This window comes from Malus domestica, chromosome 15 (assembly GCF_042453785.1).
Source record: "Malus domestica chromosome 15, GDT2T_hap1".
NCBI lineage: Eukaryota > Viridiplantae > Streptophyta > Magnoliopsida > Rosales > Rosaceae > Malus > Malus domestica.
Window position 1 is genome coordinate 39,241,199 of NC_091675.1, and position 72,089 is coordinate 39,313,287.

Genomic DNA, 72,089 nt, shown 5'->3' on the forward strand with positions numbered 1-72,089 from the left:
TCTTCTTCTACAAAACATGAATCATGATGATGTTTCAAACATCATCATGACTTGTTATTATTATTATATATATATATTTTTTTAATTTTATTTAAAAGCTGATCTACAAAGACAGTTTTGACGAATTTATTACATAAAATTTCACTTGTTCTATTTTTATTTTCTTTGCATAACAAATCCTATAAACACAAAAATAACGTAAATAGCTCAAAAATATAAGGAACTAACTAAGAAAAGACGAGTGAATTCGAAGTAAAAATATATATAAATATCATCCGATCAAATACCCCCACACTTAACTTTTGCTAGTCCTCGAGCAAAACAAAGAAAACTAGAACAAGAAGTAACAAGAAAAACATTAGCTTCCCCCTATGTGACCCTCATAGAATTTCATTCGAGAAAACAAATCATCAAGAACCATAGCTAGCATCAAGGAAATAATCCAAGTTCATCTTCCTTATTCAAATATTAGCAGTAATCTTTAAATCATCCTTGAAGTGTAGTGTGTGAGATAGCCATGCTAATGCAATTTCAAGTTTTTATTTTTAAAATCATCATATGCAAACTAGCGACCTTCTCACGGGATATGCACTCAATCACACATGTGTTTAGTTTTAATGTGTTTCGCTCAAAGAATCAAATGTGAAATTTCTACCATAAGCTTGCATAAAGATCACTTCTCCACAGTCATAATTGCAAAACTTAAATCAAGAGGACTTTTATTGGATGTAATGAGGCTTAGGGATAGGGTTATTGAAATGAAAGAATAGGAAAACACAAGTTCCAAGCTATATTGCAAGCAATTCTTTTGTTTAGATTTATAAGAACTCAATTTTTTCAGCGATTCTTCTAGCACCTCCAACCATACCCTTAAACTGAAACTTTAAAAACTTTTTATTTTCTTTGTATACAATCTTTCTTTTTCTTTTCTTTTTTTCTTCTTTTTTTTTTTTTTTTTATTTTTTTTTTTTATACAAACATGAAATACCCCCACCCACACTTATTCTTTTGCCAAACACCTTCAAAGTACTTCACAAACGTTTCTCATAAGACAATCTCGCATTGCTCGCTTGGAAAGGGTAATGAAAAATGTTTCAGGTATAAGGGTAGACATATCTGGTGATAAGAAATAAAAGGTTCAACATACACGGCTCAAATTGGCAAACTAATGATATCATTTTTCTTTGGGAAACATGGTTATTTGGGCCATAGTGGTAAACCTAATGCCTCTATCATTTCCAAGTTCATGCAATCAATGACAAACAATTCGAAAGATCGTTACGCAAGTTCTAGAGATGTATCTCACATAAGTTCATCACACATAAAAAAAAATAGGAGTGTATGAAAAATGCACACACTTTCAATAGGCTCAAAAACTCACATAGGATGTATATGGTCACTAAATTCACATATGAAGCTTTAAGTCATACTTTAGTTTCACATTAACAAGGCTATGTGCATTTGGTTTTTCAAAGATGGTCAAACATGTACAAAACTAACAAGAGAATTAGGAATTTCACCAAACACATGTTAACTAAGTTCTTGATGATCATGGTTCAAATTTTTGATCCAATTATATCATTGGGTCGGGAAACTAACAAAAATCTGATTCAGAACAATAAGGGAAACAAGACAATATTTTTGGATTTTTAAATTTTCCGATTTTATTATTTTTTTATTTTTTTATTTTTTTATTTTTTTTATTTTTATTTTTATTTTTTTTATTTTTTTATTTTTTAAGAAAACAAAAACTAACAACACAGAAACAAATGAAATTCTAGAGATTTCTACCCCCACACTTAAACTTGACATTGTCCCCAATGTCAGAAAACACTATAATGCAAATAAAAAAATAAAATAAAATAAATAAATAATAAGAAACAAAATAACGCAATTGGACTGAAAACTTCCCTAATTTGCAGTAAAATCAAGCGATGACCCCCAAGCTAAAATTCTGCAATCAACTTCAAGGGTGGAAATAACCAAAAGTTCCTGCAAAGAAAAGAAATAATTCAGTTAAGTACGCAAGAAAATTAATTAAAAAAAAAAATTGCAAACGAAAAATTGAAAATTACGATAAAAGATAATGAATAAAACTAATAAGTAATCATTGGTCGTGCTTGTTGACTTTCCACAGCTTTCCTCTTGAACAGGGTGACACTTAGCTTTTTACTATTTGATGATATTGTACGGCGGAGCTTTGCTCTTTGGGAATGTTGCAGTTCCTTATTTGTTCTCCAAGCAGATGTGGCAGCTTCTCTAGTTCCTCAGTTCGGACTCCTTCCGCTGGGATGATTGTGCAAGCTGCATTCTTCTCTGCTTGTTTCTTCTGCACAACGGGCAGGCACGAGGGAAAGGTGTTGGTCCTTATTTCTTTCTTCAATCTTTCAAAGTGCCCACCTCTTGCTTTCTTTCTCCTTGTCCCTAGCTGAATTGTCTCCACATGCTTCGAGGTATCATTTTCACTTCCCTTACTGTCCCCCAGGCAGATGTGGTAGACGAAGAGAAAGCATAAAATGATGAAGATGAGTACTCGAAAGCAAGGCTAGGTAAGCAATCAGGAAAGGGTTCCAGGCAGTTGGCTCCAGATTGGAAGATTGATACCAAATGCTGGCTGATTGCTCTCTTTCTCCTTGTCGGAAAACAAAGACAAGGAGAAGGACATGGAGAAAGCATGATATGAGATACTCTTGCTTTCAACCTTTATGATATGAAATACTTTTGCTTTGAATGGGTTGTTCGCAGGAGTATCCCAAGGAATGAGGAACACAGAGTGACTCGAGAGGATTCTTTGGGAATGCATTTTCGGAGATGAAGAGGTGTTGAGAGGGTGTGCTGAGAGAGTGTGCTTTTGCTGTGGAAGGCGAAGGTAGAAACTTATAGGACTTGTCTTCACAACCGGAACTGTTCTCTCACTTAGTGTCGGCAGCCGGTGGATGGGTGAAGAATACAAATTACGCGCTTTCTGACAAAGCTGCCCGTAATTTCCGCAAAGCTGCCAGTTGCATGTGACAAGTGCTGACTAGGCTGAGAGAGACAGATGGTTGGAATCGGCACTTCGACAGACTGCCCGTGATTTTCGCAGAGCTGAGTTTGCGTGTGACGGGTGACAACACGTCTGGACGAATTGATCTTGCGAAATCCGGGGTTCGGCTCGTGGTTTCTGAGCAAGCCCAACTTTTAAGAAATGAACGCCTCTTTTGAGAAAAGAATCCGGCTTTTGAGAACGGAAACTCCTCTTTTGAGAAAAGAATCCGGCTTTTGAGAAAGGAGCCCCGACTCTTCGATTTGCGAGAGGACGCTTCTCTGAGGAGCGCCTCTTTGATTTCTTCTTTTTATAGAGGCGTTAATTTTGTTCCACAACACACTTGAGTACCCTCCTGTAAACACTCCCATCTTGCACTTGTTTAATCTTGATCAGTCCAACTCTCTTCTTTCTTTACCACCTCTGAAAAATGTCTGGCCCTTCTGATCGTCGTTTTGACTTGAACATTGGTGAAGAGGCAGCTCCGCCTTCACCAGACAACATATGGCGGCCATCCTTCATATCCCCTACCGGTCCCCTTACCGTGGGGGATTCGATGATGAAAAATGACATGACCGCTGCGGTGGTGGCCCGAAACCTTGTCACTCCCAGAGATAACAGACTGCTCGCAAGGCGGTCTGATGAATTGGCGGTCAAGGAGTCTCTGGCTCTCAGTGTGCAGTGTGCGGGTTCCGTATCCAACATGGCCCAACGCCTATATGCCCGAACCCGTCACGTTGAATCCTTGGTGGCTGAAATACAGAGTCTCAAGCAAGAGATTAAAGGGCTCAAGCATGAGAATAAGGAATTGCACAAGCTCGCACACAGCTATGCCACCAGCATGAAGAGGAAGATTGACCAGATGCAGGACACCGATGGTCAAATTTTACTTGATCATCGGAGGTTTGTGGGTTTGTTCCAACAACATCTGCCTTCGTCTTCTGGAGCGGCACCGCGTAGTGAAGCTCCAACTGATCAACCTCTGCCGCCTCCTCCTTCTGTGGCCCCGCCGACTGCTGAAGCCCCGCCTACTACTGAAGCACCACCCGACCAATGAATACTATTAGTTTACATCATTGTAAAATATTTGTACTTTCTTTTTTTTTTTTTTTTTTTTTTTTTTTTTATGTAAATTTTTTTTTTTTTTATCATTAATTTTAAATTTTATCTTTTTTTTTTTTTTTTTTTTTTTTTTTTATAAATGTAAATTAATGTAAAGAGACTTTGGTTAACCTTCCCCCACACTTAAACTAAATAACACAAACTCACAGAAATCAAACAAATAACACAACTAACTAAACAAGACAAAATGAAAGCATTAAAGATAAGGGTGTAAAAATGCAAATCTGATTGGGTTAGCGATTCCAAAGTCTCCCTTCGTTGAATGCTTGGGTTGCCTCCCAAGAAGCGCTTGATTTAACGTCTTTAGCCGGACGCATCTTTCCTTTAAATTTCCCTCGGCTCCATTTGAACCTAAAATCAAAGAAAGAAAAATAAATCAAATATCAAAAGTAAAATACACAAACACCAATATAAACATAAACAAAAACAAAAATAAAAGGATTAGCAAAGTTGCTAATCCCCGGCAACGGCGCCAAAATTTGATGCGAATAATATAAGCACACAAATTAAACCCTCTTTTTGACAATTGTAGTATGGATGTAAGTAGGGTATCGTTCTAGGCCGGGGATTAGGAGGGATTGCTAATCTATTCTAAATTAATTTAAAAATATTAAATAAGACTCAAGGACACAAAATTAGGCTAAAAACTCTAATAACTCGAAACACACTTAAAATGACTCAAAATAATGAAAACAATTAAATTAAACACTAGGAACTGAAATGGACGGAAATTAAATTAAAAGACTAACAATAAAGAAAACTAACTAAATAATATAATTTAATAATGGATGGGTGTTTGGTTTTGATGAAAAGTAAATTAAACTTAATTAAATTACAGAATTGATAAAAACATAAAATTAAGGTAAAATGATACATGACGGACTAGCTAGAGGGTTCTTCTCCACACATGACACAAATGCAACCTAAATTGATTTTTCAGTTGTTCTTTCAATAAATTGTAAATCTCAACGCCCCAAATTAACCGTGAACAGCACTTTTTTAATCTTCTAGTTTTCCTTAAGTTATTGAATTGGACGGAAAAACGCATACAACAATTCAAAACATTCTTCAAAAGTCCCCTACGTGAAAAGCACAATAGAGATACAATCAAAGATCATTAAACTTTGTGAAAACTATAAGCATTGACGAGGCATTCGTAACTATGAAAAGCATGAAACTTATGCCAAGAATTTACTTAACGTGATTGTGACTAGCAACCTTTACTACTTGTGAAAATAAGTTCATAACGATTAGGTGAAATTCACTTATATTCTAGCATCAAATTCATGCATGTAAATTAAGCGTGCACTCTCAACCAACATACACAAATCAGTTTTTATACGAACGGATAAGTAAATTGAATTCACAACTTATGAATCACAACTGGATGTAATCAATTCATATTACAAAAATAATCATGGCTTTGAATTAACCTCTAGCCAAAATAAATTTAGTTACACATTATTATCAAATTAAACCAAAAGTAAAACATAGGTTTGAGAAGATAAAACCAAGAAAAATGGAGTGAAACTTTGCTCTGTGTTGCTGCTGATCTCCCTTCGTCTGACTCTTTCCAGCTTCTTTCCCCGCAGCTTCTTTTCCCCACGTCCTCTCTCCCTATTATTTTTTTCCGTTTTCCTTTTGGCAGCCTCTTGCCTTCCACTTCTCCCCCTACCCGTGTCAGTCCTCCTCCCGCGTCAGTCACCACTCCTTTTTGACTTGCGCGCCTTCCTCCTGCTGCCCAAAGGCAACTCCTATTCTTTCCTTCTGTGGACTGTCAGTCTCGCTGCCAAAGGCAGCTCTCTGCCTTCCACCAATCCCCCCCCTTCTGAAGTCTGCTCTATCCTTTTTTTCCAGTTTCCGCAAGGCAGCTCCCTCCTTATTCTTTCCACGCCCTGACCTCCTGTCAGCGCCCCCTCTCCCTCCTTTCCAGCTCCAAGACCACCCACTGTCTAACTCCTTTCTTTTATTCTATTATTTTCCCTTCTTTTCCTTTTCCTTTCTTTTTCTTTTCTTTCTTTTTCTTTTCTTCTTTGCCGTTCCTTTCTTCTTCTACAAAACATGAATCATGATGATGTTTCAAACATCATCATGACTTGTTATTATTATTATATATATTTTTTTTTTTTAATTTTATTTAAAAGCTGATCTACAAAGACAGTTTTGACGAATTTATTACATAAAATTTCACTTGTTCTATTTTTATTTTCTTTGCATAACAAATCCTATAAACACAAAAATAACGTAAATAGCTCAAAAATATAAGGAACTAACTAAGAAAAGACGAGTGAATTCGAAGTAAAAATATATATAAATATCATCCGATCACGTCGCCGCAACAGTAGGAAGCCCAAAAGCAACGTAGAAGTTGATAAGCCAATGTATGCTGGGGAACCTACGGAGCAAAAGCCACGCATTCCTATCTTATTGCACGAGTACTTCCCGAACGACTTCTTCCAACAGGGCATTATCGCTGCATGCCACATGGTCGAAGTAGAAATAGAAGAACCTTCAAAAGGCAAAGATATCACCACTGAGGGAGAAAAAGTTCTCACCCTCGAAGAAGGTCTGCCAACACACTTTAGCATTGAGGAAGCGCTGCGATTACCAAAGAAGATGCGAATAGCATTAGCAGCGATCTTGGAAAGTCCCAATGACCACGAAGTGCAAGAAAGCAAGAACGAAGGCTTCAAACTTCGGTCACATGAATATGACACATGCTGTGCCATCGAAGACACAATCCATTTCACCGATGAAGACTTGCTGCTAGGATCCAAGCCTCACAACCGTCCTCTCTTCGTCTCTGGGTACGTAAGGGAGCACAAAGTCAACCGCATGCTTGTGGATGGTGGATCAGCCATAAACATCATGCCAAAGTCAACAATGACTACAATCGGCATCAAGGCGGATGAACTGTCCTTAAGTCGTCTACTAATTCAAGGTTTTAATCAAGGAGGACAAAAAGCAATGGGCATGATCCGAGTAGAGATGACTATTGGTGAACTCAAGTCAAGCACGATATTCCACGTGATTGATGCAAGAACTTCCTACGGCTTGCTCTTAGGAAGGCCTTGGATCCATGCAAATGGAGTAGTACCGTCCACCCTTCACCAATGCTTGAAATTCTACCGAGAAGGAGTGAAGGTGATCTATGGCGACACCAAACCATTCACCGAAGCCGAATCACATTTCGCAGACGCCAAGTTCTACATGGATGAAGACATGGTGCTCGAAGCTCTTCCAAAAGAGATCAAATCCACGGGTAAAGCAACACCTAAAAAGCAGGAGTGGCAAGCCATGCCCAAGAAGCAAGAAGAAGAAGCCATGTCATCTTTAAGCAAGAATGATGATGAGCTTGCTAAACCTGCAACAACCAAAGGGAGTAAGACGCCCTCAAATGTACTAAACACACCCGTTTTCCGATACATCCCGATGTCAAGAAGAAAGAATGGTCAATCCCCATTCGAAACCGAAGCAAGCAAAGCTGATGCACAACGGTACATGGATAATGTAAAGTTGCTCAAGACGAATGCAGTTCTACCTCTGACACAACTAAGCAACGCTAAGGTTGCAAGATTACCACAAGGCTTCGTAAAAGCTCTACCAAAGAGAGCGGAACCAAGTTTTCTCCCAACCAAGAGGACTGAAGAAGGTTTTGATCCGAACGCCTACAAACTCATGTCAAAAGCTGGGTACGACTTCACTTCTTCTTCGAATCCTGGAAAAAAGGTTTCAAACACCGTCAACAATAAAGAACGTGACCTCACCGAGACTCAAAAGAAGTTGAAGAAGCATGGTTACGGAGTTAACAACAACAAAGCTGGACTTGGCTTCACACCAAATGCACCCGTGAAGATTTCAAGACAAGCGAAAAATGCTAGCACTCAACATATCAGTGTGAGCATTGAACAAGATCAAGAGGAGCCTAAATCCACCCCTCGAACGCCAGTCTTCGATAGGATGAATCGTTCAAGACCCAGAACGTCAGCCCTTGATCACATTGGTGGTCAAAACCGAACCTCCGTCTTCAAGAGGCTTAACAGGCCAACCTCCCGAAGCTCTATTTTTGAAAGGTTGTCAAAACCTAATAAGCAAAGCAACACAGCTAGCTCTCCTCCTCGTCAGTCAGCTTTGGAAAGACTTGAAGACAACATGAAGTTTTCTGGAAATAGGGAAACAAGGTCAAAGGAAGAAAAGCTCGACAGGCTAGCAGGAAAAGGTGATATTCGAAGCTCGATTCCTTCAAGGATGAAGCGTCAAGCAATCTTGGAGGTTGACGCAAATGGACCACTGATAGTAAGAAGGCGCACCATCATCCATACTGGACAATCTGCATACCAACAAACCCAAGAGGACGACATTAAAGAGGAAGTCCAAGATGTCTTCCACATCACGATCCAAAAAGGCAAAGAAGACGAGACCCTTGAAGAAGATGTCACTGCTGCACCACCACAACTTGAGGATGGGGGGCAAGCCACGGTTGACGATCTCAAGGAGCTCAACTTGGGCACAGAAGAGGAGCAAAAACCTATCTTTGTAAGTGCACTGCTAAGAGCAGATGAGATAGAGGAGTACTACCAACTGCTATCAGAGTACAAAAATGTCTTCGCCTGGACTTACAAAGAAATGCCCGGCCTTGACCCTGTCATCGCTGTGCATCATCTTGCAGTCAAGCCTGGAACACGACCAATAAAGCAAACTCAAAGGCGATATCGATCCGAGCTCATTCCACAAATCGAGGCAGAGATTGACAAGCTAATTGAAGCAGGATTCATTCGAGAGGTGCAATACCCCAAGTGGATCTCCAACATTGTCATCGTCCTTAAGAAATCTGGACAAATACGTGTTTGCGTAGACTTTCGGGACCTCAACGACGCTTGTCCGAAGGACGACTTCCCCTTACCAATCATTGAAATCATGGTGGACGCAACCACTGGCCACGAGGCACTGTCATTCATGGACGGCTCTTCTGGATATAATCAAATTCGTATGGCTCTCGAAGACGAGGAACTAACGGCATTCCGCACTCCAAAAGGTATCTACTGTTACAAGGTGATGCCCTTTGGTCTAAAGAACGCTGGAGCTACATATCAACGAGCAATGCAGAAAATCTTCAATGACATGCTACACAAGAACGTAGAATGTTATGTGGACGATGTGGTGGTCAAAACAAAGAAAAGATCAGATCACTTGAAGGATTTGTGAGTAGTGTTCGAAAGGCTGCGAAAATACAACCTCAAGATGAGCCCATTAAAATGTGCGTTTGGCGTCACCTCCGGAAAGTTCCTTGGCTTCATTGTCAAACACCGTGGTATTGAAGTGGACCAATCAAAAATCAAGGCCATTCAAAGCATGCCTGAGCCAAGAAACCTGCACGAGTTGAAAAGTCTACAAGGACGGCTAGCCTTCATCAGACGCTTCATCTCCAACCTTGCAGGGCGTTGTCAACCGTTCAGCCGACTCATGAAGAAGGATGTTCCGTTTGTATGGGACGAAGCATGCCACAATGCTTTTGAAAGCATAAAAAAGTATTTGTCAAGTCCGCCTGTCTTGGGGGCGCCTGTACCCAGGAAACCACTCATATTGTACATCGCCGCTCAAGAAAGTTCAGTTGGAGCACTCTTGGCGCAAGAGAATGAATCCCAGAAAGAAAGAGCGCTTTACTACCTCAGCCGAACCCTCACCGGTGCCGAGTTAAACTACTCCCCAATAGAAAGGATGTGCCTTGCCTTGGTGTTCGCCATCCAGAAACTCAGGCATTACATGCATGCGTACACCATCCACTTGGTTGCAAAAGCTGACCCGGTCAAATACGTCATGTCCAAACCCGTCTTGACAGGGCGACTCGCTAAATGGGCGCTACTTCTTAACCAATATGAGATCATCTACGTCCCAGCTAAAGCCGTAAAGGGACAAGCGCTAGCAGACTTTCTTGCGGATCACCCAATCCCAGCTGATTGGAAAATCTCAGACGACTTGCCTGACGAGGAAGTGTTCTACATCGACATCTTCCCGACATGGACGATGTTCTTCGACGGATCTGCACGAGCAGACGGAGCGGGGGCAGGAGTAGTATTCATGTCGCCACAAAGGCATATATTACCTTATTCCTTTCAACTAAGCGAATTATGCTCCAACAATGTCGCTGAGTACCAAGCACTGATCATCGGACTCCAAATGGCGATCAATATGGGAATCACAGCCCTTGAGATATTTGGCGACTCCAAGCTCATAATCAATCAACTCTTAACTGAATATGAGGTGAAGAAAGATGATCTCATCCCATACTTTCGGCTGGCAACTCAACTGCTACAAGAGTTTGAGACTGTGACACTAGAGCATGTGCCAAGAAAAGAAAATCAAATGGCAGACGCTCTTGCCAACCTAGCCTTAAGCATGACATTAGGAGAAGATGAAGCTGCAGATGTGCCAGTCTGCCAAAGATGGGTGATCCCCCTCGTCACTGAAATACTACTAGATGATACAAATGTCATCTCAGTACTTCCAGTCGATGTTGAAGAGTGGAGACAACTGCTGATCGATTACTTAGAACATGGAAAACTTCCAGATGATCCTAGACACCGCTCCGAAATACGTCGACGAGCACCTCGCTTCCTCTATTACAAAGAAACACACTACCGACGCTCTTTCGAAGGAGTACTTCTGAGATGCCTAGGTGAGGAAGAAGTTAATCAAGCCATGGAAGAAGCACACTCAGGTGTATGCGGGGCGCATCAATCTGGACCAAAGTTACATTTCCAGCTCAAAAGAATGGGCTACTACTGGCCAAGCATGGTGAAAGACTGCCTGGAATATGCCAAAAGGTGCCAAGCCTGCCAATTCCATGCAAACTTCATACACCAACCACCTGAGCCATTACACCCTACAGTTGCTTCATGGCCATTCGATGCATGGGGATTGGACGTCGTAGGACCGATTACTCCGAAATCATCTATAGGAGAAGCTTACATCCTAGCTGCAACAGATTACTTCTCCAAGTGGGCTGAAGCCATACCCCTAAGGGAAGTAAAGAAGGAAACTGTCGTCCGTTTCATCAAGGAGCACATCATCCACCGATATGGAGTGCCTCGCTACATCATCACTGACAACGGAAAGCAATTCTCCAACCGACTCGTGGATGAGCTATGTGAGAAATACAAGTTCAAGCAGCATAAGTCTTCCATGTATCATGCCCCGGCCAACGGTCTTGCAGAAGCATTCAACAAAACATTGTGCAATCTCTTAAAGAAAGTGATCGGCCGAACAAAAAGAGACTGGCACGAAAGAATAAGCGAAGCACTTTGGGCATATCGGACAACACATAGGACTCCTACCCAAGCTACGCCTTATTCTCTTGTATATGGCGTGGAAGCTGTTCTACCGCTCGAAAGTCAAATCCCCTCACTGAGAATGGCTATACAAGAAGGCTTGACTGAGAAGGAGAATGCAAAGTTGCGCCTTCAAGAGTTGGAAGCACTCGACGAAAGAAGGCTCGAAGCTCAACAACACTTGGAATGCTACCAAGCACGGCTATCCAAGGCATTCAACAAGAAGGTCCGCCCAAGGTCTTTCCAAACTGGAGATCTCGTCCTCGCATTGCGTAGGCCTATCATCACAACTCACAAAACAAAAAGCAAGTTCACATCAAAGTGGGACGGACCATACGTAATACAAGAGGTTTACACCAACGGCGCCTACTTAATCATGGCAGAAGACGGCTTGAAGATTGGCCCTATCAATGGAAAATTCTTGAAGCGCTACTACCCCTAAAAGGCGACAACCAAATGCTCCTCGCCTACATGAGCCCAAAACTGCATGGCACAACGCTCCTGGTCTGCACGAGCATAAAAGGCAACACCAACCGCTCCTGGTCTGCACGAGCATAAAAGGCAACACCAACGCTCCTGGCCCGCAAGAGCATAAACTGTGTACGGCAAAATCATCATCAAAATCATGATCAAAATCATCAAAAAAAATGCATTTGAACTACGTTACGACTTGATCTCTTCTTTGGAGGGGTACGTAGGCAGCTCGAATGTTCAATTTTTCGAGTTCAGTCACATCAAAATAAAAAAATAAATGTTTTATTAAAGAAAGTCAATTTTGTACCAAAAAAACAAAAAAAACAAAAACAAAAACAAAAACAAAAAAAAAAAAAAAACAAAAAAAAAAAAAAACAAAAAAAACAAAAAAAAACAAAAAAAAAACAAAAGAAAAAGAAATAATATATGTATGAGTGTTTCAGGCCCAAGTGGCAGCCTCCAAGCCCAATCCGCGATCAAGTACAATGCCTGCTCAGACTTCAGTTATAAATCAAGGCCCATCTCCCATTTCTTGCAGCATGGAAGAAGCACCATCCACCTCCAATGTGCCTGGTAGTCACGGCCCTGCTCCAAGCAGGAATAGCAGCTTCAAAAGCTTTATGGAAACCGCAACCACCACCTCTCTATGTACCACCTCCTTTTCCACCCATCCCAGCCATAGCTGGTCCGGCAATCTCCTTGCCGCTCAGTTCGCCTGGAACCACCTTCCCTTAGTTCAAGACCATTCTCGACCCACCGCCCTCAGAATCGCCGTCTTCTCGAGAAAATGGCCTATTGGCACCGTCCCGGCGGGCATGATACAGCCACCGAACTCTACCTCTCCCGGAACTTTCTCTCCGGCCCGATCCCACCAAATCTCTGCGACGGCAACAAGCTCCAAAAGCTCATACTTTTCTCTAACCGGTTCACCAACCCGCCCCCTCTCACCTCTCCCTCTCTCTGATTCTCTCTCTGATCAGAACTGAACTGAGAAGATGAGGTCTCAGATTTGCAGATCCGCTTCCAGAGCTACGAGGTCCGTCCTCTCTGCTCCCAAGGCCTCCTCCCGCTCCTACTTTTCGGAAATCCACTGAGTCATCCGAGTCGCCCGGGTCCGCTTTTGCAACGCGGAATCGTCCCCGACCGAGTGCTCGTGGAAGCCACCCCCGAAACCAACCAAAAAGACGCCGACCCGGCCGGCCAGTCCAACAACTATGCCGAGTTCAACATATCCAAAATCCTCAAAGACGAACCGACAACTTCATCCCCTTCGTCTCTGCCGCTGAGGTGGAACGGTTTTACTTGACTACGGGAAATCCGCATCTACCCACTTCAAAAGGTGTTGCAATCGTGAAGGATAAACAGTTAACTGCTTCTAAGAAGCAGCAGCAAGATGCATCACGTAGGGAAGCCGCTGCTACAAAGAGAATGCAAGAGCTTATGCGCCAATTTTCTGTAATGTTCTGTCAGATCACTAAGCATGACTGGGCGTGGCCCTTTATGGTTCCTGTAGATGTTGAAGGTCTGGGATTGCATGATTATTATCAAGTCATTGAGAAGCCCATGGACCTTGGTACCATAAAAAAAAAAAAAAATAGAATGGAAGCCAAGGATGGTAGTGAGTATAAGAATGTCGGAGAGATATATGCTGATGTGAGGCTGGTTTTCAAGAATGCAATGAAATATAATGATGAAGGTGAGGATGTCTATGTGATGGCCCAATCGTTGTTGCAAAATTTCGAAGAAAAAAAAAATGGCTAAAGCTTCTGCCTAAAGTTGTTGAAGAGGAAACAAGACGAGCAGACGAGGAAGCAGAGGCACGGCGAAACATGCAACTATCTCAGGATGCTGCATTTGCCAACACGGCTAATGGTCTAAGCAGTGAGCTTTTTGAAATTGATGTGTATTTGAGGAACCTCAGACAAACAGTGGTTCAGAAGTGCAGGAAAATGTCTTCGGATGATAAAAGAAAACTCGGGACCGCACTCTCGCAGTTATCTGCCGAAGATCTCAGCAAGGCTCTAGAAATTGATGCACAGAGTAACCCCAACTTCCAAGCAACTGCGCAAGAAGTGGATCTTGACATTGATGCTCAGTACTTGGCGGCGAAAAGGAGGGCAGGTGCACATAATGTGTTCAATGGAAGAGCTGATGCCGTCAATTGGCACATCTGTCCCATCTCCTTTGGGGCTTGCTCTCGTAATCTCCCAATCAGATTCGACCCTCTAGAAGCATTGTCTCTTCCAACTAGCAATTCGACAAAAGAATTGGCTGGCGATTGCCTTCTCTTATTCCTCCAGCATGCCTTCAAAGGGTTGAGCTGCAACACATCTGCCGTCATCAACAATTCGCACCACCTGCAGCTCTTCTCCGCCATGGCTGCTGCTTTTGAATGAGATTGACAAAACCAAAGTTTGTCAACTCACACCCAAAGGCCTTCTCTCCGTCCGTGACAAACAACAACGAAGAACTTCAATAAACCGCCGTCAAACGACTAGCCGGTCATGAAGCCTCGACTGCAGCTCATCGTCCGTCGAGTTCCATCCCTACAAAGCACCATATATAAAGAGAAAAAAAAAAAAAAAAAAAAAAAAAAAAAAAAAAAAGGTTTTCAAATGGTGACCAGCCACCGAAAGCAAAGAAAGAAAGTGATTGACAGATTGACAGGCACCATCCAAAGGAAAAGATAAAAAGCAAGAAAAGACAGGTCATGGTGTATGCTACTATTAGCAAGTATGAAAAAAAAAAAAAAAAAAAAAAAAAAAAAAAACGAAATAGGTGGTGGAGATAGAATAATTGAAAGGAAGAAAGCGGAGGGAAGACGACAAATTTCCGTCTAAAAAAATAGGGAGTAAAAGAATAGTGCGCATTAGTCAGATCTATGTTTTAGCACAACATACTGAATAAAGTAAAGCATGTTCATTGATATCTCTAAAAAAAAAAAAAAAAAAAAAAAAAACCTTCACGAATGTCACTCATGAGAAGCCTCAATACTTGAAGCCTTAGTACTCGGCGACTTATGTGAAGCCTCAGTACTTGAAACCTTGGTACTCGGCGACTTATGTGAAGCCTCGGTACTTGAAGCCTTAATACTCGGCGGAACTCTAGAAGAGGGAAGCGTTGGGGATGGATTATTCGGAACCTCAATACTTGGTCGAACTTCAGATGACGAAGGCAAAAGGTCCCTCTGGAATACATCCACAAATCTCCGATTGTCACTTTGAATCCGACCTCCGGAGTCTAGCAACTGATCAAACTTCCTCTTCATGCTCGTCGAATAATTATTTGCAAGCACCTGCAATTCTTTATTCTCATACTTCAGCTGTCTGATCACTTGATTAAGGACTACCACCTCGGCTGTCAATGATTCAACCTGGCGAGTTCGAACAAGTAAGAGTTGGCCCAGGTTGGAAACAGAGTTCGCACACTGAACACTGAGAGCATGGGACTCTCGAACAGCTAATTCATCGGACCGTCGTGAAAGCATCCTATTATCTTCAGGAGTGATAAGGTTTCTAGCTACAACCGTAGCTGTTGCTGCGTCCCTCATTATGGAGTCGTCAACTGTAAGGGGGTCATTAGAAGATGAGAAGGACGGGCGCCATATATTACCCTGACTCGGTGCACCTGCGCCACTGCTAAGACTCAAATCTAAACAAATGTTAGATGAGTTAGCCATTTCCAAAAAGATGTTAAAAGAAAAGGGTTGGAGTGGATAAAAAAAAAAATCTCAGAAATACAGCAAGAACGATTTTCAGAGGCAAGCAATCTTCAAAGCGTGCAGGTTGAAAATGATTGACACCTCTTTAAAAAGAAGAGGCAACACAACCACTTGTTCAAAAAAAAAAAAAAAAAAAAAAAAAAATTAAAGAAACGCCACTCTTCGAATTTCAAAACCCGGATTTTCCTGCGTAAAATCCGTCAACACTTTTCAGACGCAGTTTCAGCTTTCGGCTATCACGTGCAACTTTGCCAGAGATCACTGACAAGGTTGAAAACGTGTGGAGTCCATCATACTCACCTACCCGACTGTTGGCCGACAAAGCATGGGAGACAAGGCACATCCACCCTGCCACTTGCTGTTGGGAGCTCACCATATAATTCGAGTTTCATCCTCTAGCAAGACACACATCCACCCTGACTCTTCTTCCTTGCCGAAGGCATCTGCAACCAAAACTCAATTTTTTCTGCCTCCCTGGAAACGCTTCCTCAGCCAAATCACATCAAAGCAAAGGTATCTCATATCACTGGGGTTGAAAGCAAGAGTATCTCATAGCATGCTTTCACCCTATCCTTTTCTTTGTCCTCCCTCTTCACTACTATGACAAGGATAAAGAAAGCAATATGTCGGAACCTCCACTCAAGCTCCTGGTAAGGAACCGACTGCTTGGAATCTTTCCTGATTGCTCACCTAACACTGCTCTCGAAGTACCCATTATCTCAACATCTTATGCTTCTAGAGAAAATACCACATCGGCCAGGAGAACAGAAGAGGCGAATGAAAATGATGCATCGAAGCATGTGGAGACAAGCTCAACAAACACATGTGTTGATCATCCACTACTTCTTCAAAAGCAAAAGTATCTCATATCATCGGGGTTGAAAGCAAAGGTATCTCATATCATGCTTTTTCCCTATCATTTCCTTTGCCCTTGTTCTTGCTTGCAGAACAAGGAGAAAGGAAGCAATCAGTCGGAACCTGAAATTAAACGTCCGATCAGGAACTGATTGCCAGGAACCTTTGCCTGGTTGCTCACCTAGCGTTGCTCCCGGGTACTCATCTTCAACTGTTGACGGATCTCGAGTTTCCTCCGCAAATATTTCAAAACAGTTGATATGGTGTTGGCTCTTTACACTGAAGCTGCCAACCACGAATGAGTGGCTGAAAAGTGATGCTCTGAATGACCATTTAAAGGCAAAAGGTTGCCGCCACTGCTGCCAGGTATTAAAGAACTTCCTACAGGTAATTTAAGAACTAATGGCCTGTGGAAAGTCAACAATTGGAGGAAACAAAAGAAAAGTCCTCCGAACCAGTTCAAGATCGAAGCTGTGGAAAGTCAACAATTGGAGGAAACCAGAAAATCCTCCGAACCAGTTCAAGATCAATGCTGTGGAAAGTCAATAAGCGCAACAAAATACGTGCCGATTCACCCACTACCAAACCAAAAGATCATCTACCACATGAAGCTCCTGGTGGTCCAATTTCAACCTTCAAGATCAAGCCTCAACGGCCCTTGAAGAAATTTCAAATGAAAGTTCAAGAACAAGCCTCAACGGCCCTTGAAGAAATCTCCAGCCCAATTCAAGATCAAGCCTCGAATGGCCCTTGGATCAACATCTACAACAAGGGACTTCAAAACGCATCTTCTACACGTGACAAGCACATGTATACGACGCGCCTTGAAGTGGGGGCATTTGTAGACATCGAAATTTCGGTAAAATAAATGTTGATCAAAAATTAAAATTTCAATGTTTATGTGTCACATAAATTTTACACATAGCATGTGACTAAACGAAAAATCAAAATAAATTGGAAAAGTCATCAAACAGGACACGTGTCAACAACTGGCAGAGATGATTTATTCCATCTAATTATTTAAATCCAAAAAATCAAGTTTTGGAATTCTATAAATAGAAGGCCAAGGCATTCATTTTAGGAGACCAATTCATAACCAATTCACTTCATATCAAAATCTTGAAGCTTTGAAACTCAAAAGCTCCCAAGCAAATCCCGAAGGATCAAGAGAGCTCTCTTCGTTCTTCGTCAAATCCTCATTCAAGATCAAGCCCCAACGGCCCTTGAAGAACTTCCACTGATTCAAGATCAAGCCCGACGGCCCTTGAAGAAAGTGTTCATCGTTCATCATTCGTTCATCCCTAGATCAAGCCCCGACGGCCCTTTGGATCCACGACGTCAACAAATCTGCACAACTGTTTATCCCAAGATCAAGCCCCGACGGCCCTTTGGATCAACAACATCAAATCTACCCATTGCAAAGATAGAATCAGAGGCTAAATTTGTAGAAGAGATTGTAACCCCTAAATCATCAATATAAATATTATTTTGTACACGTGTTTCTTGTCTCGTTCATCGCAGGAAATTTCCGTGTTCACAATCTCCTTACTTGGTAGAACTTGACTTCCACTTCCCACTTGTTAATAAGGGTTAACCATATGGGGGCTCCCTTGGTATGTTCTTGCTTCGGCGGAGGCGTGGTTGTAAGTCTGTGCAATCACCTCAGAGTAAGTCTTCCAAGTGTTGGCATTGATCATGTACTTGAAGAAACAATCACGTAAGCCTGCCATGAAGGCCTTGAGGGCGGTCTTGTCATCTGCCTCAGCACAGCAAGAATACTCCTAGCTGAAGCGATCGGCATACTCTCATAGTGACTCGTCCGGCTTCTGGCGAATAATGTACAAGTCATCTGCAGAATGCAAGTGATCGATCTAGAAGATGTATTGAAAGATAAACAGTTTCCTTAGTTCCTCAAATGAGTTTACTGTCTCAGGTGAAAGACGGCAATACCAGTTTAGAGTTCCGCCAGAGAGGGTGGAGGGGAAGAGAAGACATCGCTCTTCGTCGATGCATCCGATATGCCATGGTGGACTCAAAGAGGTTAAGGTGTTCAATTGGGTCTTCCCTTCCAATATAGAGTTGTAAACCAAGCTTTCGTTTTGTCTTCGCTTCAAGGGGGTGTCAAGGATCCTCCTTGTGAGAGGGCTAGGCCTGGGTTGGTTCCAGTTAGGTATCTCGGCCTGACGTTTGGCCTTCAACTTGTTTACTTCCTTAAGGAGCTGTAGGACAAGGGAGTCCTGAGTGGAGTCATGTACCACTGGAATTTTCTTTTGTAAGTCTCCATCGCCTCTTGGAAGTAGGAAAGTTTGAGGAAGAGCGTGTGGTTTTTCCTTGGACTCGCCGTACCGACTTCTAGGGCGAGTTTGTCGGAATACCTCATAGTCCCATGTACCTTCATGTTCCTCTAGGACCTGTCGTTCCTTCTCTAGATTGGCAGCTGGCCTGGGTTGTAGGATGAGACTAAGTCTTTCAGAAACCTTTGGGTCATTGATCTTTGAGCATATATGGAGGGGTTTATCTCGAAATTGCTTTAGAAAGCCTCGGCAGTCGCGATAAACGGCTTTCGATCCTTCCAACCCTTCTGCAAGGAGGTGTCTTCCTCCATTTCTCCTGCTTCGGGTCGAAGCATTTGGGTTGACAGAAGTTTCATGTTGATCAATGTTTTGATGATTAGCTCGCTCCTCATCAGGGATACCCATGTCGAAGGGAGGTAACCCTTCGTGTTGGGGGGCACCCAAATGATGGTTGATGTCCATAAGGGCAACGAGCTCACGTGTTTGAGTACACCTAGTTTCGTGGAGCGTCTCAAAGAGCTTCTCATACTGCTCCTGGAGTACCTTATTCTTCATTGCTATCTTGTTGTTCTGAGCTTCTAGCTTATCGACTTTAGCTTGAAGAGCAACATTCTTTCCTTCTTTCTTTCCTTGCTTCGCACTAGGTGCAAGAGGGGTGTCATTCTGTGTGCTGTGGTTTCCTTAGCTCCCCATGTTAGAGAGGGATGCCTGGTCAAAAGAGAGTGTACAAATGGTGGAAACCACATTGACAAAGTTGAAGAGAGTGGGAATAAGTGTCGTTTCCCACAGACAGCGCCAAATGTTGATGCACAAAATCAGTGAGGACTTTGGTACAACAGAAAATGTTAAGTTTGTGACTTTCACTAGATTGCTCTGGTGACTAGTGTGAATAAGTATGTAAATGCATAGGGACAGGGAAGCAAACACAAGATGTACGTGGTTCACCCAGATTGGCTACGTCCACGGAGTAGAGGAGTTCTCATTAATTGTGAAAGGTTTACACAAGTACATAGGTTCAAGCTCTCCTTTAGTGAGTACTAGTGAATGATTTAGTACAAATGACATTAGGAAATATTGTGAGAGAATGATCTCTATTTATAGAAGAAAGTTTCTAGTTTCATTCTGACATTGACACGTGTCGTGTTGTGATTGGCTTCTGATGTTGACACGTGTCGCGCTATGATTGGCTTCTGATGTCGACACATGTCGCACTGTGATTGGCCTCCTGGTTGGAGGGAAACTCTTCTGGGTCTTTAACGGTATAACGTTGACCGGTGCTCAGTAGTTTCGAAATTTGGTCAAGTATGGTACAAACACACACTATATGCTCAACGGATACACATGTCATGCACACTGTATACTCTATACATGCACATGATATGCACAGTGCATACTAACAACATGCACATGGTTTGTGGATCTTGTAGTTGTTCTATTCCCCATATTAATGTCACAAACTTGTTGCTCAAACATCTTGTTGATGCACAAAACCGGAGGTCTTGGAACAACGTAAATCCGACCGTGAATCTGCAAGAAAGTAAATAACACAAGATGTATCGTGGTTCACCCCAAGGTTTGGGCTACGTCCACACTGATATTGTATTCTGATAGGGTTGTGAGGGAGAGAGTGTGAGAGCCTCTGTAATGAGAGTGAGGTTCTGAGAGGGGGTGAGAGGGCCTAGGAATTTGCCTCTCCTAATTGTGAGGGTGATGAGTCCTTTTATAGAATAAGGACTCCTCACTTATTACATATTTACCCCTTCATTTATTACATAATTACATTTAAGTCCCCCGAATATTTGTACGAGATCTAAATACGGAGGCCCTAAATATGATATAAACACATCTACATAGTGGATTCTGTTGCAACTAGACTTGTAATTCCACTTTGCAATATTATAAATATAAAAATAACATCTCAATTTCAAATCTCTAAGAATGCAGCATATCTATCAGATGTGAATGGGTTCCACGTTGCCTCAAATTACAACAACAATGTTAAAATAAGAAAGAGAAGCAAAATAACAACAACAACAAGCATTCCATAAATAAACAAAATTTCCCAACCCAACAACAAGCACTTTGTGCAAACCAATCGACAATGTTTGGATATAAATCGTCCTGCAAAGCAGTTGCATCCAAAACCCGAACAAGAAACAAAATTTCCGTAAATAAAAAAAAAAAAACCCAATTCACAACACTCAAAATCCAACCAAACCCAAATCGCCAAAAGACTAGAAAGTGATGAAAGTCACCTTATAAGGCGACCGCAAACCTTCAGAGGAGCCTGAAAGGGGTAAGCGAGTGCATTGATCGGCGAGTCTCGCTTTTGAATCGAAAGATGTTGGGGCTGAGCGGGTTCATCTGAATCACGCTTCTTTTCTCAGGCGTCGCTAGAGGGACGATGCCAACAGAGTCAGGTCCAAAGAGGGCAGGCGTATCGTAGGTGAGGAGAGAGAGAGCTGTTGGATGATGGATGAAGATGGGTGAGTTCCACTATGTTAAGAAATTTAAGATTACTAAGAAATTTTAAAATGATGAAATTTTATTTATAGAATTTGTGAATTTTCTTGTTTGGGTAACCTAAAAGAACAATGGAATTGAATACGGAATTTGTTGTTTTTAAACTCTCAATCATAGAAATTGGAAAATGACACCTATTTACATGGAATTTAAACTTGGGAATTGAAGGTCCCAAATTCCAAGTTTTTTTCCATGGGAAATTCTAAATTTTTATGTTTATGAATCTAAATAAGGGAATTGGTGCATGTCAATTTATAAATTCTGTCTTTAATTCAAATTCTAAGTTTATTTCCCTCATCCAAACATAGTGTTATGGTTCTTTGAGCTGAGGATTGGGCGAGAGAAATTTTCGGAGAAACGTGAAAATGACGTTTGGGTGGGAGGAAATAGCCATTTATATATAAGAGTAATTAAGTCATTTTAAGGTGTATAAAGAATCTTAGTTCTGTCTAATTGTTATGCATTACATGGGCATAACTTGTTCATATTCAAAATGTCGTATTTCTATCTTAAGATTAAAAAAGGGTAAATTACATAGTAGCCCCTCAGGTTTGTGGTCTATTACAATCTCATACAACAACTTTAAAACATTTCACTTTCATACATCTAGTACCATTTTATTTCAAAATAACACCTCCGTTAGATTTTCCTTCCATTAGTCTGTTAAATGCTGACGTGGCTGCCACATTTGTGCTGATGTGGCTGCCACGTGGCAACAAAAATAATTTTTTATTTTTTTTAAAAAAAAACCTAAATCTTCTAAATATTAAAATTAAAAAAAATTAAAAAAAAACAAGAAAAACCCTTCCTTTGTCTCCCTTCCTTCCCCCCACCCTTATGCAACTCCCAAAATCCTCTATTCTCCCCGCAACCCCCAAACCCATATCCCCCATCTTCATCTTCTTCCCTGCAATCCAGAATGATAACCCCTCCCCCACCCCACCCCACCCCACCCCACCCGCGTCCCCCACCCCAAAACCAAAAACCCAGAACACCCCCACCCCCCCCCCCACCCGCGACCCTCCCTCCGCACCCACCCTCTTTCCTTCTCTACACACCCCCCACCCTTTTTCACTCACTCAAATTCACCAGGGCTTAGCCAAAGATGATGAAACCTTCTCACAGTTGCAGACCCCTCCCGCCACCACCAAAATTCCCATCCAGTCCTCGAACGCCCCAATTCCCATCACCCTTCACTTACCGCAATCCACCGCAGCCATCAAAATTCAATCGGCCTACCGGGCCCACCTCATCCGCACCCGCTTCAAAACAATCGCAGCCGTCCACTCCAAGGCCGACGAGTTCCAGCGCCTGATCCAACGGCAAGAAACTGTTGATTCCGTCAGGACAAGCGAGCGCGAGAAGCTGAGGATGAACGAGTCCCTGATGCGGCTGCTGCTGAAGCTGGACTCGGACCCCACGGTGAGGGAAGCGAGAAGAAAAGTGAGCCGTCGGATCGTGGACGCAATCGTATCGGAAGACATGGATGGCTTATGGGGTGGCAAAGACGATGGGTTTGGAAGGAACTGGGACGACGTCCTTGCGGAGATGAAGGAGGAGGCGTGCAAGGACAAAGGAGGGGAAGAGATGGAGAGGTTTTGCGCTCAGTATATGGGGTTTTTCTAATTTTTTTTTAATTTTTTTTAATTTTAATATTTAGAAGATTGAGGTTTTTTTTAAAAAAAATTAAAAAAAATTTTTTGCCACGTGGCAGCCACATCAACACAAATGTGGCAGCCACGTCAGCATTTAACAGACTAATGGATGGAAAATCTAACGAAGGTGTTATTTTGAAATAAAATGGTACTGGAGGTATGAAAGTGAAATGTTTTAAAGTTGTTGTATGAGATTGTAATAGACTTCAAACCTGAGGGGCTACTATGTAATTTACCCATTAAAAAATTATCCTATTTCTATTTTTGGTTCTTTTCCTAGCACCCAGCTCCGCCTTGTCCCATTTTATTTTCAAATGGGTCCAGCCCGATTCTTTTTAATTTTAGGCCCGTTGCTTCTTCTTCCTCGCGTACCCTTCTGCGAAGTCGCACGTTGCGGTGGCTCGTCGTGAAGTCCCCCTCGGAGAGTAAGAATCCCCCAAATTGTTGGGGGAAATTGCAATGGATGCCAAGGACATCTTGGGCTTGCCCAAATCGACGCATCCCGCATCCCAGGAGAAGAAATCTCGGCCGTTGAAGGAATCTCAGCGAAAACCAGATGGCATTTCGCGCGAGGTACGATTTGATTGTCTGTGTTTAGGGTTTATCGGATTTCGTGTAAATTTATCAAATTTCGGTGATAATGCATGGTGGGTTTATCAAATTTTGGTTGTATAATCTAGAACGATTGAGAAATTGAAATGATAATGCGTTTTCTGGCTTTTCGAGTTGCAGGTGTATGCGCTTACCGGTGGTGTTCCACCTCTCATGCCGGCAGTGGAGCCATTACAGCTGAAAAAAAGGCCTCCGACTGATGAAAAGGTTAATTCTGTTCATCATTTGCTTATTTACTCACATTTGTAGTATTACTGGAAGCGTAAAAGATTGTAGGATTTATATATTTGAGTTGCTTGTAGATGTAGCCAGTTATCTTTCATGTAGTTTTTTTTTTTTGGGGGGGGGGGATATTTCACTTCCACAATCAGTTATGCTAAGTCTGCCATTATGCTTTCAGATCACTTGGCAGTGGCTTCCTTTTACTAGTTCTACCCGGAAAGATGATTTACGGCTCTACCACTGGGTATGTTTTGGACCTTATGTAGCACGCGTCCAAGCTCTGCGTTTCTTTTCTTTTCTTTTTTTTTTTTCCAGTCGGGCTGTGTATGACTTTAGTCACTGCTACTATGCAGGTTAAAGTTGCAAATGGCGTCCCGCCTACAGGTGACTACTCCTTTGCCAAGTATAACAAGGTACAACTAACCTTAATTGTGTTGGGAAAGGATTGTCCCTTTTCTTATGAACATATAATTTGACTTTGTTTCAGGTGAAGTGAATACATATTATATATTGATTTTATTTTTCAAAATCTGTGCAGTCTGTGGACGTTGTCAAGTACACAGACGAGGAGTATGAGAAGCATTTGACTGATGATGTAGGTATCAAATTAAGATTTTATTTGTGTGATGTCATTTTATTTAGGGTATTTGGATTTTAGGGCCTCAATAAGTGCTGTTATAGATGGAAATATAAAAGCTTTTTTTTTTTTTAATTTAATTTAGGTTCAGATTTAAAATCCAGCTCCACATCATATGAAATGATTTCAAGTGTTCAAATTATAGGATAATATTGCCATCTGAAATTCCAGCCTAACCGATTATTAAGCTTTAGAAGTAGGAATTGATTGTGAGAAAGCTTTACTTGCCTCATTCTCTGTTGTTATATTGTGTCTCCTTTAGATGTGGACAAAGGATGAGACGGATCAATTGTTTGAATTGTGTCAACAATTTGATCTACGCTTCATTGTGATAGCAGACAGGTTCTCGTCTTCTCATACTGTGGAAGAACTGAAGGAACGCTATTACAAAGGTATTGTCTATCTGTTTTCTTTACGAATTTTTTTTTGCTCACTATTTGGTTCACTCTTATGATGTTCATGTTATGCTTTAATTTCTATGCTTGAATCTTTAAATGATTCACTGTTTGAGAAAGATCATTGAACTTGGCTATTGCAGATGCTGATTATCTCATTATTTATTGTAGTATCTCGATCTATATTAATTGCTAGAGCGGCGGCATTGCCCGGAGATGTTTCAGAGCATCCTATTGTTAAGGTTTGTAGCCTTGTCAACTTATCTTTTAGGCAAATATTAATTCCTTTTTGTTGGCAGAGAATCTCTCTGGGAACAAGTTAATTCAGCTGTGTGTGTATTGGTCTTTATAGACCCTGCATTGGCGGCAGACATGACTGGGCTACCCTTTATTAGTTTCTTTACTTACAGTTTCTCTGCTTTGGTTTATCTTGTTTTCTCTTGGTTTAGGAACCTTACAAATTTACACAAGAGAGAGATCGCAAGCGAGCATTGTCCATGGTTCTCTCTTAAACAAAACACCAAGAGAGAAAAGATTCTGAGGTTTTCATCCATCAATCTAGAGTGATTGATTCTTTAACGTGGCCCTGCAACATTAATTGGGGATTTGATTTTTCAAATGGATACATTCATTCACTTGTCTGATCCATTGTACGTTATCTTAGGTTCTGGCAGAAGCCAAAAGAATAGCTGAGTCACGCATGGCTGCAAGGGTAAGTTTACCGTTAGATACTATGCTTTATTTGTATTTACTGGTGAGTTCACGACCATTTAGGAAACTGTACTCTCTTGTCACTTCTACTCTGTGGGTAGAATGAACCGCTATGCTTCTCCAAAGTATACTGCTCTGTATTACACATAGCTATCCATTTTTTCTTTTTTTTTTTTTAAGGTTTAGGATTTACCTCTTTTCTTTGTGGTAGGGGTATGTTTGTTAACTTCAAGTTTACTTCATTATAGATAGATACATTGTATGTTATGTAAAATTAGACTAAGTGATATCAAGGTATTTACTTTTACATTGGCTCTGCATTCCTCCTTGTATTGGTAAACCACTAAACCCCATTTCCTGAATTAGGAGGTATTCCAGCATCCGTTAATGACCCTTTTTCCTATTAACTAGAATTGTTAAAAGTATTTATTAGTGACTCTCATTGTGGAAGGGTTATAGCCTATAGGCATCATATTATGCCAATGTATTGGTTGTTCAATTTTCAAAATCAGAATGAATAGGTATGTGCATGCATCTGAGTGTTGTGTGTGTATGTACTTTATTTTTCTGTATTTCAGAATGCTAAAGAGTCAGAGTTGCTTGTCACATTTACTATGGATAGTGAGAGGGCTATTGTTTTTGGTGGGACTCTATCATGTCCATCCAACTCTGAGTTCGCCCCTGCAATGGTTGCACATTCAACTTCAATGGCAGAGAATGCCTCTACTCTAGCTTCTCTCCGCATGGTATGTTTAAATGGTTTGCCAGATTTTGTTCTATATCCTCGTTCCTTTCCCGTGAAAGTTACTACTGCATGACGTCATTTTTGGTCCTCTGTTTGTATCCATTTTTTCTTCAAGGAAAATCTTGTGCTTAATTTCTTTGAAATATGTAAGATATCCATTCTCGAGTTCATTGACTGGTTGATTGAGAAAATTTCCAGCTTTGGGTGTATCTTAGAACATATGCACTTGACCAAATGATCCAAGCTGCAAGCTCATCTGCTGGACTTCGGACTATCAAGCGGATTGAACAAAGTTTGCAAGAACTTGGGGTCTGTACTACTTCTTAAACTATTGATCAAGTATAGATGCTTTTTTCATTGTCAAACTTGGTAGCATATTTTTTTTATCTTGTGCAGCAAATGTTCAGATCCATTACATGTTACCATGGTTGATCTTGTTTCATAAATTTCACCTTTGCTTTGTTTTAAATTTCCTTTACCTTATCATGATAGAGGTTAAATCACTTGGTAATTCAGTTTCATAGCACTGTCTGTCCATTCATGAATATGGATGAATTTCTAGACAATTACTTCTTGTCATAACAACTTATAGAATTCCATTGAAGAGCAGAATTCCATTGAAGAGAGATGCTTTGTGGTATTTGGCGATCCTGCTTTGTGTATTCTTAAATTCTATATGAAAGTTAGATATCATTATTTGCTCATTTCTTGTTATCTTGTTTTAGTAATAAGCTCAGTTATATTGTTTGGTTCTTGATAATCAAGAATGTTGCCATTCAAAATTGCAAAGTACGTATTTATATTCAGAGCAACATATCCTATGAATATCTTTATTCCTCATTTGTTGTTTTTTAAAAGAGTAAATTTGTGCATTTTGCTTTACAGGTTAATTTAAAGCCAAGAGTTCCAACTAAAGCCGTTTGTGCACAGCATCTTGAACTAAGAAAAGAAATATTGACGCTACTGAATCTTCAGAAACAGGTGTTACTTAGCTAAGCTTTGTCTTTTATAAATACTGTAAATATTCATTTATAAGTTAGAGAGCATCGTATATCCCTTAAAACATGTATCGATGATATCGCTTTTCTCCAAGTGTTAGCAAGGGGTGTGTTTTGTAATTCTAATTTCCTTAACCAAACTCACTGTCTTTTGAACAACATCATCATTGTTCATCTGTGTTGGTTTCATTTCTGTTTAACTGCAAATAATTTGGTTGCTTAACTGCAGTTTTAAAATGAAGAGTGCATCTTTCTTTAGTTTTGTATTTTATTTGAGATAAGTAATACTTTTGGTTATCAGCTACAATATAAGGAGGCAGAAGGCTCATCTTATCGTGATAGTCCATACGAAACACCAGGCACACCCAAGGTTTGTTGTCCGTACTTGTAGTAGGCTTCTCAATTGATAAGCTATCTTGTGATTCAAACGATGAGATTTTTCTGACTCTACTGCCTTCTTATTGTGGTGATCAGGATCGCACTTTTGTTCCTGATTCAACAAGTTTCGGAGGTGAATTATTAGGTGATAATAGGAAATTTTGTCTCATCCTGCACGCTTGTTTATTGTTTGCTTGTCTGATTCTTTTGGTTGTTCTGAGTGTTCTTCTAGTACTGTTGACCTCATTTATATCCATTGGATGTCAGGGGATAGAGTTGGTAAACGAGACCAAAAACGAAAAGCCCTTGGTAGGGCAGAAGCTCCATCATTGCCTGCGCAGTCTAAAAGGCCTAGAAAGTTAAGGGCATCGGATCTGTAGCTCCAGAACTGAGTAAGCAAGTCAGCTCTTAGTTGACCTGGCAAGCAGAATGCATAATTAAATTGGTGCAGGTCTTCCGATAGTTTCAAATGTAGTAGCAACCGAAGTAGGAGAAGAGGCTTTTGTTTCTAGCTAGTAATTCTAGTTGGTAGTTAACAGTGACCGGCGATGATGGACTTAACCAGCAAGTAATTCTGAGTTGGGAGCGCCGAGTAATGTGCATGGCATAAGTGGAAGTTCCAATTTCCGTTAACCTTAAGGAAATTGTCCAAGTATAAATAGTCAGAGTTACCACATTAGGTTAAAACTATGTGAAATGCTATATTTATGTAAATATATTTCTTGCTAATTCCAATATTAGACTGGCATTTAGGTGATTGAGTGGCAATGTTGAAATGCTGATTAGGAACACGACCTAGTACGCTAAGGGCCCGTTTGTTTGACCTTCTTAAGTTTCACTGGACGAGACTGGCTTACTAGTCCTGTGTTTGGTGCAAGCAGGACAAAGTTCGGGACTAAGTCGGACTCGTGCCGACTAAGTCCTTCACTGCGTGGTCTTAGCGAGGCCCTCAAAACGTTTGGGATTGCTAATCCTGTCTCTGAACATGCGTTGTGTGCAACCGTGTCGTCTACAAGCATGCCTCTCTGCAACTCCATTTGCCTTCATGCCCAGATCTTAAACCCAGATTTGAAACCCAGCCCACTCATGCCCATATCTGAAACAAAAATGCAAAACAAAAACAACAATCCCAATAAAAATTCTTCCCTCTTCCCAGAAAATTCTGAGGAGTGAGAAACAGATGTAGCAAAGTCCATGGCGATGGGTACCGAGAGGACGAAGCCTCTACACAATTTCAGCTTGCCATGGGATGTGAAGTGGGTGATGTTGATTGTTGGCGGCGAGTGGGATGAGCTTGCCGTGGGATTTGAAGTGGGTGTAGTTGATTGTGAGAGGAAGTGAAGAGGGAGAGAGAGCTTGACAAAAGAAAAGGGAATCCAGAAGTTTGAGAAATGTGGTTGGTTTGTGAGTCGGTTCTCTTCTTCCAATAGTAGAAGATAGTTTTTTTGCGGAATGACATAATAATATTTGTTTTTTAAAGGCAAAAGTAAATTAAAAATGACAATTGGCTAATGTTAAATAGAATTTTCATTAGTTTCCAAAAAAAAAAAAAACAAAAAAAAAAAAAAACAAAACAAAAAAAGAATTTTCATTGTCCTGGTTTTTAGTCCGACACTGCACCAAACGCTTCACTAAGCTAGTTCAGCTTAGTCTAGTCTAAGTTAGTCCAGCTTAGTCCCTGCAGCTAGTCTAGTCCGAGACAGTCTGATGCAACAAACGCATCTTAAGTGTTGTAATATAAGTGGGGAGAAGTTCTTTCTTCAAATGTCCGTCTGACTTATGACAGTGTAACGGGTCATGTTCCGAACATCTAGAAAAATCTCTCCTCCGATTGTCTCCGTCTCCTCTCGTGTAACTGGTATCTCTCTTCTTTCACAACAGGTGACTGAACATTTACCCGGCGGCTTGCAGCTTTCATCCGCAGTTCATATAAATGGGTATGGTGGCCAATGTCTCTAATAGTTGAGTTCAAAATCGCTTCTAGTGAAATCCCTTGCCATAACACCTCTGATCCATGCTTAGTATCAACATCTTCCAATTTTCATAATTGCAAAACTCACTCTAAAACACATTTGTTCAATGCTTACGAAGTTAGGTTGATTCATTAGGGTTTTTTTTTCTTTGGGGGAATTAATTATAATAAACATATTTTGACATTTTGTTACAAAATAATCAGTGTTTATTATGTGATCATTATATCATCATTACGTCATTAATATATGATTACGATGTTTTTTTTTTAATAAATGATCATTTTCGTAAACAAAATCTCAAAATGTTTATGGTAAAATTTCCATTTTGTGTGTGTATTTTTAGGCATTATCCGAAAGAATCGAACCGTTCTCGAATAGATCCGATCTAGTACAGTTGCCACGATCATTTTTGCTTAAAGCTGAAGCGAAATGGTTATGTTGCATGATTCAATTTTCAGTTTTGGGAGTGAATCGGGCCGAACTAAAAGAACAAATATGTCTAAAAGGGAGGATCCAACATCATTGATTTTGATTTCTAAAAGCTTGCAAAACACATGAAGAGGGACTGTCAACAGTTGAAACTTGAGTCAGATTTAAGAGATTCTACGCACGGGCGAATGAGTGAACTTGCCGCATAGTTTCATACATTTCATGGTCAGATGAAACTTGAGCTAGATTTCTAATGTGGAAAAACTTAGGAAACTCCGATCACCGGCATATTGCACATCAAGATTACGCACGCTAGCTACCAACAGAGCAGCGGGTGCTTTCATTTCAGGATGGGGGAGGTTTTACATGTGCAAACCGTATTTCTCTCAAACCGACTTGCACTGAAACTAGAATTGACATCAGAATACCCAAAATCCAAAAGGGCGGTGCTATCCACAAACATCTCTTTTTACCTTCTACACACTGTCAATTTCTATCATTCTCCGTGTGTAGAAGGAAAAAAGAGATGTGTAGATAATACCACCCAACCCACAAAAGCCCATTTTCTGTGTTTTCTCAAATAAAATAACCAAAATATGATGAACAATGTCTTCAAGTGAAGCTGGGTACACCAATACAATCTCTTAACAAGAAGATAACAACACACATTCCAAGACAACACACATTCCAAGGCACTATATTCCTTGTTAATCAATTTCTTAACGAGAACAAAATCAAAACCTTAACCTTGGTTGAAACTGAAATTAAAACAAGTCCTAATAGTAAATTGAAAAACTTTCTGTGAAATTTGAACGCGCCTCACGTGCCTTGTCGGTTTCTTCCTTTTTCTTTCTCCGGGTGAGTTTTGCTTTGTGCTTTTTAGCGGCAAGGTGGATCTGGCGGACGGTAGTGGTGGATTGGCAGTCTCCGGACCGCCACTGATTCGAGGGTTTTGAAACGAAATCGTGTTGAGCCTGAGATTGCAACTGTTTGTAATGATGATGATCAACAAGCTGCGATGGAGACCACCAGGCCAGTGATGGCCGCCGACGGTGTCAAATTGAGTTGAAGAGACAAACTTGTGAATGTTCAGAATGGATTACATGCTCTGGATTTGGATAATTTCAAGTGCGATCTTGATGATGAGTTGGATTGTGCAGTTACAAGGGGTGAACGTGGCCCTAGCTTTCAATTTTCTGAATGAGCAATGAAGAAGATGTGCGAGCCCTGGGAGAAGTCGTTAATTGTCAAGTTGTTGGGTAAGCCTTTCTCAATTGCTGTTTTGTATAATCGTCTAAAAGGAAAATGGGGTCCGAATGTTGGTTTTAAGCTTGTAGATTTAATTAATGGCTATTTTGTTGCAACTTTTGAGAAAAAGGAGGATTTGGAATTTGTTCTTACTGGAGGACTTTGGGTTATTTCGGGTCAGTACCATGTAATTCATAAATGGAAACCTGGGTTTGATGCTAGTTCTTCCAAAATTACTAGGACTGCTGTTTGGGTTAGAATTTTAGGAATTCAAGCTGAATTTCTTGATGTTTGTGCTCTGAAACGAATTGGTTCTTTTCTTGGTAAAGCTTTGAAAATTGATGCACTGACCTTGGCTCGGGCTAGAGGAAAATTTGCTCGAATTTGTGTTGAATTGGATCTAACTAAACATTTGGAGGCTTATGTGCAATTGAATGGTGCATGGTTCAACTTAGAGTATGAGGGTCTTCCTGATATTTGCTTCAAATGTGGAGTGTATTGTCATAGAAGAGATAGTTGTATTGTCACTAATGAGGTGGTTGGTGGTGTTTCCAGTGATGTAACTGGTATGAATGTTGATATTGGTGGAAAGGAGATTGGTGCAAGTGATGGTTGTACTGTTAATTCTGATACTAATGTTTGCAATACTAGTGTTGATGGTTCTGTTAAGGAATCTGTTTTGGGACCTTGGATGATTTGCCTCAAAAGAACAGTGGCTTATTATCAGAATTTTACCTAAAAAAAAAAAAACAAGTCCTAACAAACCAACATCAAAACCCAAACAAAAGTATTTCTAACCTTTGATTCATTGGAACTAGTAAACTACAAAAATAAAAGGGTAAATCTTAGTTTCCTATCATCAAGTTTCGTGGTTTTTAACATTTGATACATAAAGTTTTTTTCGTCCTAAAGTCATACCTAAAGTGTTAATTTTGGGATAGTTTCATACATCCATTAGTCTGGTTATTAAATCTTCCGTTAACTGATGATGTGGCGTCCATGTGAACAATAATTATGCGTCACATGGCATTAAAGGGTCAACATGGAAATTAAAAATAAAAAAAAAACATGTTTTTTGGTCGTCTTCTACCTCCCCGACCTTCCCTTCCTCCCTTACCCCTCCATTATCTCATCTGCACCAACCAACCAAACCCTCCTCTCCTCTCTTCTTCGACTCGTCATACATCCACCCTTCCCCGTACATCTTCGACTCCACCCATCCACCCACCCACTCAACCCTCATCTTCTCTTCAACAGCCTTCATGAGCCCGAACCTCTGACCCCCATCTACTTGATTTGACAGCGGTGGAGAGCCATGGGGTTGGATTGGTGGGGGAAGATTGATCAACCGAATTGGGAACCCATTTCCGGCAGCCCCCGTGTCTTTGATTTTTGAGGAATTTGTCGAGCAAAAATCCATTTAGGAACCCATTTCCGGCAGCCTACGGGGTTGGATCAGTGGGGGAAGATCGATGGCTGCTGGTTTTCTCTCAAAAGGAGGGAAAGAGACACAGAGACAGAGGAAGAAAGGAAGACAAAGGAAAAAAAAATTAATATTTTAATTCCTCTTCCCAGATCAACCCACGCGAACCCAACCGAAGGAGCGAGCACTGTCACCTCTACACCTCGTCTTCTCCATCTTCGTTCGTCTGATTCTCCATCGACCACCATCGATCTCTCCCAACTATCTCTTATCCGTTTGCAGGTGAGATGCAGATGCTGCGGAGATCGAAAGGTAACTGAAATTAGGGCTTCGATGGAGAATTTTAGGATCGCAGAACAAATAGATGGTTCGCATGGGTCGATCTAGGGAGAAAGAAGGGAGGGGAGGTGGAGAGGGTGGAGGAGAGGGAGGAGGTGGGTTGGGGATGTTAAGAGGGAGGAGTGGGATGGATCAGATGAGAGGAGTCGAAGAGGGAGGGGGAAGTTTGAGATTTTTTTTAACTTGTATTATTTAATTTTTAATTTTTTTAATATCCACGTGAGCTCATATTGACACGTGACATCTAGTCATTGTTCACGTGATGTCACATCATCAATTAATGGAGGTTCTGACAGAAAACTTAACAGATGTATAAAAGTATCCCAAAATTATGACTTTATGTACCAGACTGGAATGAAAAAAAATTCATGTACCAAATGTTAAAAAACAAGAAACTTCAGAGTAGTAAACTGAGATTAATCCAAAATAAAAAGCCATAAAATCTCACATATTGCAAAAACAATTGAACAACAACAATCCTAACCTTGACTATTTCTGAACACAATCCGCATCTTCGTCACTTTTCAGTCTACTGCGCCAAACTCGCAGTTTTGTCTCCCTTTGAAACTTTTATACCCTCCAAAACGAACTCCTCGACAATTCTTTAGGTCATTTTTGGGTTAGTATTAGCAAATAAACCGACACATAAATGGGCAGGTTGGAGAGGGGCACGAATGGAATTGGTGTTGCCCCAGTTGTAGTGGTAAGCTGGTGCAGGCCTTGGTTTGTCATAGGTGGAGAGAGGAGAACACGATATGGTTATGGGTGTTGATGATGGAAGAAATAGTAGACCAAAACACAGCCTAGAAGCCAATAGGGTTTTACACCTTAACTTCAAAGTTTCCTGCTAAGTTACCTTTAGTACTCTGCTTCAGGCATTGTGAAGCATTAACAATAGGTCCTATCCGCACCATCTTTCTTTTCTTCTTTCTCATATTTCTTTTTCTTTTCAAGTTTGACAGTTTCAGTTCGAGCTTGCAAAGCAGGTTTTTTATTCATGGGTATAAGAAACTAATAAAGTAAAAAATTCTGATACCATTTCATGCTCCAAGAGCTATTACAAAAAACAATCTACATAGTTGATTTACATTATTCATTTCTTCATGCATCATAATCTCTTCATCTACACTACTGCCATATTGCAAGAGTACTGGAAACTGAAGGTCTACTAGTTACCTGGATTCAATAGCATAAGTTTCACAACCTCTAAGGAATGACCGACGCCACCAAATCTGGAAGGCTTTGCTGAGGTTAGGACAGTCAGTGCTGTGCTTCGAGAAATATTGAAACCATTCCGTAAACAGAATGTACTGCTGCTTCAAGGGTAGTGTAAGGAGTGTCTGACCCATAGCTTCCTCCAAACCCTTCATGTCAAGCCCTTTTTGGCACCTTTTCAGCCAACCAAAGTCCAAGAGCATTGGACCAAACCACGCCTCGAGAAGTCCTGATCTTGAATTTGAACCGCAATGCAGTTTTCTGGTCCCCATTGCAACAAGTAAAATTGCTGATACACGACTCAGCTCGTACCTAACCATTGGAGATGTTTGGCCATGCATTTGAAGCAGTTCTCGCTGATTGCCCCATATATCCACAAATTCCTCAGCGATTTGCCAATCAAGCAGGATATCTATCAGCCAGTTGATATTATCAACCTGCCTTGAGATGCGTTCAATCATGGGCTTACCTGTCTCCTTAACAGGTCTCTCATGAGAAATGCCGTCACACTCAGAGGCCTCATTAAAGAGGGTAACAAGTGAAGTGAGACAGGATCGACAGACATCATAGATATCATCCTTATTGAGGTCATGATGGTCCTTGTCATACACCGAACTTCTGCATAGCAGACCCTTCACGAGCAACTTTAGCTCATTCCTTGCGTTGACATCTGTACAAGTGGTGATAGACCAAACAAGCTGTCTGGCTAAACTTTGTTGAGAATCCGCAGAAGAGTCGAGCAAGTAAAGTCTGGCCAAGATGTCCTTAGTCGTTGCATCATCAAACTTAAACCTTGTAAGCAGGCTCCTAAGTTTCTCCTCTTCTTCCTCAGTCCAAGGAACAGCCTCAAGGTATGTTAAACAGGACAAGACACCTTTTGTGAATATGATGCCTGCTGATGCCTAGTAAACATTTGATTCAAAACAATGCATACTTATATTATAAACATACTCCATAAATAGTAACAAAGTTTCCACAAACTGATGAAATTGTAGTTTTATCAATGTCCGTCAACCTTAAACTTTCCGGTGTTTTCTAACTGGTTTTAATCAATGTTACTCCTTCCCTTTTATTACAAAATTACGCCAACGAAATCAGAGAGAAATCAAATGAGCAATTCCAAAAAAAATCTGAATTTAAAAACTCGAAAGTTAATCGATATGCCAAGAAAACAGAAAATACATAAGGGAGCAAAGCACTAACCTCAAGCACATCAATAACCTTATATACTCCCATCCTGGAGAGGCGCTTCGTGACATCATCATCGTCATCAAACATAAGTTCAATGGTTTCTCTGAAAACTGTCAAATTCTCAACTTCTGGCACCTCTATTCTACACATTTTTGAACCACTTCCCACCACACCCTTTCTATAATCCCTGATTAAACCCGCAAATAACTCCGAATTCGCACTCAAAACCTCCGAATTCATCTCCAATATCAAACCCCCACCTCTTTTCCCCCTCAAATTCAACCTCACGTCGAACACATTGCTCCCACAACCAGGCCGGACCCTCTGGCTCGGCGTCCGAATACTCTGGGGTTTCAAATGGGTCGTAGCCCCGACGGCTGGAGATGGAACGGGGCCGGGTTCTTGGATCGAACCCGGAAGCGGACTGGAATCAATTGGGGAGACTCGACCCGGGGACAAGATCCGACGAGGGTCTATCCGACCCACCAAGCCCAATCCGGATTTGGAGCTCTGAGGCGAGTTGGGGACGGAGATGGAGGTGTGTTTGGACAAAGTGCTGGATTTTTTGCTGTTGCTGTGAAGGGGTTTGGAGTGCTTAGGGTTTGCGAAGGCTTCTGGGCTTGAAGGCGGGACTGTCAGCGAGCAACACCATGATCTTCGATAGGAGCTCTGTCTTTTGCGGAAGGAATCGTCCATGGCGGTGAGTTTTGGATTACCGAGTCAGGTCACGAGTAACAGAGACGGAGAGAGAGAGAGAGAGAGAGAGAAAGAGAGGTGTTGCCGTGGCATTGTTTTCTGAGAAGATGCTTTTCTTTGTTTCTGCAAGTGACAGTGCGAGAGAGGGCTGTTCCTTCTTTCTTTACTATTATTTTTTGCTCTTTGGGGGAGATTCTATTTGTTTTCTTGGAAAACCTGCGAATTTTCTGACTGTTGCTCTGTAATGTTAAAAATGTTGGGTTTATTTTGATTTAATATTATGATTTAATGATATTTCTCTTCATTAGTAAATAAAAAAATTTTAAGTTCAATTCTGGTTAAAACAAGTTTGAATTATATTATTGATAGTCCACACTCTCATTCAATTAGTGTAAATAATATCGTTTGTTAAAAAATAAAATTGATTTATTTTTTTTGTGCATTTTTGCTCGCCACCCTTAGATGGTGATAATATTATCCTATTTATCATCATTTGATGCATTTAACTTTTAGTTTTCTTTCTATTCACGATATATATCTCGAAATTTAAACTCATTTAATTTTCTGTCTATTCATGGTATATATCTCGAAATTTAAACTCATTTAACAGTAATAAATAAGGTGGTGAGAATCACCATCACTTAAGAGTTGTGAGAAAAAATATTCCCTTATTTTTTTCTCATCCAAAAACAATTTTAGTTTTAATAACTTGCACATTTGGGATAGAAACATGCCTTCGGCAACAAAGAAGGCTTTCTTATTTAATGTATTGTAACTTGTTCTTATCGTGGTCACACTTGTCTATGATGATAGGCAAATAAAAGGCTTTATCAAAAAATTTATTCATACATTTATCATTTTGTTTTCTTGAGGAAAACAAATAAAACTATATTTTGGAGAGAGACCAAATTTTTTATTTATTTCAAAGAAGATGAAACTTATCCATGTGGCAGGTGATATCATGTTTTTTTTTTCTTTCCCATTTATAATTTTACCTCTTTATAATTGAAAGATGAGTCTATATCTCCTTATTATTGTGAAATTGAGGATATGTGTGCAGTGAAACATAAAGTAAATAAGACACAATATTTACGAGGTTTGGTAAGTGTGCCTATGTAATCGGGGCAGTGGCGGTAGTCTCTCTCATTATCAAACAGAAATTACAAAGCAATGGAAACAAGGAAATTGTATCTTTTCTTCTCTATATTGTTGCTTATACATTTGTGAACTAATAGGTCCTTATATAGAATTGTGAGATGTGATGCTATGAGGATTCGGTGGAAATCCTCGAAATTGTGTGCATCTCCACCCAATTTTCTTCACTTTGTCTATGCATAAAAGTCCATAGTGCCATCCACCTTTACAACAGTCTCCCTTGGATGACCACAAGTCTTTGATTGACTATCTTCATTCGAATTTCTCTAATACTAATTCATGATATGAATAGGTGGTCTAAGAGAAATAAGAATATTTTGCTCATATGGCTAATGTAGTATATTCTTACACGCTCCCCCTCCCTCTGATCTTTGATTAACTTACTTGTCATCAAGCCGATGCGTGTCGGTGAAATTCTCAAACTTTTGAAGCAAAGTGATATTGTATACTTTCTCCAATTTCCATTACTCAATTCTTTCTGTGAACAATCTTTATGCAAGCGAGAGAGATATCCAGATTTTGCTTGCCTAATAAGACCAGGGCTATTAGTGAGTTTGTTACAGCCCGTCCTAAATCAAGGTATATATTTTATCACCAAGCTTGTAAAATGACAATAATGCCCTCGTGATTTAGTGACGTGGATGGACATATATAGTTTTAAATTATTCCCTCGCTCGCGAAATTAAATGGTGCTCGACGTCACGAGCACGTCGACATGAATTAATAACGAGTATAGGAGTAATTCTATTTTTCGGGTCGATTATTTCTTCTTTGGACCCATATTTAGGGCCTTAACTCAATGGCCCAATTAAGGGCCTTATTACTCCCTCTACCCGTGCTTTTCCCCCCTCATTCCAAAAAAATTCCTTTTCTCCCTCACACTATCCCACACCTCTCCTCCTTTCGGTGATCTCGTCCCCGACATCACACACACGCCCATACATTTTTGCACCTACTGCAACTATCAAAATTTCTCCCTTTCTTCCTCACACCCCATACTCACCCTTTCTCACCCTTTGGAATTGTGTAGTTTTCATATGGTAACTTCGTTGGAATCTCGAACCTTTCGACCAAGGTAAGTTTGAAATAAATCCTTCTCACGTTGAACTCCTAGTGATGTTTTTAATCTTAAATAGAAGGGTTGTGGGTGTTTTAATACAGATTTCATCTCAGGGAAGAATTTCCCCAAATTTGTGGAAAGAGAACAGTGGTTGTTTGACCATTTTCAGACCAAATTTCCAACCAACTTCGGTTCTCCGTTGGGTCTCTTAAGGGTATGATTCTCTTCTCCACATTTCTAACTTCAAAATGGCTTTTGAATCATCAAGTTTGGTTTAGTATCGAACTAGAAACTGGCTAGGAAAGTTAGGAAAAAATTCCAGTTTTCTAGAATTCTTGGACCCGTGACCATGTGGCCACTTTTAGACCACTTTTCTGGCGAACCTTGTCTATGTCACGACCCCAAATGGGTATAGATCTATTCCCTGCATTCCTAACTTTACTTAGGCTTTTGAATCATGGATTTTGGTTGAGAATCTAGCTTGAAATGAGCTCTAGAAGTCTTCCGTTCCAAACTGCAAAAGTGCAGATTTTCGCAAGGAGGAAGAAGAAGGAAAAAAAAAAAGAATATGTTGGGCTAGCCCAACCTTTAAACCATTTCAAATTGGACCTAAGCCATTTAATTGGTTTAGGCCTTATGTTCAAAATGGATTAAGTCCATTTAGTTTTAAGTTGGGTTTTACACTTGTTTGTACCATACTTAGTGTCGGAAATGTGCCCTAAAACCAATCGTATGATGATACTTTACGGACATTTCACATATTAAACTAATATAGTGTAATATCAAGGGCAAAGATTATTGTTTTAAGCCGTCTCATATAAATGTTATATGCTTAAACGATAAGTCCAAGGAATATGTAATTAAGAGAATGTAATTTAAAGAAGTTAGATTCATGAGACCATTCTCTTTCGTATACATATCCTAAACGTTCCTGATCATAGGATTGCTAGTTAGGCATTGCCAGTCCGTTAAGATCAGTACGTGCTGTGTCTTCTTTCAGGGAAAGTGACTGGTCTCGAGTTATTGGTGTGATTGACACCAAGATAAGCATGTAGGTGCTTAATAGAGAATGAGTCCACTGAACACGATCAACGAGGAGTTCTCATACTCATGTCACATGAGAACTCATAGTTGGGATAATGCAAAGTAGTCCTTTGACCTGAGGCATCATAGTTGTCTTGTGGTTAGGTCCTTGATCTTTGACTATGTCAAAGTCACTCCGTCAGAGGGTGTCCACGGCATAGTTGAGGTTAAGCCACTTAGCCATGGAGGCAAGTGAATGTGCAACAAGGGATCTCTAACCTTCAAACTGTTTGAGGGAGAATACTCTATGATATGATTAAGAATCTCTGACCAGAGTATGAATAAGATTTAGGAAGTTGTTCTATGAATAAGATTTAGGAAATCGTTCCAAATCACATTCAAGGTAATCATATAAGTAAGAGAACCCTAATCATATGAGCAAAGAGAGCTTTTGTTCTCATCTTTTCTCCCAAAAGGAACCCTAATGAAGAAAAGGCTATAAAGTCATGTTTATACCTATCTTCATTAGAGTGGCAAACTTGTAATAAGTCCAAAACCCACTCCTTTATCAATATGGCTGGCCATAGGGTGTTATTGGGCTATTTGGGCCTTTGTGAATATTTAGTCATTAAGTTGTCATACAACTTAAGTCAATGGGCTTGACGTTCGAAGCCCATTGGGCCTTGAGGCCCAAAACTAACCCGAGGCCTTTAACGAACTTTATTCATTTGATTAATTAACATATTAATTAATCCTTGCCATAAATAATTAAACCATTTAATTATCCTTACTCATCTCCGTTGTTTCTTCAATCTTTACCTTACACGGTGTACGATCCATTAGGTTCATTTTAGCGAGGCAGTGGGCGATTAGAACTCTTTCAAATCGATTGTGAATTGAAACTTACTTTCAATTCTCCCTTTAGTGATTATACACGTTTAGGGCTTCCACAAACCATGAGTGACACCTAACAGTATGTCATGGTTACCCAAGCTAATCAGAAGAGGTGGAGAACCTATTCAGTTTAGGATTACAATGCAATACGGTCTTTCTCTAATACAATACTCTTGACCACATTGTTTGGTTTGATAGTTTATTCATGTCTACTATCCAATGTGATTCATTTACTTATATGATTACTTTGAATGTGATTTGGAATGACTTACTAAATCTTATTCATACTCTGGCCAGAGATTCTTAATCATATCATAGAGTATTCTCCCTCAAACGGTTTAAAGGTTAGAGATCCCTTGTTGCGCATTCACTTGCCTCCATGGCTAAGTGGCTTAACCCCAACTATGACGTGGACACCCTCGAATGAAGTGACTTTGACATAGTCAAAGATCAAGGGCTTAACCACAAGACAACTATGATGCTTCAGGTCAAAGGACTACTTTGCAGTATCCCAACCATGAGTTCTCATGTGACATGAGTATGAGAACTCCTCGTTGATCGTGTTCAGTGGACTCATTCGTTATTGAGCACTTACATGCTTGTCTTGGTGTCAATTACACCAATGACTCGAGACCAGTCACTCTCCATGAGAGAAGACACAGCACGTACTGATCTTAACGAACTGTCAATGCCCAATTGGCAATCATATGATCAGGAACGTTTAGGATATGTATTCGAAAGAGAATGGTCTCATAAATCTAACTTGTTTAAATTACATTCTCCTAATTACATATTCCTTGGACTTATCGTTTAAGCATATAACATTTATATGAGACGGCTTAAAACAATAATCTTTGCCCTTGATATTAAACTAGATTAGTTAAACATGTGAAATATCCGTAAAGTATCATCATATGATTGGTTTTAGGGCACATTTCCAACACCCTTTGACTCCCAAAGAAATAATGCGTAAATAGAATCCTTCATGTATACGTAAAAAGGCGATTTATGCATTTCATATTGTATGAAAAATGTTGATATGAGTTGTACCAAGATCGGTACAAGACGATATCAATGCAAGCCCAGGATCAGAACCATGGCAACTCTCAAATGAATCCTTAAGTATTTGAGAAATAATAAAGGATGGATTCCTCAAGAATGAGGAAGAATTAGAGTAACGTAATGGAAGCGTAAATGTATTAGATTATGAATCTAATCCATCATTCGATGTTTCTTCATTATGAATGAAGAGATAATCAGATATCTCTTTATTATGACTAAAGAGATATTTGGATAGAAACATTAAAAGTAATGACTTTAGTGTGTTCCATTGTGAATGCAAAATATATTGCCATATAGAAGCTTACAAAAATGTTGTTTGGATGAGAAAGTTCATTCATGAACTCTCTATTCGGTTCCAACCAAAAAGTGTCTTTAGTGTACTGATACTACGACACTAATGGGGCGATAGCTCAAGCCAGGGAATCAAGGTCTCATCATGATCCGAACTTAAATGAGAGACTAAACCACATGATTAAGAATCATGTATAATGGTGACGTCGTTATTCTCAAGGTTGCTTCTATGGATAACATCTAGATATCCATTGTCTAGGCCTACTACTCAGCCATTTTTGAAATGACTACAGAAGAGGTATCATCAATGATGACCAAGCTGATTGGCTCTAGTGCAAGTGGGAGATTGTTGGAAATGTGCCCTAAAACCAATCATATGATGATACTTTACGGACATTTCACATGTTAAACTAATCTAGTTTAATATAAAGGGCAAAGATTATTGTTTTAAGCCGTCTCATATAAATGTTATATGCTTAAACGATAAGTCCAAGGAATATGTAATTAGGAGAATGTAATTTAAACAAGTTAGATTCATGAGACCATTCTCTTTCGTATATATATCCTAAACGTTCCTGATCATAGGATTGCCAATTGGGCATTGACAGTCCGTTAAGATCAGTACGTGCTATGTCTTCTTTCGATGAGAGTGACTGGTCTCGAGTTATTGGTGTGATTGACACCAAGACAAGCATGTAGGTGCTCAATAGAGAATGAGTCCACTGAACACGATCAACGATGAGTTCTCATACTCATGTCACATGAGAACTCATGGTTGGGATAATACAAAGTAGTCCTTTGACCTGAGGCATCATAGTTGTCTTGTGGTTAGGTTCTTGATCTTTAACTATGTCAAAGTCACTCCGTCAGAGGGTGTCCACGGCATAGTTGGGGTTAAGCCACTTAGCCATGGAGGCAAGTGAATGCGCAACAAGGGATCTCTAACTTTTAAACTGTTTGAGGGAGAATACTCTATGACATGATTAAGAATCTCTTACCAGAGTATGAATAAGATTTAAGAAGTCGTTTTATGAATAAGATTTAAGAAGTCGTTCCAAATCACATTCAAGGTAATCATATAAGTAAGAGAATCATATTGGATAGTAGACATGAATAAACTATCAAACCAAACAATGTGGTCAAGAGTATTGTATTAGAGAATGACCGTATTCCATTGTAATCCTAAACTAAATATGTTCTCCACCTCTTCTGATTAGCTTGGGTAACCATGACATACTGCTAGGTGTCACTCATGGTTTATGGAGCCTTAAACGTGTATAATCACTAAAGGGAGAATTGAAAGTAAGTTTCAATTGACAATCTATTTGAAAGAGTTTTAATCGCCCACTGCCTCACTAAAAGGAGCCTAATGGATCGTATACCGTGTAAGGTAGAGATTGAAGAAACAACGGAGATGAGTAAGGACAATTAAATGGTTTAATTGGTTATGGCAAGAATTAATTAATATGTTAATTAATCAAACGAATAAGTTCGTTTTAAACCTTGAGTTAGTTTTGGGCCTTAAAGCCCAAATAGGGCTTTGAATCATCAAGCCCATTAGCTTAAGTTGTATGACAACTTAACAAACAAAATTCAAGAAGCCCTAAACAGCCCAAAGGCTTAGGAAAACTGGCCATATAGAGAGGGGTAGTGAACTTTGCTTAATTGCAAGTTTGCCACTCCATTGTGAGGTGGTATAAAGGCAACTTTATAGCCATTTCATCCTTAGGGTTTCTTTTAGAGAAAAGATGAGAACACAAGCTCCATTTTTCTCTCTAAGAGGCCGACCACCCTAGAGGATTTTAGTAGCAATCTTACTTCCTCTAGGTCACTCATCTTTTCTTTAAGTCTTACCTTGGTGTGGAGACTTAGAGGTTCTCAACTTTGGGAACTTGGAGAATCCTTTCAACCATCCTCATCCAAGAAATCCATGGAGCTAAGAAACAAGAATGAAGGCCCTCTGCTTGGGTGATTAGCCTTTGCTTATGCAAAGAGGAATCAACAAAGGTATAAAGTTTCTCAACTCACTTTGTTTTGAGTTGAGTCTTGGCTCACCCTTCTACTAGGCTTTGAATTTCATGGGTAATGTTTTGTTTTTGAGTGCATATAAGCATGATTCCGCCATTAATTGTTAATTGCTTGCCATAAATGGTGCTCAAATGAACATGTTTTTCACAAAATTTCCTTCACTTAGGGCCTCCGCATATAGATCTCGTCTAAATACTCAGGAGACTTAAATGTAATTATGTAATAAAGGAAGGGGCAAATATGTAATAAGTGAGGAGCCCTTATTCTATAAAAGGACTCCTCACCCTCATAATTAGAGGAGGCCATTTCTTAAGCCTTCTCACCGCTCTCAGAGCCTCACTTTCATTACAGAGGCTCTCACACTCTCTGTTGGAAATGTGCCCTAAAGCCAATCATGTGATGATACTTTACGGACATTTCACATGTTAAACTAATCTAGTTTTACATATAAAGGGCAAAGATTATTGTTTGAGCCGTCTCATATAAATGTTATATGCTTAAACGATAAAGTCCAAGGAATATGTGATTGGGAGAATGTAATCTAATGAAGTTAGATTCATGAGACCATTCTTTCGTAGACACATCCTAAACGTTCCTGATCATAGGATTGCCAATTAGGCGTTGACAGTCCGTTAAGATCAGTACGTACTATGTCTTCTCTCAGGGAGAGTGATTAGTCTCGAATCATTGGTGTGTGTGACATCAAGACAAGTACGGTAGGTGCTCAATAGAGAATGAGTTCACTGAACGCGATCAACGAAGAGTTCTCATATTCCATGTCACATGAGAACTCATGGTTGGGATAATGCAAAGTAGTCCTTTGACCTGAGGCATCATAGTTGTCTTGTGGTTAAGTCCTTGATCTTTGATTATGTCAAAGTCACTCCATCAGGAGGGTGTCCACGGCATCGTTGGGGTCAAGCCACTTATCTATGGAGACAAGTGAATACGCAACAAGGGATCTCTAACCTTCAAACCGTTTGAGGGAGAATACTCTCTGATATGATTTGAATCTCTGGCCAGAGTATGAATGAGATTAGGGAATGCGTTCCGAATCACATTCAAGGTAATCATATAAGCACAAGACACACATTGGATAGTAGACATGAGAAAATAAACTATCAAACCAAACAATGTGGTCAAGAGTATTAGATTAGAGAAAGACCGTATTGCATTTGTAATCTCGAACTGAATAGGTTCTCTAACCTCTTCTGATTAGCTTGGATAACCATGATATGCTGCTAGGTGTCACTCATGGTTTGTGGAAGCCCTAAACGTGTGTAATCACTAAAGGGAGAATTGAAAATAGTTTCAATTCACAATCGATGTAAAATGGTTTTAATCGCCCACTACCTCGCTAAAAGGAACCTAATGGATCGCACACCATAAAAGGTAGAGATTGGAGATTAAACGGAAATGAGTAAGAATGATTAAATGGTTTAATCATTTATTTATGGCAAGGATTAATTAATATGTTAATTAATTAAACGAATAAGTTCGTTAAAGACTTCGGGATAGTTTTGGACCTTAAGGCCCAATGGGCTTCGAACGTCAAGCCCATTAACTTAAGTTGTATGACAATTTAATGAATAAAGATTCATTAAAGCCCAAAAGCCCAAAAATCCCTAAATGGCCGGCCATATGGAATGAATTAGGGTTTTGGTTATTTAGGTCACTTAAAGAAGTGACTATATAAATGACTTTATAGCCAAATATTCATTAAGGATTAAAAGGGTTTATTTTGGGGAAAATTGGTGAGAATTGTCTCTCCATTTTTCTCTCTAAAGAGGCCAACACCTTGGAGGGTACATCTAGCAATCCTACTACTTCAAGGTCACTCATTTCTTCTACAATCTAACCTTGGTGAAGAAACTTAGAGGTTCTCAATTTTGGGAACTTGGAGAACCTATTCTTCCATCCAAATCCATGGATCTAAGAAGCAAGGAATGAAGGCCCCTATCTCTTTGGGTGATTAGCCTTTGCTTATGCAAAGAGGAATCTACAAAGGTATTAATTTCAACTCACTTTGTTTTGAGTTGATTATTGGTTCACCAATCTACTAGGCTTTGAATTTCATGGTAATGTTTTGTTTTTGAGTGCATACAAGCATGATTCTGCCTTTAATTGTTAATTGCATGCTATATGATGTTGCTCAAATGAACATGTTTTCCCAAAAGATTTCCTTCAAGTGGTATCAGAGCCTAGGTCTAGTAGTTGGTGAATCCTTTTGGGTTTTGTAGTTCATAAGTTTGTGATTTAAAAGTTGTAATTGTTACAAGCTTTATTCTTGCTTCTTTGAATGTAAATTTTGTTGGAAAATTTGCCATCTCAAATGTTGTAGATGTTGTTCATATGAGCACGAATATTGGAGCTAAAATTTGGTGCCATGCTTTTGGGAAAATTCGGCCAAATCCAAAGGGTGGATTTTTGGGTTCTTGTTTGACTTGTTAAAAGTGTTTTAATGTGTTCTTTGGAACCCCTAAGTACCCTAGTTTGGTTAGATGTTATTTCCCTTAAGTAAGAATGGTTTTGGAATGTTTTTGGGTGAAAAAAGTCATGGAAAAATTTAGGTTTTTCATGAATGTTCTTCATTGTTCTTGATGTTCTTGCCAAGAACAAAAAGGTTTGGTGTTTTGATTCAAAGTTTTGAATTATTACATAAAGTTTATGTGATATGTTTTTCAAATGATTTATCATGTATCTAAAGTGTTAAATATTTGATTAAATGGCAATAGAAAAATCTATCATCAAAACTTATATTATTTTTATGAAAGGTGATAGAAATAATGGTGATAAGAAGTTCTTATCTTACACCACTTGATTGTTTTTGACAAAACTCACAAATCAACACACACATCACTCTTATCCTCTCCCCAAAACCGGCCACTCCCTCAAAGGGAGTACTTTTGGGGCTTTTATGCAATTACATAAAGTTTTGATACTTTTGTGTATTTGCACTTTGGCCCAAAAGTTTACGTTTTTACGTTTAGGTCCAAAAACGCTAAAGGACAAATTGTTTTGTTCCTTTAATGAAGTGTTTGCATTATTAAAAGTTTGTGTTCTAGTTGTATTTACATGAAGTTGTGACTTTTGTGTATTGTACAAAGTGACCCCAAAAGTTTTTGTTATTGCAATATGGCCCAAAAGTTGAGGTTAATTCCATGATGGCCCAAATAGGATGAGAACAAAATTGTTTTGTCTCTTTAAATGAGAATTGGATTTTCATTTTGTTTAGCTCCATTTAAATCAATTTTATGGATACAAAAACCAAATGAAAATGTTGCATTCAATTAATTAGTTAAAGTGTTAATTAATTAAAGGGTGATTATGAACCTAAGCCTAATATAATTGAGCTATGTGAAAGGCGTTTCAAATTTGTTTGAACCATGGGAATGTGTAGATTAGATTTTGGTTGTAATTTGATTTGATCAAATGTTGTAAAAGGGCTTAAGCTCTTCTTTACTTTAAAGTAATTTGTTAAATGCAAATGTTGTAATGAGCATAAGCTCACCTTTACTTTGAAGTACTTCTTTCTTGCTTTATTTGATATGCATGAAAATGAAGTAGTTGGGTCCAACGCCCATAAGACAACACGGCTTAATGTGATTAAACGCGTAACTAAAATCAATCTTCATTCCTAGACCGAGATTCAACACAAGGCTCGTGTTGAATCTAAACAAAGGTTCATAATCATCCTAAGGCCCTAAGGCAACTATATCCATCAAATGAATGCAAAGTTTATGTTAGTAGTATCATATACTCTTACTTTAAAAATCGTTTTATAAGCATAGTGGGAGTATTATGTACAACTAAAACAATGAGATGGACTAATAGTTGTAAGAGGACCAAAATTGTTTTAATAGAGATTAAAATGAATATTTATATGTGATGAGACCTAAAACCCTCAACCAAATCAATATTAAGTTGATAAGCGAGAGATGTTTAGAATATCTCTTCGTGGCCTTCCACCGTGGTGGGATCCAATCGTTTATGACTTGTACACCGGCTTCACCCTATCATGGGGGAGTACAAAGTGCATGCTTATACTCAGGAGGAATCCATACACATATGATGAGGTGAGTGTAGGCAACGAGGATGGCCAATATCATATCATTGTGAGGCTATTCTTGAACCCCTTCATGAACTAAGCATGGTGGGAATGACTTAACTAAGTGCAATGGAACCAATATCATATCATTGTGAGGTTACATTCTCTAGAGGCCAAATAAGATGGGTACTTGCATTAGTTGCAAATGAGTAAGCGTACTCTCTCATTATTATTAATGCTAGCCGATATCGTATCATCGTGAGGTGGGCTTGGTAATAGTGAGCCTCCCATAACCTACTAGGAGTTTCATCCAAAACTCTCGAATTCCAATGAGGGATATGGAATTTGCCAAAAATAGTGGGTGGTGCTATTTGATTTAAAGACCCTGAATCAAATGGCTTAAAATCAATCAATTTATATTCGTTATGTATTTGATTACCAATATATTTGCAAACGCTATCCAACACTTGACAAATAAAAGCCGAACGTTTAGTTTACGGACTTGGTACTACAAAACCATAGATTGTCTTTAATGGCTTGTAAAAGTACCAAAGTAGTCTCATCCTCACAATCTTCCTATTGATAATGTATCATTAGAAGAATATGTTAGAAAAGGTCTATCATAAAGAGGACAACACTTTTAATGTCATAATTCTTCAATTACAAATTGTTGTATGAAGAAATAGGAGTTGCTTTGAACAACCCTTAGTCAATGCAAACACTTAGTGCTTGTTTCTTTGTTACATGAACAAGGAACTTGAGAAGAAAGCACAAAGGCATGGACACTTTATGTGCCATGATTCTTCACTTACAATTTGTTGTGTGAAGAAATAAGAGTTGCCTTGTACAACTCTTTAAAGTTTGTAATTATGTTTAGAACATAATGGTTGGTTGACAAAAATAGTCCATTAACATGGATTTATAATGATTTTGAATCATTAAGTGTTGAAGTGATAAAACCACTTAATGAGACGGAAACTAGGCAAGGACTTCACCTTTGTGTCCCTATCCTAATGGTTCACTAAGTTTATTGTAAACTATGTAGTGAACAATAAACCACATGCTCTCCAAAATTGTTTGATGTGTATAACACAATTGAAAAAGGTTTCAAGAGAGATAGTGGGAGTTTAGGGACCATGACTAATGTAGTCAAAGGTGAAAGTCAAATAAAGAAGATAAATAACTCCAAGGGAACAAACTTTCTTTATGAAAGGATGGATATTGGAAGGGGTATTTGCAAGAAATGTCTTGCAAGTGTCAAGAACACACCTTTCGAAGGTGTTGTAAATTGTTCTTGAATAGTTCAAAACAGTTGGTTCTTCTACTTGAATGCATGATTCCGTATTAGTAACTATGTTTTACAATCGTTGTAAAAGTGTGACTAATAAGAAGTAGAAGATATATGAGTGAAGAAAAGGTGCTTCACATTCGGAAACGTGAATCAAATATAGATCTCTGCGAAAGCAGATGGTACTTACTTCCTCATATGAACTACCAAAGAAATTGGAAAAACATAGATTGTCTTTATATTCCAATTTTAAGGAACTAAATTCCGTCACTATGTGAAATGGATAAATGTTTTGTTTGACAAAACAATGTTCTTTATTAATCAATGATTAGATTATGGTAATCTAATTAATTATCTCTATAGTAGAGATAATATGGTAGTGTTAACTGTTTAGAAAATAATGATGCTTAAAACCCCAAAGGTTGCAAGGTAGTGACTAATCCCAACTAAAGTTGTGATACCTCTAAAACATAAATTACGAGTTGGTCATAAATGGACGCTTTGGATCGTTAGATCCGGATCCAATACCTTCTTGTTAAAATTGTATGGAGGCGAAATGTTCGAATCTTTATTCTTTTGGAAAGAAGAAAGAATCACAAAGTTGTTGAGGTTAATTCACTTAAATGTTAGTGGCACTTGTCCACAAACATAATATTACTCATGTTGGATAACATTCACCGAAGATCACTCTCGGTTGGACTATAGTTTATTTTGAATAAACACAAGTCCGAATACTTTGCAAAATGTTTCAAAGAATTCAAGAAATGTAAGTTGATGAGTAAGACGTCTAAAGTATTTACCTCCTTAGATTTGATCCAAGATAAGGTAACACTTTAGAACAGTTTCCTTGAAAGATATCAAGGAAATAAGCATCATAAGATAATGTATTTCTCCATTAGGAGAAGAACGAACTCGAATAAGTTTTAGTTCGTTAGATGTTATCTATTACCCATATATAGGATATGTACTTCTAAAAACAATATGATTGTCAATGAGAAGATCTTCCAATATTTTCATGACTCCATAAGATGTAGTTGGAAAGAAAGACAAATCTTAAGCATGTTAAAGATTTGGGGTTGTGTGCTAACAAGCAATATTTGTTAGATAACAATCTTGTAGGATATCCTTAAAATAACTTTTGGATATCGCTTCTATAAACCAACTAACAAATGTTGTTTTGTTGGGTAGTTCATTGTAATTCTACAATGTGATTTGCCTAAAAGCAAATGAACGAGAGATAGAACTCGAAGAATGGGTTCTTTGAGAGACAAGATAGTAATCAACAAATATAACAACCTAGTTCCTATACCACAAGCTCCAAGGTAGTCGATAAGGATTTATAAACCGTCTCAGTTGAATGGTTTTGAACTTTATGACTACATTGAGTGCATATACGATATATACTCAAGAAAATGGTAAATGGTGATTCAATGTTTTGACATAATATGGGTTTCCGAAACCATTATTAAGATAGTCTTGATAATATATGTCTAAAACTATAAATCACAAGACATGTAAGTTGTAGAGATCCATCCATCATGGATTTTAGCAAGCAAGTGGGAGCTATTTGCATTTTATGAGAAAAGGATCAAATCGTTTGATTTCTCATAAAGATGTAAATGAATCTTTTGTTTACTAGTTTTACAAAAGATTAGTGGGAGTTAATCATGTTCCTAAAAATTTAAATATATATGATATATTAATTTTGGAAATGAAATGAATACTTCTTCGTTAAAGTTATGACTTTAATACATTATATGAAGATAGAATGTATATGGGAGATATAGTCTATATACATGGGATGGAAATCTATAATGATATATTTCATGATATAATTGGATTATATCAATCCCTAATAATAGACAATGGATGCTAGGAAGTTTCTCATATGATGATAAACTTCAATAAGAAGGACGATTCTAGTGAGACTAGCAAGTTGCCCTTCTCAAAGGGAACGTACCCTTTGACTCCCAAAGAAATAATGCGTAAATTGAATCCTTTATGCATACGCAGAAAGGTTATTTATGTATTTCATATTGTATGAAAAACATTGATATGAGTTGTACCTAGAACGGTACAAGACGATATCAGTGCAAGCCCAGGATCAGAACCATGGCAACTGTCAAGTGAGTCCTTAAGTATTTAAGAAATACTAAAGGATAAATTCCTCAAAGATCGAGGAAGAATCAAAGTAACGTAATGGAAGCGTAAATGTATTAGATTATGAATCTAATCCATCATTGGATGTTTCTTCATTATGAATGAAGAGATAAACGAATATCTCTTTATTATGACTAAAGAGATATTTGGATGGAAACATTAAAGTAATGACTTTAGTGTGTTCCATTATGAATGCAAGATATATTGCCATATAGAAGTTTACAACAATGTTGTTTGGATCGGAAAGTTCATTTATGAACTCTCTATTCGATTCCAACCAGAAAGTGTATGACACTAATGGGGCGATAGCTCAAGCCTGGGAATCAAGGTCTCATCAAGATCCGAACTCAAATGAGAGACTGAACCACATGATTGAGAATCATGTATAATGGTGACGTCGTTATTCTCAAGGTTGCTTATATGGATAACACATATAGATATCCACTGTCTAGGCCTACTATTCAGCCATTTATGAAATGACTACAGAAGAGGTATCATCAAGATGGCCAAGCTGATTGGCTCTAGTGCAAGTGGGAGATTGTTGGAAATGTGCCCTAAAGCCAATCATGCGATGATACTTTACGGACATTTCACATGTTAAACTAATCTAGTTTTACATATAAAGGGCAAAGATTATTGTTTGAGCCGTCTCATATAAATGTTATATGCTTAAATGATAAAGTCCAAGGAATATGTGATTGGGAGAATGTAATCTAATGAAGTTAAATTCATGAGACCATTCTTTCGTAGACACATCCTAAACGTTCCTGATCATAGGATTGCCAATTGGGCGTTGACAGTCCGTTAAGATCAGTACGTACTATGTCTTCTCTCAGGGAGAGTGATTAGTCTCGAATCATTGGTGTGTGTGACATCAAGACAAGTACGGTAGGTGCTCAATAGAGAATGAGTTCACTGAACGCGATCAACGAAGAGTTCTCATATTCCATGTCACATGAGAACTCATGGTTGGGATAATGCAAAGTAGTCATTTGACCTGAGGCATCATAGTTGTCTTGTGGTTAAGTCCTTGATCTTTGATTATGTCAAAGTCACTCCATCAGGAGGGTGTCCACGGCATTGTTGGGGTCAAGCCACGTATCTATGGAGACAAGTGAATACGTAACAAGAGATCTCTAACCTTCAAACCGTTTGAGGGAGAATACTCTCTGATATGATTTGAATCTCTGGCCAGAGTATGAATGAGATTAGGGAATGCGTTCCGAATCACATTCAAGGTAATCATATAAGCACAAGACACACATTGGATAGTAGACATGAGAAAATAAACTATCAAACCAAACAATGTGGTCAAGAGTATTAGATTAGAGAAAGACCGTATTGCATTTGTAATCTCGAACTGAATAGGTTCTCTAACCTCTTCTGATTAGCTTGGATAACCATGATATGCTGCTAGGTGTCACTCATGGTTTGTGGAAGCCCTAAACGTGTGTAATCACTAAAGGGAGAATTGAAAATAGTTTCAATTCACAATCGATGTAAAATGGTTTTAATCGCCCACTACCTCGCTAAAAGGAACCTAATGGATCGCACACCATAAAAGGTAGAGATTGGAGATTAAACGGAAATGAGTAAGAATGATTAAATGGTTTAATCATTTATTTATGGCAAGGATTAATTAATATGTTAATTAATCAAACGAATAAGTTCGTTAAAGACTTCGGGATAGTTTTGGACCTTAAGGCCCAATGGGCTTCGAACGTCAAGCCCATTAACTTAAGTTGTATGACAATTTAATGAATAAAGATTCATTAAAGCCCAAAAGCCCAAAAATCCCTAAATGGCCGGCCATATGGAATGAATTAGGGTTTTGGTTATTTAGGTCACTTAAAGAAGTGACTATATAAATGACTTTATAGCCAAATATTCATTAAGGATTAAAAGGGTTTATTTTGGGGAAAATTGGTGAGAATTGTCTCTCCATTTTTCTCTCTAAAGAGGCCAACACCTTGGAGGGTACATCTAGCAATCCTACTACTTCAAGGTCACTCATTTCTTCTACAATCTAACCTTGGTGAAGAAACTTAGAGGTTCTCAATTTTGGGAACTTGGAGAACCTATTCTTCCATCCAAATCCATGGATCTAAGAAGCAAGGAATGAAGGCCCATATCTCTTTGGGTGATTAGCCTTTGCTTATGCAAAGAGGAATCTACAAAGGTATTAATTTCAACTCACTTTGTTTTGAGTTGATTATTGGTTCACCAATCTACTAGGCTTTGAATTTCATGGTAATGTTTTGTTTTTGAGTGCATACAAGCATGATTCCGCCTTTAATTGTTAATTGCATGCTATATGATGTTGCTCAAATGAACATGTTTTCCCAAAAGATTTCCTTCACTCTCTCTCTCACAATCCTCTCAGAAATACAATAATCAGTGTAGACGTAGCCCAAACCTTGGGGTGAACCACGATACATCTTATGTTATTTACATTTCTTGCAGGTTCACGGTCGGATTTACGTTGTTCCAAGTCCTCCAGTTTTGTGCATCAACATTTGGCACCGTCTGTGGGAATCGATACGAAAAGTTGTGTTGTGAATCTGCAGAAACCAAGAACCCAAAACTTTTCTAGAAAATCCAACTTTTCAATCTTTTCAATTAACATCCCTTCATTTTAGCGGATCAGCCCTTTATTATATCTCAGTATTTTCCAATTTAATCCCACAATAAAAAAAAACTTGGTGTGAAAATTTCTTCAATTGGGTTGCTGAACAACAATGGCCTCTGTGACTATACCGCCGGTGCTTACATCCCCCAGAGACGACACAATTAGCCTCTCCTCCGAGCTCAGCGGCAACACCAAGAAGGCTGTACTCCTCTGGATGCACGAACCCCTAACCCGCGATGCCACCATCATCCGCCAGACACTGACCGTAGAAGGCGTCATGGACCTCAGAGCAATCATCGAAGTCATCTGCTCAAGAACCCCATCTCAAATCCTCCACTTCAAGAACCCCATCTCAACCTCAGAGTGGTTCAACTGCGTGTTGCAGATCACGGGCCGATTCACGATCAACAGCCAACCCCTTCTCTCTCTCCTCTCCCAACTGCTTACTTCATAGCATCAACTTCCAAACTCCAATTTTATGACGGCCACGAACGCCTCCTTCAATCCACACTTGGTGGGGTCCACAGTCCCTGAACTTTCCAGAAACCTTAGAATCAACGGAGCTCCGTTCTCCGTTAGAATCTCATAGTAACTACCTGACGACCCGAAGCTCTCAGAGGGCCCCTATTGCATCTACGTTGACTCGATCAAAACTGCCAGCAAAGAAACCCTCGAAGCCCTCTACCGTCAAGCAAGTGGTGCGTATTATAGTGTAGCGACCAAGACGTCGATTGGGAGTTCCACGACGGTGGATTTGTCTGTGGAGTGCGCTGGGATAATGGAGAGGCTGATGCTGGCTTAGGCCCAAGAGTGCGAATTTGAGAATACAATTGCTAAAGGGAGCACGCCAGGTGTTTGCGCCAAGATCTCGAGGCAGGTTGGGCTGTAGTACGAGGAAGCTTTAGCGACGTCTTACTATAGGTATGGTCTGCAGTTGCATGAGAAAAATGAGATTGCAGAAGAAATCGCAAGGTTAAAGAATGGGATCAGTGCTTTGTCTGAGGCTTGACCCACAATGGCGGTGCATGGGGAAAGGAGAAAGTCTGTACTAGTGGTAACCTACCTCACCCTTGGAACATGTGGAAACCTAACAGTGTTCATGAGCTTTTGAAGCGTGATTCCAGCTGCGTCCTATTGCACAAAAAAGAAAGCAAAAGACAGTGAAGGTAAAACAGTGTCCTTTAAACACACAGCTGGAAAGTAGTCTGACGACCACGATGATAAAGGAATTCAAACATCTAATGATGCCAAGGTGTTTGCCATTCCACTACAAGGTCCCAGCAGGAACCAGGCCGAAAGAAAAAGCAAAGCAGAAAACAAAAGCAAAAGCAAAAGCAACGCACCAACGATCTTCAACTGTCGAAGCTTGTGTGTTGAAACCTTTGTTTTGAATGATGTAATTTATTTTTCTTACCTTTCACAAACATCTGTATAAACCCCATCAGAGGGTTAAAAAAAAAAAAAAAAAAAACGGCAAAGCCCAAAATAAATGGGCTGGAATTTGTGTAGAGGGCGAAGGCCCATAAGCCCAAAATAGCTCCAACCAGGTGATCAAAAGTACGCCCAGTACTCCACAATTATTCGACAACCTGCCGCTATTACCACCAACCAGGTGATCAAAAGTACACGCAATACTCCACAATTATTCGGCAACCTGCCGCTATTACCACCAACCAAGTGATCAAAAGTACGCCCAGTACTCCAAAACTATTCGGCAACCTACTGCTATTACCACTAACCAGGTGATCAAAAGTACGTCCAGTACTCCCAAATCATACATGAGCATTACTCATGTCAATCATACATAAACATTCATGAGCATCACTCATTCAATCATACATAAATATTCATGAGCATCACTCATGTCAACATTCATGAGCACCACTCATGTCAACATTCATAAGTACCACTCATGTCAACATTCATGAACATCACTCATGTCAATCAACATAAACATTCATGAGCATCACTCATGTTAATCAGCTTCAAAAGCTTCATTTACAGAGCTCTAGCTTCAAAAGCTTCATTTACAGAGCTCCAACTTCAAAAGCTTCATTTACAAAAGCTCTAGCTTCAAAAGCTTCATTTACAAAAAGCTCTAGCTTCAAAAGCTTCATTTACAGAGCTCTAGTTTTAAAGCTTCACTTGCAAAGCTTCACCTACAAAGCTTCAGTGCAAGGTATACAAATACCATATCCGAACAACTGCCACTTCAGCCCATACACGAATTTAATTTGAAGTATCCAGCCAACAGACTCTATTGACTAAAGACTTGGGGGACTACATTATGTACCATATATTGGGCCTCAACTGAGCCTCATAAAAAATACTTGGGGGACTTAGCCCATTATTTATGTACTGATGAGCGAGCCCTTATTCTATAAAAGGGACTTCCTCACTTTCATTAGAAAGCACCCATCACTTATGTATTGAGGAGCGAGCCCTTATTCAATAAATGGGACTCCCTTACCACCATTAGAGAGCATCGTCGCCTACTGAGCAACCGCCTCGCCGCGAGCATCAACTCTAGCCCGTTATTCATGTATTGAGGAGCGAGACCTTATTCTATAAAAGGGGCCCCCTCACCATCATTAGAGAGCATCGCTGCCTACTGAGCAACCGCCTCACCGCGAGCATCAAATCTAGCCCATATTTATGTATTAAGGAGCGATCCCTTATTCTATAAAAGGGACTCCCTCACCTTTAAACGCCACAAGCCGAGCCAACCAAGGCAACATAAGCCACAAGCTGAGCAGCCTCGCAACATGTGCTACATCTAGTTGAGCCTCATTTCACATTGAGCGCCACCTCATATCGAGTATTCAGCTCTAGACGACATCTAGTTACTTCGGCCCACACATGGACTGAATTTCAAGTCTCCAGCCAAAAGACTATCTTGATTGAAGACTTGGGGGACTACTGTTTCTAGTATCGAACTAGAAACTAGCTAGGAAAGTTAGGAAAAAATTCCAATTTTCTGGAATTCTTGGACCCGTGACCATTTAACCACTTTTAGACCACTTTTCCGGCGAACCCTGTCTATGTGACGACCCCAAATGGGTATAGATCTATTCCCTGCATTCCTAACTTTACTTAGGCTTTTGAATCATGGATTTTGGTTAAGAATCGAGCTCGAAATGAGCTCTAGAAGTCTTGCGTTCCAAACTGCAAAAGTGCAGATTTTTGCAAGGAGGAAGAAGAAGGAAAAAAAAAAAATAGAATCTGTTGGGCCAGTCCAACCTTTAAACCATTTCAAATTGGACCTAAGCCATTTAATTGGTTTAGGCCTTATGTCCAAAATGGATTAAGTCCATTTAGTTTTAAGTTGGGTTTTACACTTAAGCTAGATTAAGTCCAAAAATTATTCTAAAAATATGAGGATGCTCATGGGGTTGAGTAGGCCACGATGGTATATTCAAACACCCCAATTGAGCGATGTATGAGAAATTAATGCTAGGTTTTGTATATGTGCTATTGAATTAACATTAAATTAGTTGTTTCACATATAGGTGAGACGTTTCCGAAGGACGAGTGTAGCTAGGAAAGACTCGGGGACCACGACCTAGCTATATACCAGTGAGTGGGCTTTCGCTTTTTAGTATATATATATATATATATATATATACATACTTGGTATTTTTCCCAGAAAACTTAACTAAATGGTTTTATATTTTGAAATGCCATGTCAAATGCTCTCTATGTTCGATTATGCATTAGTATGGTTATATATATTGTTGCTTGATGTTGCAGACGCTCAAGTAAGCTTCAGGTGAGCATATTGATGGTAATGAGTATACTTGTATTGAAATGTATTTAGAGCTTATTATCCTACACCCCAGTGTTAGTGCTCTGCTGAAGGACAGGGCCTAACCTTCACGTGATCGTTCACGTTCCGCACCACACGCTTACCTTGGATTCAAGGCAGGTGCCAGCCTGTCGTACATACCACATCAGGTGGTTCTGACTCATAGGTGACTTGCGATACTTCGCACAACCTTCACATAATCGTAGCACTTGAACGTATTTATTTACACCTAACCTGTCGTACATACCACATTAGGTGGTTCCGACTCATGTGCAAAATTTGATTGATGAGCTACGGTCCCAGTCGTATAGGTCACTTTAGGTGACTCCGGCTGGCATACTATTTCATATTGGTTTATTTCACCTGGCTTACTTATTTCTTACTGAGATTTGACATGGTATATTTGTGGAATTGTTATTTCGAATATGGTTTTGAGATATAAACATGCATGCTATTTCCTGGGAAGTATACAGGTTTTACGGCGAAGGGTTATTACCTTTGATAATTGAAATGGTTTTTGAATAGCTTTGTTTTTTCCCACTCACACTTTCTGTTTTGTGCCCCTCCAGGTTTTAATTGCTAAAAGTTCGTATCGACGAGGATTCTTGGCAAATCTCAGGATAGGTGGCTACTTCTGAGGGTATAATCCTTATCCACTCTACTGTACTTACTTATGCTCTAATGTCACGTGTGAAGTGGGTTCATTCCTGTTCATCAGCGCACTCTGGTATTTAGGCACTCTTAGGTTTAAATTTATTCACATTTTTCCACACCATCACACTTTATGGCTTCGTCACATTCCAGGTGTCGACCAACACAGCTCGATTCGGAGTCCTAGTGGACGTTTCGGGTCGAGGTGTGTCAGAGTTCATTGGAATAGAACAAGCACATGTCTATAATGTCCTTGTAGATATAATAAGGTAAGCTTCGTTTCATTCCAATACCCATATGTTGGTATTGTGCTTCACAAGAAATGTAACATCTGGTTCAATGTATTGTGCTTAATATAGTAAGACACATACTTCACTAAGACATGGTACTTCTAGACAAGTATCAATTCATCATTTCCCTCATGAGGATGAATAATCTCTCTTAGTGTCTAAATATTGGTCAATTATTTGACTGTTCAGCTCATGATCTTTAATCCATATGGTTCTTAATACCATGAACATTATGAATAAGATTCGGGTTGGTATATTATTCGATCTGCAGCTCGAGACAATATTATCTTCAACACTTTATAATCTTTCTAGACTCTTCAAGAGTCCCATTCTAATATTAACTCTTGCAGAAGATTTAGTATCTTGCAACAATATCATAATGATAGTACTTACTAAGGCAATGTATACCATCCATTTCGAGTACATAATTTGTGCTTTACCCTTCTAAGGCTTACCTAAAGCAATTTGAATCATTCAGGGATTTTCTACACTTGATGACACATTCTCCTTTGGAATTTGTACAAAGAAAATTTTCTTCTATTTATAATTGAGGGATTTACTTATGGAGATATGCTTCGGCCATTTCATAAGCCTTCGTATAATGTATAATTTTGCATTGAAATGAACAAGTTTCACAATGGGAAATCATGTTTACATGAGCGTATTAAAATTTCAGTTTTCAACTAGGAAACATGTGAGTGTATTTCACTATATTACAAATGCTCATATGTAACGTTCTGGGTTCAATATCAATACAGCTTATTGATGAATTTAGTAGCTATTGTAAAACCAAAATTAACATTGGTAATCATCAATTCATGATCCCATAATTCTCATGTATATGTGCGCATGCATAATTTATTAGCATTTCATTACTATGGATATCCTCACCTCTTTAGGGGCTTTACATTGTCTCTTCTAGGGCAATCATCTCTTATTAGATGAATTATTTTGAGAATTTGGATCATAACTTCCTTTAGAGCGTTATAGAGTTTGGATTTTTAATCTCCACTTCTGGGGAGTTAAATCATTAGAACCTATACGTCTATCATGCTTCAGGCATGAAACACGATAAATTGTTATGTCAATTTTTGTCCTTTTCGGGAATTGAATCCATGCGATAGCTGTCATGTTTCTGGCATGCAACAATTTAGTAGTGCCTGAAGGAAATTTTGTGAAAAACATGTTCATTTAAGCAACATCTATAGCATGCAATTAACAATTAAAAGGCGGAATTATGCTTGTATGCACTCAAAAACAAAACATTACCCATTAAATTCAAAGCCTAGTAGATTGGTGAACCTTGACTCAACTTAAAACAACATTTGTTAGTTAAGAAATTATACCTTTGTAGATTCCTCTTTGCATAAGCAAAGGCTAATCACCCAAAGAGAGGGCCTTCATTCCTTGCATCTTATATCTATGGATTTGGATGGATGAAATGGTTCTCCAAGTTCCCAAAATTGAGAACCTCTAAGTCTCTTCACCAAGGTTAGATTGGAGAAGAAATGAGTGACCTTGGAGTAGTAGGATTGCTAGCTAAACCCTCCAAGGAGGCCGGCCACTTTAGAGAGAAAAGAGAGCTTATGTTCTCATCCTTTCCCCAAAAGAAAACCCTAAATGAATTTTGGCTATAAAGTCATATTTATACCTTAATTCATTGGAGTGGCAAACTTGTAAATAAGTCCAAAACTCACTCCATCTCTAAATGGCCGGCCTTAGGGTATTATTGGGCTAATTGGGCCTTTGTGAATCATTATTCATTAAGTTGTCATACAACTTAAGTCAATGGGCTTGACGTTCGAAGCCCATTGGGCCTTAAGGTCCAAAACTATCCCGAGGTCTTTAACGAACTTATTCGTTTGATTAATTAACATATTAATTAATCCTTGCCATAAATAATTAAACCATTTAATTATTCTTACTCATCTCCATTGTTTCTTCAATCTCAACCTTACACGGTGTACGATCCATTAGGTTCCTTTTAGCGAGGTAGTGGGCGATTAAAACCATTTCAAATCGATTGTGAATTGAAACTTACTTTCAATTCTCCCTTTAGTGATTATACACGTTTAGGGCTTCCACAAACCATGAGTGACACCTAGCAGCATATCATGGTTACCCAAGCTAATCAGAAGAGGTGGAGAACCTATTCAGTTTAGGATTACAAATGCAATACGATCTTTCTCTAATACAATACTCTTGACCACATTGTTTGGTTTGATAGTTTATTCATGTCTACTATCCAATGTGATTCGTGTGCTTATATGATTACCTTGAATGTGATTTGGAACGACTTCCTAAATCTCATTCATACTCTGGCCAGAGATTCTTAATCATATCATAGAGTATTCTCCCCCAAACGGTTTGAAGGTTAGAGATCCCTTGTTGCGCATTCACTTGCCTCCATGGCTAAGTGGCTTAACCCCGACGATGCTGTGGACACCCGCGGATGGGGTGACTTTGACATAATCAAAGATCAAGTACCTAACCACAGGACAACTATGATGCCTCAGGTCAAATGACTACTTTGCATTATCCCAACCATGAGTTCTCATGTGACATAAATATGAGAACTCTTCGTTGATCGTGTTCAGTGAACTCATTCTCTATTGAGCACCTACGTACTTGTCTTGATGTCACACACACCAATGACTCGAGACTAGTCACTCTCCCTGAGAGAAGACACAGCACGTATTGATCTTAACGGACTGTCAATGCCCAATTGGCAATCCTATGATCAGGAACGTTTAGGATTTGTTTACGAAAGAATGGTCTCATGAATCTAACTTCTTTAGATCGCATTCTCCTAATCACATATTCCTTGGACTTATCGTTTAAGCGTATAACATTTATATGAGATGGCTCAAACAATAATCTTTGCCCTTGATGTTAAACTAGATTAGTTTAACATGTGAAATGTCCGTAAAGTATCATCATATGATTGGTTTTAGGGCACATTTCCAACAATCTCCCATTTGCACTAGAGCCAATTAGCTTGGTCATCAGTGATGATACCTCTTCTGTAGTCATTTCATAAATGGCTGAGTAGTAGGCCTAGACAATGGATATCTATATGTTATCCATAGAACCAACCTTGAGAATAATGACGTCACCATTATACATGATTCTCAATCATGTGGTTCAGTCTCTCATTTGAGTTCGGATCGTGATGAGACCTTGATTCCCTGGCTTGAGCTATCGCCCCATTAGTGTCAGACACTTTCTGGTTGGAACCGAATAGAGAGTTCATAAATGAACTTTCCCATCCAAACAACATTGTTGTAAACTTCTATATGGCAATATATTTTGCATTCATAATGGAACACACTAAAGTCATTACTTTAATGTTTCCATCCAAATATCTCTTTAGTCATAATAAAGAGATATCTGTTTATCTCTTCATTCATAATGAAGAAACATCCAATGATGGATTAGATTCATAATCTAATACATTTACGCTTCCATTACGTTACTCTAATTCTTCCTCATTCTTTGAGGAATCTATCCTTTAGTATTTCTTAAATACTCAAGAACTCACTTGACAGTTGCTATGGTTCTGATCCTGGGCTTGCACTGATATCGTCTTGTACCTTTCTAGGTACAACTCATATCAATGTTTTTCATACAATATGAAATACATAAATCACCTTTCTGCGTATGCATAAAGGATTCTATTTACGCATTATTTCTTTGGGAGTCAAAGGGTACGTTTCCTTTGAGAAGAGCTATCTCCTAGTCTTACTAGAGTTGTTCTTCTGATTGAAGTTTATCATCATATGAGAAACTTCCTAGCATCCTTTTGTCTATTATTAGGGATTGATATAATCCAATTATATCTTGAAATATATCATTATAGATTTCTATCCCATGTATTTAGACTATATCTCCCATATACATTCTATCGTTATAGAATGTTTAAAGTCATAACTTTAACGAAGAAGTATTATTTTCATTTCCAAAATTAATATATCATATATATATATTCAAATTTAGGAATATGATTAACTCCCACTAATCTTTTGTAAACCTAGTAAACAAAAGATTCATCACATCTTTATGAGAAATCAAACGATTTGATCTTTCTCTCATAAGACGCTTATAGCTCCCACTAGCTTGCTAAGATCCATGATGGATGGATCTCTACAACTTACATGTCTTGTGATTCATAGTTTTAGACATATATTATCAAGACTATCTTAATAATGGTTTCGGAAACCCATATTATGTCCAAACATTGAATCACCATTTAGTTGTAGCTAGCAATCTTCGAATTAATTGAAACCATGACTACGTCAAAGACGGTTTCTTCAAAGTCAACCAATCTCTTTGATTGTAGTCACCTTAAGCTACCAATTAGCTATGAAGGTTTCATCATTTCGTGTCAAATGGTACTTTACCATTTCCTTGAGTATATCTCGTATATACACTCAATGTAGTCATAAGGATTTTCATTCTTATTTCTTTCGAATTAAGAGGTGCAACTCTATGACATAGTCATAAAGTTCAAACCATTCAACTAAGACGGTTTATAAATCCTTCTCGACTACCTTGGAGCTTGTGGTATAGGAACTAGGTTGTTATATTTGTTGATTACTATCTTTGTTGGAAATGTGCCCTAAAGCCAATCATGTGATGATACTTTACAGACATTTCACATGTTAAACTAATCTAGTTTTACATATAAAGGGCAAAGATTATTGTTTGAGCCGTCTCATATAAATGTTATATGCTTAAACGATAAAGTCCAAAGAATATGTGATTGGGAGAATGTAATCTAATGAAGTTAGATTCATAAGACCATTCTTTCGTAGACACATCCTAAACGTTCCTGATCATAGGATTGCCAATTGGGCATTGACAGTCCGTTAAGATCAGTACGTACTATGTCTTCTCTCAGGGAGAGTGATCAGTCTCGAATCATTGGTGTGTGTGACATCAAGACAAGTACGGTAGGTGCTCAATAGAGAATGAGTTCACTGAACGCGATTAACGAAGAGTTCTCATATTCCATGTCACATGAGAACTCATGGTTGGGATAATGCAAAGTAGTCCTTTGACCTGAGGCATCATAGTTGTCTTGTGGTTAAGTCCTTGATCTTTGATTATGTCAAAGTCACTCCATCAGGAGGGTGTCCACGGCATCGTTGGGGTCAAGCCACTTAGCTATGGAGACAAGTGAATGCGCAACAAGGGATCTCTAACCTTCAAACCGTTTGAAAGAGAATACTCTCTGATATGATTTGAATCTCTGGCCAGAGTATGAATGAGATTAGGGAATGCGTTCCGAATCACATTCAAGGTAATCATATAAGCACAAGACACACATTGGATAGTAGACATGAGAAAATAAACTATCAAACCAAACAATGTGGTCAAGAGTATTAGATTAGAGAAAGACCGTATTGCATTTGTAATCTCGAACTGAATAGGTTCTCTAACCTCTTCTGATTAGCTTGGATAACCATGATATGCTGCTAGGTGTCACTCATGGTTTGTGGAAGCCCTAAACGTGTGTAATCACTAAAGGGAGAATTGAAAATAGTTTCAATTCACAATCGATGTAAAATGGTTTTAATCGCCCACTACCTCGCTAAAAGGAACCTAATGGATCGCACACCATAAAAGGTAGAGATTGGAGATTAAACGGAAATGAGTAAGAATGATTAAATGGTTTAATCATTTATTTATGGCAAGGATTAATTAATATGTTAATTAATCAAACGAATAAGTTCGTTAAAGACTTCGGGATAGTTTTGGACCTTAAGGCCCAATGGGCTTCGAACGTCAAGCCCATTAACTTAAGTTGTATGACAATTTAATGAATAAAGATTCATTAAAGCCCAAAAGCCCAAAAATCCCAATATGGCCGGCCATAGTGTATGAATTAGGGTTTTGGTTGTTTAGGTCACTTAAAGAAGTGACTATATAAATGACTTTATAGCCAAATATTCATTAAGGATTAAAAAGGGTTTATTTTGGGGGAAAATTGGTGAGAATTGTCTCTCCATTTTCTCTCTAAAGAGGCCAACACCTTGGAGGGTACATCTAGCAATCCTACTACTCCAAGGTCACTCATTTCTTCTACAATCTAACCTTGGTGAAGAGACTTAGAGGTTCTCAATTTTGGGAACTTAGAGAACCTATTCTTCCATCCAAATCCATGGATCTAAGAAACAAGGAATGAAGGCCCCTATCTCTTTGGGTGATTAGCCTTTGCTTATGCAAAGAGGAATCTACAAAGGTATTAATTTCAACTCACTTTGTTTTGAGTTGATTATTGGTTCACCAATCTACTAGGCTTTGAATTTCTTGGTTAATGTTTTGTTTTTAAGTGCATGCTAGCATGATTCCACCTTTAATTGTTAATTGCATGCTATATGATGTTGCTTAAATGAACATGTTTTCCCAAAAGATTTCCTTCAATCTTGTCTCTCAAAGAACCCATTCTTTGAGTTCTATCTCTTGTTCATTCGCGCTATCTTAGGCAAATCCTAGTGTAGGATTACAATGAACTACCCAACAAACAAAATTTGTTAGTTGGTTTATAGAAGTGATATCCAAATGTTAATTTAAGGATACCCACAAGATAATTTTAAACAAATATTGCTTATTAGCACACAACCCAAAATCTTAACATGATTAAGATTTGTCTTTCTTTCCAACTACATCTTATGGAGTCATGAAAATTTTGGAAGATCTTCTAATTGACAATCATATTGTCTTAGAAGCATATATCCTATATATGGGTAATTGATAACATCCAACGAACTAAATCTTATTCAAGTTCGTTCTTCTCCTAATGGAGAAATCCATTATCTTTTGATGCTTCTTTCCTTGATATTTTTCAAGGAAACTGTTCTAAAGTGTTATCTTTCCTTGGATCAAATCTAAGGAGGCAAATACTTTAGACGTCTTACTCATCAACTTACATTTCTTGAATTATTTGAAACCTTTTGCAAAGTATTCAGACTTGTGTTTATTCAAAATAAACTATAGTCCAACCGAGAGTGATCTTCGGTGAATGTCATACTGTTTGGACCCAAATTTACATCATCGGCCCGTGTAATCGAGACCGTAGAGTAAACATAGTTCTCAGCCGTCGGATGGAAAAGTGAAAATATTTTTGTTAAAAGATAATATTATGGTTTTTATCATGATTATCTTTTAATTTGAATTATCTTGACATATTCTTAAACGGGATGGATATGATGCAAATTATATCTTCAAGTAAGAGTGTTTGGGCTCAAATTAACATGTTGGGCCGAGTATAGAACCACTCTCGGCCCGGGAGGCCTGGCGACAGGGGAGCCTTGGATCATTTAGTACGTGGGCTCCTAAACCTAGGTCGGCTAGGTCATATTACATTTACTAGTCGAGTCCTAACGCGATAAGTAGTCTCGGCAAGGGTAATAACCCGGAAGTGAATCCGGCTCAATAGAGGACTAGGCTCACAATCCTAGTAAACATAGGACTGGTCGAGTGGGTGTTTGATCCGGAGAAGAAGACCTAGTTCGAGTAGGGTTTTGACTCGACTTCAAAGGTATCTAGTGCTATAAATAGAGGAGGCTGTGCATCATTCAAGGAGAGCTCAAACACAAAAATCAATACAAAATTGCCCTGCGCAAACTCTCACAACTTGAGATCTTTTTCTTTTCCTTTTTCGCTGACACATCTTCCGTTGGCATCAACAGCACTGTGGAAGCAACCGGTGATATCTTAAGTCGGCATAGATAGCTCTGTCACCGTAGAGTCGGTCGGTCTCGCAGTATCTTCCGTTGGCATCAACAGCACTGCGGCGAGAACGGTCGATTGCCTATCCAAGTCTCGGTCGAGAAGGGTTTTCGAATCCTTGTTGGTCGAGGTCATCTCATTAGCCTTCTCGGCGAGGTGAGGTGTTACAGTTATTACATTCGGCACATTGTAAGCCGAATTCGGTTCGTGAACTTTGTAAGAAATAGCAGCCTTGTCTTCAGGCTCGAGAACCCAAGAGGCCGAGACGCGTTCCTTTCTCGGCCGCAATCGCAAGACGCAGAAGTCAGTAGCGCGACCCAACGCAGCATCATCAAATTTACTCCTCGGCCGAGCCTCGGCCGACGAGTTGGCACGCCCCGCAATCACCGAAGGACGTAGTTAACTTAGAATATATTCGGCCTGCGCGCCACGTAGGCTTTGTAATTTCTAGGGTCAACATTTTGGCACGCCCAGTGGGACCCAGTGCTAATACTACGAAGTTCATATGATATATCAAGATTCCAATCTGGCTCAACGTAGCCGATTGTACGAGCTCCTAGAGGAATTGAGAAAACACAATGAGGAATGTAAAAGATCTTTGGAAGTGGAAAAAGTTCTTCGTGGCCATGGAGAGATGCAAAAGTCATTCGCTTGCATGTTGAGAATAAAAGCTCCTGTTACCCTGCAAAGGCAATGGGTAAATGAAGACAGGGCTCGATTTAATGCCTGGCTAGATGAAGAAAATTTTCCTTACGTTTCTGATTACAGATCAATTCCATTTGAAAAATGGTTAGGCTCAAAGGCCGGGGGGCAATTTTTCGCTCCAGCCGTAATCAGACATCGGCCTAAGAAAATTGTTAATTTGGCCGAAGAACAAAGGCCACCTATTTTTTCGGTCGAGGCTGAAGATATGGTCGGCCACGAAGAAAAACCTAGGCCACCTATTTTTTCGGTCGAGACTGGAAGTGTGGTAGGCCTAGAAGAAAAAGTTAAAGTTTCTGAGCCACAAATCGACTCAGAAAATGATTCGTCAGAGGAGTGCTCCAATGACGAACGAGGCCGAGATATTGGCCTAGCCCAAGAATCTACGCCAATTGATATGATTATTGGCGATAAAGTCGATATGGAGAAATCCTATTCGGCTAAGTTGTTTGAATTAAACGCCGAAATTATGCCTGGGGGGCATAATACTTGTTCCACACATTCGGCGGCCGAAAATGCAAAATATTTCACCAAGTCAGAAATATTGGGAGATGATCTTTTATTCGGTTTTGGAAAATGTCAAAGTGAAAATTTTGATGTAAAAAGATCTTGGCTTGGAATAAAGCATCGTTGGCCTCCTCCTGACTACGTTTCGGCCACTTTTCTTTTCGTTTGCTAAAAATATAATTATATATAATAAATTATTTTCTTAACCATTCGGCCCTTGACCGATACTTAAGAAAATAAGAGGGGCAACAAGTGGTGTGCTCGGCAAAATTTTGGTCATTTTGTTTTTAGCCGAGCTCGACAAACAAGCCGACCCGAGAAGAGTTATTTTCGCTGCTATCAATAGTACCATGCCTATGGTTAAAGTGTGGGGACAAGTTTCAAAACCATTTAATCAGGAAGATGCTAGGGTCAAAGTTTGGCCGAATAAGTCATGGTTGCTGTTTTGAGGTTATATATATATATATATATATATATATATATGTATATAGTCATGATTGCTGACAATGGGTTTGATATGCATATATATGTAGGCAGGCCGAGCTGCCAAGAAAAGACTCTTCTCGACCTCGGCCAAATTTATCCTCGACCCCAATTCCAATTCTTCTCGACCCTGGTTCATAACTGTTTATCTTCGGCCATGAGTTGTTCTTTGGTCGAAAGGAGCCGTGAGTAAATAGCAGCAAGGGATGACGGTCAAAAGTACATCTGATTAGGCTGGAGATACTTAATTTCCTTAATCATTCGGCTTACGAGCCGAAGTTCAAGGAAACTGGGGGGCAATGTTTGGACCCAAATTTACATCATCGGCCCGTGTAATCGAGACCGTAGAGTAAACATAGTTCTCAGCCGTCGGATGGAAAAGTGAAAATATTTTTGTTAAAAGATAATATTATGGTTTTTATCATGATTATCTTTTAATTTGAATTATCTTGACATATTCTTAAACGGGATGGATATGATGCAAATTATATCTTCAAGTAAGAGTGTTTGGGCTCAAATTAACATGTTGGGCCGAGTATAGAACCACTCTCGGCCCGGGAGGCCTGGCGACAGGGGAGCCTTGGATCATTTAGTACGTGGGCTCCTAAACCTAGGTCGGCTAGGTCATATTACATTTACTAGTCGAGTCCTAACGCGATAAGTAGTCTCGGCAAGGGTAATAACCCGGAAGTGAATCCGGCTCAATAGAGGACTAGGCTCACAATCCTAGTAAACATAGGACTGGTCGAGTGGGTGTTTGATCCGGAGAAGAAGACCTAGTTCGAGTAGGGTTTTGACTCGACTTCAAAGGTATCTAGTGCTATAAATAGAGGAGGCTGTGCATCATTCAAGGAGAGCTCAAACACAAAAATCAATACAAAATTGCCCTGCGCAAACTCTCACAACTTGAGATCTTTTTCTTTTCCTTTTTCGCTGACACATCTTCCGTTGGCATCAACAGCACTGTGGAAGCAACCGGTGATATCTTAAGTCGGCATAGATAGCTCTGTCACCGTAGAGTCGGTCGGTCTCGCAGTATCTTCCGTTGGCATCAACAGCACTGCGGCGAGAACGGTCGATTGCCTATCCAAGTCTCGGTCGAGAAGGGTTTTCGAATCCTTGTTGGTCGAGGTCATCTCATTAGCCTTCTCGGCGAGGTGAGGTGTTACAGTTATTACATTCGGCACATTGTAAGCCGAATTCGGTTCGTGAACTTTGTAAGAAATAGCAGCCTTGTCTTCAGGCTCGAGAACCCAAGAGGCCGAGACGCGTTCCTTTCTCGGCCGCAATCGCAAGACGCAGAAGTCAGTAGCGCGACCCAACGCAGCATCATCAAATTTACTCCTCGGCCGAGCCTCGGCCGACGAGTTGGCACGCCCCGCAATCACCGAAGGACGTAGTTAGCTTAGAATATATTCGGCCTGCGCGCCACGTAGGCTTTGTAATTTCTAGGGTCAACACATACAACATGAGTAGTATTATGTTGTGGACAAGTGCCACTAACATCTAAGTGAATTAACCTCAACAACTTTGTGATTCTTTCTTCCTTTCCAAAAGAATAAAGATTCGAACATTTCGCCTCTATACAATTTTAATAAGAAGGTATTGGATCCGGATCTAATGATCCAAAGCATCCATCTATGACCAACTCGTAATTTATGTTTTAGAGGTATCACAACTCAGTTGGGATTAGTCACTACCTTGCAACCTTTTGGGTTTTAAGCATCGTATTTTCTAAACAGTTAACACTACCATATCATCTCTACTATAGAGACAATCAATTAGATTACAATAATCTAATCATTCATTAATAAAGAACAATGTTTTGTCAAACAAAACATTCATCCATCCCTTATAGTGATGGAATTAAGTTCCTTAAAATTGGAATGTAAAGACAATCTTTGGTTTTTCCAATTTCTTTGGTAGTTCATATGAGGAAGTAAGTACCATCTGCTTTCGCAGAGATCTACATTTGATTCACGTTCCGAATGTGAAGTACTTTCTCTTCTCTCATTAATCTTCTACTTTTTATTAGCCACACTTTTACAACAATTGTAAAACATAGTTACTAATACTGAATCAAGCATTCAAGTAGAAGAACCAACTGTTTTGAACTTTTCAAGAACAATTTACAACACCTTCAAAAGGTGTGTTCTTGACACTTGCAAGACATTTCTTGCAAATACCCCTTCCAATGTCCATCCTTTCATAAAGAAAGTTTGTTCCCTTGGAGTTTATTTCGCTTTCTTCATTTGACTTCTCCTTTGACTACAATAGTCATGGTCCCTAAACTCCCACTGTCTCTCTTGAAACTTATTTCAATTGTGTTATACACATCAAACGATTTGGAGGGTGTGGTTATTGTTCACTATATAGTTTACAATAAACTTAGTGAACCATTTGGATAGGGACACAAAGGTGAAGTCCTTGCTTAGTTTCCGTCTCTAGAAGTGGTGTAACACTTCAACACTCAATGATTCAAAATCATCATAAGTCCATGTTGATGGACTATTTTTGTCAACCAACCATTATGTTCTAAACATAATTACAAACTTTCAAGAGTTGTTCAAGGCAACTCTCATTTCTTCATACAACAATTTGTAAGTGAAGAATTATGGCACATAAAGTGTCCATGCCTTTGTGCTTTTTTGTTAAGTTCCTTGTTCATGTAACAAAGAAACAAGCACTAATGTTTGCATTAGTTAAGGGTTGTTCAAAGCAACTCTTATTTCTTCATACAACAATTTGTAATTGAAGAATTATGACTTTAAAAGTGTTGTCCTCTTTATGATAGACTTATCTAACATGTTCTTCCAATGGTACATTATCAATAGGAAGATTGTGAGGATGAGACTACTTAGGTACATATACAATCCATTTAAGACAATCTTTGGGATTGTAGTACCAAGTCTGGAAACTAAAGCATTCGGCTTTTCTTTGTCAAGTTTTGGATAGCGTTTGTAAATATATTGGTAAACAAATACATAACAAATATAAATTGATTGATTTTAAGCCATTTGATTCGGGTCTTTAAATCAAATAGCACCACCCACTATTTTTGGCAAATTCCATATCCCTCATTGGAATTCGAGAGTTTTGGAGGAAACTGTTAGTAGGGTATGGGAGACTCACTATTACCAAGCCCACCTCACAATGATATGATGTTGGCTAACATTAATAATAATGAGAGAGTACGCTTACTCATTTGCATCTCTTGCAAGTACCCATCTTATTTGGCCTCTAGAGAATGTAGCCTCACAATGATATGATGTTGGCTCCATTGCACTTAGTTAAGTCATTCCCACCATGCAAGTTCGGGTAGGGGTTCAAGAACAACCTCACAATGATATGATGTTGGCTATTCTCGTTGCCTACCTTTCACAACATCAAGTATGCATATAGACTCCTCCTGAGTGTAAGCACGCACTTTGTACTCCCCCATGATAGGGTGAAGTCGGTGTACGAGTCACAAACGATCGGAGCCTACCACGGTGGAAGGCCACGAAAGAGTGTTCAAAGCACTCTCACGCTTCTCAACTTAATAATGGTTTGGTTGAGGGTTTTTAGGTCTCATCACATATAAATATTCATTTTAATCTTTATTAAAACAATTTTGGTCCTATTACAACTATTGGTCCATTTTATTGAATTTAGTTGTATATAATACTCCCACTATGCTTATAAAATGGTTTTTAAAGCAAGAGTATATGATACTACTAACATAAACTTTGCATTCATTTGATGGACTATATAGTTGCCTTAGGGCCTTAGGATGACTATGAACCTTTGTTTAGATTCAACACGAGCCTAGTGTTGAATCTCGGTCTAGGGATGGTGATTGATTTTAGTTACGCGTTTAATCACATTAAGGCGTGTTGTCTTAGGGGCGGTGGACCCTCTACTCCATTTTCATGCATATAAAATAATACAAAAAAGGAGTACTTCAAAGTAAAGATGAGCTTATGCTCTTTACAACATTTGAATAAAACAAATTACTTTAAAGTAAAGAAGAGCTTATGCTCTTTTACAACATTTGATCAAATCAAATTACAACCAAAATCTAATCTACA

General features: G+C 39.2%; 4 protein-coding genes and 2 pseudogenes across 4 annotated transcripts; 5 read left to right on the forward strand and 1 right to left on the reverse strand.

Annotated features, from left to right (window-relative positions):
• The first annotated feature begins 13,240 nt into the window (after positions 1 to 13,240).
• On the forward strand, positions 13,241 to 14,345 carry LOC139191911 (transcription factor GTE1-like; annotated as a pseudogene).
• A 7,834-nt stretch (positions 14,346 to 22,179) lies between these two features.
• LOC114827116 (BAG family molecular chaperone regulator 5, mitochondrial-like) lies at positions 22,180 to 22,968 on the forward strand. Its single transcript, XM_070812941.1, has one exon. It carries the CDS (start codon positions 22,180 to 22,182, stop codon positions 22,966 to 22,968), a length of 789 nt encoding a protein of 262 aa, XP_070669042.1.
• A 320-nt stretch (positions 22,969 to 23,288) lies between these two features.
• LOC103424136 (SWR1-complex protein 4-like) lies at positions 23,289 to 28,430 on the forward strand (annotated as a pseudogene).
• A 2,874-nt stretch (positions 28,431 to 31,304) lies between these two features.
• On the forward strand, positions 31,305 to 32,084 carry LOC103453511 (uncharacterized). Its single transcript, XM_070812942.1, has one exon. The coding sequence runs from the start codon at positions 31,305 to 31,307 to the stop codon at positions 32,082 to 32,084; it is 780 nt and encodes a 259-aa protein (XP_070669043.1).
• Positions 32,085 to 34,075: 1,991 nt separating this feature from the next.
• Positions 34,076 to 36,468, reverse strand: LOC103453498 (BTB/POZ domain-containing protein At2g13690). The gene is made up of 2 exons (XM_008393039.4): positions 35,526 to 36,468; positions 34,076 to 35,224 (listed from the first exon to the last, which is right to left on the reverse strand). The coding sequence occupies exons 1-2, from the start codon at positions 36,207 to 36,209 to the stop codon at positions 34,280 to 34,282; spliced, it is 1,629 nt and encodes a 542-aa protein (XP_008391261.3). The 5' UTR covers positions 36,210 to 36,468; the 3' UTR covers positions 34,076 to 34,279.
• Positions 36,469 to 53,956: 17,488 nt separating this feature from the next.
• Positions 53,957 to 54,301, forward strand: LOC139191912 (annexin D5-like). Its single transcript, XM_070812943.1, has one exon. It carries the CDS (start codon positions 53,957 to 53,959, stop codon positions 54,299 to 54,301), a length of 345 nt encoding a protein of 114 aa, XP_070669044.1.
• The last annotated feature ends 17,788 nt before the right edge of the window (positions 54,302 to 72,089 follow it).

Excerpts from the sequence above, each read along its gene's own strand:
- LOC114827116 (XM_070812941.1), top strand. The coding sequence starts at position 22,180 with ATGCAACTCCCAAAATCCTCTATTCTCCCCGCAACCCCCAAACCCATA.
- LOC139191912 (XM_070812943.1), top strand. The coding sequence starts at position 53,957 with ATGGCCTCTGTGACTATACCGCCGGTGCTTACATCCCCCAGAGACGAC.
- LOC103453511 (XM_070812942.1), top strand. The coding sequence starts at position 31,305 with ATGAAGAAGATGTGCGAGCCCTGGGAGAAGTCGTTAATTGTCAAGTTG.
- LOC103453498 (XM_008393039.4), bottom strand. The coding sequence starts at position 36,209 with ATGGACGATTCCTTCCGCAAAAGACAGAGCTCCTATCGAAGATCATGG. Across the intron at positions 35,225-35,525 it reads AGGTTATTGATGTGCTTGAG|GCATCAGCAGGCATCATATT; the intron begins GTTAGTGCTTTG and ends AATGTTTACTAG.